The sequence below is a fragment of the Arvicola amphibius genome, chromosome 8 (assembly GCF_903992535.2).
Source record: "Arvicola amphibius chromosome 8, mArvAmp1.2, whole genome shotgun sequence".
In the NCBI taxonomy this organism is placed as follows: domain Eukaryota; kingdom Metazoa; phylum Chordata; class Mammalia; order Rodentia; family Cricetidae; genus Arvicola; species Arvicola amphibius.
This window is the reverse complement of record NC_052054.1, coordinates 27,825,985-27,898,073: the sequence shown is the minus strand read 5'-3', so window position 1 is coordinate 27,898,073 and position 72,089 is coordinate 27,825,985.

Below are 72,089 nucleotides of genomic sequence, written 5' to 3'. Positions count from 1 at the left end.
AACATAAAGTCTTATGTGGTCATGCTATTAAACAAGATCTAAAGTTTTGCATATAGAAATCCCCACATGGAAAATAAATACAATTTCATTTCTAGATTCGGAGAGCCAGAAGCCTGTCTGTCTGCTGCGAGACGGGTTCACATTTCCCAGAGCAATCTTGAACACTGGAGTTAACTACACAGACTTTGAACTGAACACAGTCTCCGTGTCTCATCATATTAGAAATATACATGCAATATAAGAAAAGGAAATATGATTGTTTCCTCTGCCAGCACTTAGTTTTCAGTGAGCAAGCCAGAGGTGTTTGTATTTTGGGGGGCCAATTCACAAATATGTCCTCATGTTCATTTTGCTCTTATGTATGTGATTAAACTGTATTAAATGTACCTTTTTCTCTTTTAGAATTCCCTTGTGACATTTTATTTGGATTTGGTATTGTTTTATAGAGAGGGCTCAGACTTGAACATGCTCTAGACACTGAGCAGAGCCAGGTTTACAGCAGTCTAATCTTAAGCTGGTCTTGTTCCTGCGTCACTCTCTATGATGACTGTTCTATTTTGGATGGTGCTTGTTCCCACTCCTTAAGAATTCCAGCAATTTAAGAAAAGAATACTCTTCGTTAAGAGAAAAAATATGACTCAGAAAACATACTATGTATTTTAGCCCAATATTTAACATTTAATAATGTTTTTTTGTGATTTGAGAATCATGAATACTTTGAAAGCTAATTATTTCTTTTACACGAACCTTTAGAGACACCACATGAATTTAAATATCTAACTCCCAAAGCTAGAACCATTGCGATCATCTCATAATTATGAATTAATGTGCCAAGCAAATTTCTATCTGTCATTATTGCCAGAACATTTCAAGAATGCCACCAGAAGGGGCCAAGACAACGAAAGAAGACTGTCCTCCTCAGTAGATTTTTCTTTTAAAAATGCAGCTGACACTTGGCGCTGGAGAGCCCTTTGTTATAGGCAGCTGCTGTGTGCATTGTAGGATGTTTGTAGCATCCTTGGCCATTACACACCAGATGCCAGTGACATGTTCTTCCCCATTGTCTCCAGACACTGCCACATGCTCTCTGAGGCAATAAATGTCTACTTCCTAACAGAACAGGTTTATTTATTTATTTATTGGCTTTCACTCTAAGCTAGGCTGGCCTGGAACCCTTGGCAATGCTCTTGCCTCAGCCTCCTGAGTGTTGGGACTTATGAGCCACTATGGCCAGCATCCAGAATAAGTATCAATATTAACATTTCAAAACAGTAGTATGTCCACCTAATTGCTTTTCTTCCAACAGCTCCAGTCAGGATTTTGATACTTTTGCATGGCTTCCAATTCCATGTGCAGTCACAAGCCATATGTCTTTATTGTTTTTTTTAAATTTCTTTGCCACCCGCACCTGGTTACTCCTGTGCTAGTCTTCTCAGTAAATAACTATGTTTGTGACCAAGTTTTCACCTTAGTAGCTATCAAAGAGTGAGCAGTGACTGGGTGAGGTGAGGTAGAAAGCATGGGGTGGAGAGACCAATGGCCAGCAGGCCAGTGTCTGACTCCTGATAACTGTGCCCGAGAGTCTGGCAGTTCACCCTTGAAAGGATGACCACACCTGCTCTACCAGTGTTACATGCAAGGGGAAAAGCATGCTACTTTTCTCCCCTTATTATAAAGGTCATGGTCACTATTTCTACCACAAAAAAAAATAGGTGAACAAAAGAAAAACACAATTTTTAAAAAATCAAAGTAATGGATGACCCAAAACAAGGACCTTCAGAAACGAAAATTAAATGGCCAAGGGAGAATTGTCCATTTTCATGTGTAGGACTGATGAAGACTGGACAGCCACGTGACAATGTGACTGGACAAGACAGTGTGATTGGAAGGTACACTGTGATCTGAGGTGGGAAGCCATCAGGACCTGTGGCTTGGGTTCTCTTTGATCTGTCTCTGCAGCATTTCTTTTTCTTAGAGAGGCAGGACAGGAGTCCTCAGGATTGAGGGACTTCGGGGACAAAGCAGAAAGGAAGGAACAGCCTTCTAGGTTTTACCGCTGGCTGTAGAAAAGAGTTCTGTTTTCTATGATCTTCCTTGGGGAAGGAAAAATTTCGCTTCCATGGCTTGGGTCTGCAAGACAAGCAACAGAAGAGGAGCAGAGAGACCACGCTTCTGATGTCTTCCAATGTCCTTCTGTTCAAAGCACTTGGGACACCTAGTTTCTACCCTTTGAAGTATTGTGTTCGGAGCCCTGACTTGAGGAGTCACAGAACTGCATCAAAAGGAAACCTACTGGTCGACCACTTTCTTCAACGGTGTGGTCAGTGCTGTTCCGAGGCTGTCTCACCTACAGACTCTTAAGAATCCAGGCCCCATTTCCACATAACTAAGTTACAGTTCTGAGAACAGAATTCTCTCTAAGAGTCTAAAGGAAGTAAGAAGAGGGAGGGGTTATATATACCTTTAAGGTACCAAATGTGCTTCTTGCAACTCCCGAACCAAGACAGGTTCTCAACTGATATATAGTCACTTGCTCTCAAGAGAGCTGTACCATCTCCAATTTCTATTCCATCAAAAGACAAACCTAACCAAGTTTTAACTATAGCCACAAGAATCCAACACTCCCATGGTTTCAGAGCTATCCTGGGAATCCGGTTTCTTCTTATATTTTTGGTAAGGATCATACCAAGGATTGGGAGACTCACTGGGCAGGAACTGGTGACATATATTTGGGAAAAGACATCCTTTTTTTGCTGTTTCTCAACTACTCTTTTCCATCTTGTTTTTTTTTTTGTATTAATATTTCATGTGGCTGTGCAAAAGTTGGACATGAACTTACAGCATAACTAGTGTTTGAAGGAAAAAGATAAAAGCATCAATAAGAATTTAAAGCAGATTGTTTTTTTTTTTTCAAACAAAAAAAGTATCAGGGAGAAGCTCTGAGCAGAGGATGAGAAGGTGCTTATGCTTTTTCTCAAAGAGAAGTGTTGATAATTTCTTATAGAGTGTAATGAATTCTTCTTTCCTTCCTTCCTTCCTTCCTTCCTTCCTTCCTTCCTCCTTCCTTCCTGCCTGCCTGCCTGCCTGCCTGCCTGCCTGCCTGCCTTTTTTCCTTCCTTCCTTTCTCTTTCTTTCTTTTTGTATTGAAGGCCAGGCACAGGGCAGAGAAAGCAATTCTGTGGCCTTTCTTTGAGCAGGATTCCTGATGAGCCTGCCCTTAATGCACGCTGTGGGTGTCACCTTCCCAATGGCACCTCCTATTGTCCGAGAGTCTTTGGTAGGTCTTGTTTCACATGGTCCAGATAAGCATGTGAAAGGAATTCTTCATCAGCAGGTAAGGACAGAGACCCATACAAGGAGGGTGGACTTACTTAAGAGAGGCCCAATTGTCCACCTACTCCCCCTCTTGATTCTCCTTTTCTCTGTGGTTTCTTCAGCTTCAATAATTAAAATTTGGTTTTAAAGTCCTATAACTCCCCAGCTGAAAGACATCTCTATATTCTTCAATGCCGTGGGTCGTATTGTTATGGTGAGAAAGTTCACACAGAAGGAAAGAGTGGATGAAAGTGAGTCTGCTTGACCTAACCTGGGTGTGAAGGGTTGTGAGCTCACAGGGTGCCTACCCCAGCTCACTCACACTCAGACACACACTCTATTGAACATCATTGGGTTCCTGGTAGTGTGCGTGTGAGCTTCAGACTACAGAAAGCACGTTTGAGTGGGAGGCTCAGAGAAGACCAGCCAGCTTCTAACTCTCACCAGCTCTGCACTGAATCACACAGAAGGCCACTGGCCCCTGGAGCAGGAAGTCAGATGCTCTCAGGGTTGTCTTATCCACAAGACCATTGTCTGTAAGTTTTCACACTGGTTTCAGTGGCTTCTATATGTGCTTTCTAGGGTCTTGATTACGAGGATAGCAACAGAAGTCCTCCCAGGTAATTTTACAGCTGCCTAGTCTATTTTATTTTGAACGTATCACCTGCAGCTTATCCACTCTTAAAAGACTGTCTCTGTGTGGCAACACTTGTGATCGATCATATATCCACTGTGAAGAACTAAAGGTCAAGGCACCAACTGCTAAACACCCCTGGAGCGCTGAGGCCACGTAAGTCAGTGATGTGTGACTGGTTTTCTAGTTTAGGTCTACCCTGTGCTGGTGCATGCTTTTAATGCATGAACGCAGCTAGAACGATGCTATTAACACGGGTAACGACGGAGACCAAAATGTTGTGTGCTGGGGAACAAGAGAAGGAAGGCGTGAAATACGACAGGGAGTTGTGTGAAGCACTGAAATGACAAACCGAGCTTCAGTGTGTGCTGTGCAATAAATAAGAAAATAAACACACATTTTATCATACTGTGGTTTAGCCAAATGAAATAGAGCTCAACTTTCCAGGAAAGAATTTTTTAAATTTTATAGAAAACCACTTCATACATGTAAAATTACACTTGTAAACTTTAAACTAATATTTCACTATAAATGTTAATGACCGTTGCTTGTATCTTTAGCTATCATTTATTTTGAATTTTCGCAGCTGTAAATGTAGACTCCCTGTCCAAGTTCAAAAAGTTCTGAAACATTTGCCTTAACTTCAGGCGAAATCGATCACTAGCAGTGCTGTTTCTGACAAGCATGGAAAAAGGTTTTCGATTAGCTTCCAACTAAAAGTCTAACTCAGTGATTCGTATTTAGAGATCCATCGGGAAACTAAGAGGATCAACTTCTACGATGCCTTCTCTCATTTCACATCTATGGTTCTGAAACCTCATGCGTCAAGTAAAAAACAATATTTCCAGTAACAACAGCTGTACTCTACCAAAGATGTGGCTGAAATTCAAGTGCAGGTGGATTTTCCCCCTGTGTTCTAATATGATCTCAAAAGTTGAGGAGTGTAGGGGAGGCTGTGGGAGTGAAAGTCTGGGGGTGTCCCAAGGTGATGGCTTGCACATACTCTGAGGTTGATTAACAGCTTGACCGGACAGCCCTGGGCACCCATGGAGAGTGGCCCTGGCCACAGTTCTTGGACAGGAGAAGTGGCTTCTCCCAAAAGCAAACAACCTTTGACCCACGGTCTTCATCTGGGCCCACAGGTCAACTGTTGTTTTACAGAACGTCAGCCATTGTCTTCTCCTTGTGTCAGGAGCCTCTTGAAACATTATATGAGGATAATTAAGTAGTGAATAAGGGTCAATGTGGACAAATAAATCAAACTGATAGTTCGAAACACAGACTGATTGAGCAAAAACAAGACTTCCTGCCATGCCTGTTACCGTGGCGCTGGCTGGCTCCTGACTTTGTTAGCATTACATCCAAAGGCAGCAAGTGGAAACGCTTTGTGTGGGATCAAAAGCTGAGCAAAGAGACACAGGATTTAATTGTTCAGCTTTAGTTTTGAAATAAAGACACGCAGCGCCTCCATTTAGTTGACTTTAATGGAGCACAGAAGCAAACTCACTCCTTAGCATGCTAATTGACTTAGAAAATGCTTCCCTTCCAGAGATGCAAGAAATGCCAGAAGCCTCATCAGGCTTCAGGGAAAGTTTAGAGTTAAGAAATAGGAAGAGGGGTAAAGTCATTGCTTCTGACTTGAGGAAGATAACAGTAAGATACACAAACACACTGCAACCTTACACGTACTTTAAGTCATTTCTTATCAAGTGACTGTGCTTACATAACAAGAAGCTGTGGAAATCAAAATTGTGAGCAGGAAGAACACATTTTGTTAGGCAGCGAGGCAGCCTAGAAATCTTAAGTGTATGTATGAGAGAGTGAGGGGGTGGAGAGAGAAAAGAGAGAGGGGGACAGAGAGAGGGGAAAGAGAGAGGGGGGACGGAGAGAGAAGGGGGAGGGAGAGAGAGGGAGGAGGAGAGCTCTTAGAAAGGCTGCTGGAATTTATTCTAAACATTGGTTCTAATAGGAAAAAGATATCAGAAAGGAAAGGCAAACAGGGAAAGGTTAGCAAGAACAAAGAGGGGTCCTATTTTAATGGCAAACATGTCTCAGGTGTTTTGTTTGTCTGTTGGAAGTGAAGACTCCGGGGATCGCAAACTCACTCACTATCCCACTTAGTATTGTGTAAATAAGCATAGGTCGCATAAGCCACGGTTTTATTGTGAACAACGGCTTCGTGCTGCCTCCCTTGCTTCAGTTCACGGTGGAGACCAGGAGTGACATATTCAGCATGATGCCACAAGGATCTTTTCTACATAAGCAGATTGTCTTTTAAACAGTGACTATTTGATAGTCACTTGTGTGAGAAAAAGAAGCTGAGTTTGAAAAGATCTGCTTTCAGAAATAGAGTCTACAGTTTGTTTAGCGTGATATCACAACTTTATTAGCGAATGAGTTTTATCTTCATTATTTTGCAACCTTTTTCAATAGAAAAATCCCATGGAGAAATAAGACATTGAGTACTTGTTCGCCTTTCTCTGTATTTTGTATTTGCACCCAACTTCTAAAGAAGTTAGCATTATGGTGAATTGTTATTGTAAATGGTAATTTATTGATTTAACGACATCAACAACATTTGCTTGGAAGATTAGTTACATATCGTTCTCATATCTGGATATTTGTCTTCATATTTTTTCAAAGGTTTCAGCATAGGCATAAATGCCATGCTGGGTTAATGAAGATAGCATTCTGTTATTAATGTCTGCATCATGTTAATATAAAAAGTATGAGGAATAAATTATATGGGGGGAGGTGGCTCCTGGTTCTTTTTTCCGCCCCCATAATAATTTAACCATAAATAACCCAAGAGACGCTCGCCTATGGGCTGTCCGGTCTGAGAAAGTGGGCTGAGGAAGGTGTAGCCCACTGTGGAGGGAGATGAAGGCGCGCTCACACCATATCCAATCAGCCTTTTTCTGAAAGGTCAGGACATTCTGTCTGGGTCCGTTTGTGTTTGTGATTGTGCCCTTTTCCTATTCACCAACACAATGTAACTGTCAGTCTCAACAAGGGTTCCTGGATCCACTGGCTCCACAGTTCTCGGGGTAACATACAATATTTCACATGCACAAAACAATTCAGCGTCTGCGTGGGCAAACCATATGATGGCTACAGGGAGCAATATGGTCACACCCTACTGAGCACTCTTAAGGGGACTCTGTAAGGAGCGACATCGGGGACGGGGGGAGCCCGCTTTGCTCTTCTGTGCCTTGGTGGATTCGCCAGATAGCATTTTAATGCTTCAGTTTTGGTCAGCAGAAGTCAAATGCAAATGTTGCCTAGTCTGCTGCGCTTCAGTGGATGAAGACAGCTTTCCCGCTGTGCCGAGCACTTGCAGGCATGGGTCTCAAAGGCTGATAGATATCGGAAATAATTTAACACATTAATGATGGTCTTGTTAGATTTCCCTGGTGTGCATTTTACTTTAGTATTTATTTCTCTTCCCAAACAAATCCGGACATGAGCTCAGATTTATAAGGGCAGGGGATGGGCCCTGACAGTCGAGGGAGATGAGAGAAGCCGTGCCCTATCATAATTTCCCACCAATGGGACCTGAACTGAACTCAGGAGGATTAATGCATATGGTGCCCTTCCTTCCACATTTGGTCTGGAATGATGCTCTCGGACCAACTGGTTGATTTAAGCCTCGGTCGTCTGTCAGTTCATTCAGAGTGAAATTAGATAATTATTTACATGAAATGACAGACCAGAGAAGAAACCGGACACACTGGGAACGGCCACTCCCTCAAAGGCACAGAACCTCACGTCCTCCTGTCCTGTTTTCCTTACTGCCGGCTTTCCAGGTGTATTCATTCTTTATGATTTTTACCGGGAACGAAAATTTTTAGTAAGCTTATTTTCTAATCTTTCCTGAGTTTTTCTAATAGCAAATGCAGCCTTAATGTATTTCCAAATAACTCACGTTCCCTAGTTATGGTTCCCAATGCCCTCCCCCCTTTCTCAATGCTTCGACACATCCTAATTATTTCAAGTTACTGCAGAAGTCTCTAGATGTCCAATTAGTTAATGATTCATCAGATTGTGCTGAGCTTGAGTCATGTTTTACAGTCTTAATTCTAGCTTGACCTCAGTGATCCATGCACTGATTTTCTGTGCGTACATAGCTGCTCATTTCAGAATACTGGCGGCGTTCTTTCCAGCAGATGGCCATCTACGGTAGAGAGGCCAGTTAGATTTACAAACCACAAGTGATCTCTCCTTGGCTTGAGGGCTCACCTCTATATTTATGCCTGGGTTGGATTCTGTGTCTAAGGTTATAGAAAATGATCATAGAAATTTTAATTTTATCACATCAAAAGAAACCAATCCTGTTAAAAACTGACTTAAGAGACTCTATTGCATAGCTTAATTCCCCTGGTCTGTCTCATGTCCTAAAATTAAACTCGATGTTACAGTGTGGTAGATACCTTTAATATGAATGAAAGTCTAATCTCAAAAATCTACAGGTTTGCATGTGTATGTGTAAATGCATGTATATATGGACATGCTCATGTGTACATGTGTGTGTGGAGGTTGATGTGTGTCTTCATCAATTTCTCACCTACTTGAGATGGGCGTCTCCCATGAGCCCAGAGCTTGCTAATATGGGTAGACGGGCTGACTAGCAAGCTCCGGGGACGGATCTTCCTGCCTCTGCCTCCCCAGCGCTGGGTTACAACTGTACATCACGGTGCCCAGCTCCTTGAATGTGAGTGCTGGGGATGGACAATATCTTCCCACTTCACCAGATGAACCATCTCCTCAGCCTGAAATCTGAATTTTTAGTGAAATTGTTTTAATCTCGGTGTTTAGTGAAGATTACACTAGTATCAGCAAAGAATATAACAAAGGTACAGAAAATGTTAGAAAAATTGTTAAGGGTAAGAAAGGCTGTGACAGTTGTTGTCTGGAGCAATAATCGGACCTCCTTACAACAGTGGTTTTTTGTCGACACAATGGAAGGGAACACTGGGTTTGTGTGGGCTTGTCGTATCCTCACGCATTCCAGGGATGAAGCCTCACCTACCTTTAGAGGCGATCTCAGAGTACAAGTAAAAGACAGGAGGCCGTAGATGACACCATGGGGAGCTGCTGCCTGCCCCAGAAGAATACAGACTGTTGCTAGGTGGAAAAGACAGCCTGAGTATTTGTGAAAATTCCCAACCCCCAGTGAAAGTTATAGGTTTTAAACAGTGCTATACTATGTCTGGGAGCTCCTTGCACCTGTGTGGTGCTGTCACGTGATGTGACGTTCATCAGAGTCTTCTTGGGTTTGAATGCTAGGGTTTTGCTAGTGGACCACTGTTGCTGGTCACTAGAACAACTCATATAGTACACTGCAGGTCAGCACTGGCCCCACTCATTCTGCACAAAATCCTGTTATTCCCAGAGCATAAGAGGGAAGTGGGACTGCTTAATATTTTCTTGAAGATTTCATTGATTGATTGGAATCAAACCCAGGCTCTCCAACACACTAACCATGTGCTCTATCGCCGAGTATCTACTAGTGCACGCCTAGCTCAGCTCCTTAAGATTTTTTGCCTGCAGCTTCCTAAGTGGTTTAAAGCTTACCCATTTAATTGTGAGCTATGCAGACATGCTACAACAGAATATGGCCTCTGCACACTGGAGACAATAGCAAAAGCAAGGAGATCATACTTCTTGGAGTCTTCAGGCCCTCATTCCCAACAGTTCTTAGACTTCAAGGAAATGGGTCAAAGGAACCAGAAAGAGCCTGAGCAAATGGGCGTCTCCCATTTGTTAGGTCTTGCCCACTCGTTCTTTAACCATATTATCCTGTGACTGCTTACTCTTCATTAAAACAGCCTTGAAAATGGCGGCCTGTTCCGTTGGGCTTTCATTATGAAGGTATCAAGCCAACTTGCAGTTTTTCTCTTGTTTAACCATCTCTTGTTATAGTAGCCTCATCCACAAGCCTCATGATGGGCCTGGAAAATAAACATCTTTGTCCCCTGCATCCTAATGACGCAAATTGATATTAAACCCTTATATTCCTATGACTTCACAGCAAGACACTCTAACTAGTGGTACCTCTTGTGTATGGATGGGAGCAGGTGCCCCTAGCAAAATGTGAAGGCTGTGATGGGTACCATTTCTGCACCTGTAGACTAAGGCCCTGGACTGTATCATCTATGCCTTGTAAGCATGCTCACTGAGCTACAATGGTGATGACTAACTCCATCATCAGGAGGAAGCAACGATATATGGAGATCTTGAGTGTCAATCTTGATCACAGCAGACAGTTCAAAAGACCTGGACCACTTACTGTTAGGAGGGAGGAAGATAAAATGTCACTTGTCTTCTCTCATATGTGAAATCTATTGTCTCTCTATCTATTGTGACATGGCATCAGACGGGGAGCTACATCAGGGGGGAACAGGAGACCAGTGAGGGAAGGAAAAGGGGAGAAGTGTTGGGCATAGAACAAGGGAGGCAGCAAAAATAAACATAATAATAAATAATAAATAATAAAAATAAAATGATATCTATGAAAAAGTCATTGTTTTGTGTAAGTAAAAATAATAAAAATAAAAAAGAATATTTTGAGAAGGAAATAAATACCTACATTTTTAAAGTTACTGTGTTTGAGGGATCTCATAGCATTCCTATATTTCTCCAAGGAACAAATTCAAATAAATCCCTTTTACTTTCATTTTATGTGTGTGTGTGAGGGTGTGTGTGTGTGTGTGTGTGTGTGTGTGTGTGCGCGCGCGCATGCTTGTGCACTGTGAGGGTATGTTTGTGTCAATATGGGTGCACACCTGCCACACGCTCATGTTGAGGTAAAAGAAGAGGTGTTAGGTTTCCCCTTACGTGGTATTGGAAACAAGGTCTTTCTTTCTTATGCTGGGCCAGCTGCCATCAACTTTGGGGGATTTTCCTGTCTCTGCCGCCCAGCTCCCCATCGTGGTGTCCTGGTATTGCGGATCTCTATGTGACTGCATGGAGCTTGTCTGTAGGTTACGGGAATCTGAACTCAGGTCACCAGGCTTGCATAACAAGCCATTTACTCACAGAGCAAGCCTCGCAGCCCCAATGCCTTTCTTTTAAACAATTACAAAGATGCAGTTAAAGCCCAGGTCGAAGTGGCTTATGACCGACCTGTACTACTCTTCCTCCCTAATCACACACAGCTGAAGGCTGATGGCAGACAGTCAGGGGTGACCGAGTCCTGCAAGTGGGAAACTTACCTTTTACAAAACACAGAGCATCAAAATTAATGGGTATCGGCCATGACTTATAATGTGTTTTCATGGAATTTTTATAATGTAGTAATTTCAGTTTGTTCTTATATTTTGGGCATAAGCTGTCTACTTATATTATTTCCCCATAGGAGTTTATCAAATGGAAAATTAATAGACTCCGTTGTTGTTAGCAAAGGCCTTTGTTCCCCTTCTGGTAAAAAGAAAATAAAGGGATTCCCTGTGATTTTTTTTTTCCGGCCAAAACACAGTGTCATCAAGTCTTTCCAGAATCAAGGGTGATGAACCAGTCGTTTTAGACACAATTTTACTTCTTCTTCCTATTGTCATTTCTTAGATGAATTTCAGATGCTGTGATCGAACATGGAAAGGTAAAATGAGCATTTCATCAATTCGAATGGCAGGACCTCAGTTCTAATCTACTGGATTAGACCAAGTGGAGGCCTTGACTGGAGCTGGGGCTGCAAGCATCTCTCGCATTAACTCCCCGGAGGATGACGTCCTATCTACCTCCTTCCCACAGACTTCTGGTACCCGATTATACCCACTGTCTAAACAGAAATATGTTCTGCTGAAGAGCTGACAAATGAGATGTGGGGAACAATGACTGTGGTTCCCCACTGCACCTGTTACCTGTGTCTGTAAGGCTGATGTCAGGCTAGGCGGAGGAAGTAGTCCAGATACTGTGTCGAACTCTAATGGTCTGGCAAGGATGGACCCTTTTCTGTTCCCAGTTCAAGCCTGTTTCCTGATGTAAAGCACTCACCCCTGCTTAGTCACTGACAGTACGAGCTGATGAAGTTCCTCTAGACTTTCAGCAAAGCCAGCACACGTTGTGCTTTTTCACAGGGTCGGAATTTGTTGGTAACCAGAGGACTCTTGTGCTTTGATGGGTTTTCAATACTGGGAACATAGGTGGGGAAACTCATTCCTCATGGATATATTTTTTTGAGGGTTTCATGTATTCCAGGCTGGCTTAATTTCTTCCATGAATACAGCGAGGTTTTGTTTTATTTTGTTTTGTTTTGTTTTAAAAGATGTGTGTGTGTGTATGTGTGTGTGTATGTGTATATGTGTGTGTGTGTGTGTGTGCCCCTGCCCATCTGACTGTTTGCCATAAGCATGGGGATGCCCACAGAGACCAGACGAGGACATCAAAACTCCTGGAGGTGGAGTTTCAAGCATTTGTGAGCTGTCCAACAAGGGCGTAGTGAAATAAACTTGGGTCATTAGGAAGAGCAGCAAACGCTCTTACTCTGAAGCCTCTTTCAGCCCCAGACACCTCTCTTCGAACTTCATGATGCTCTCCTCAACGCCACCCCTCCAGGGACCTTGGCTTTCTGTGAGTGACCAGAGCTTATTCCTTTTATTACTCATCTGATATTGAACAGTCTCAATTTTTCATGAAAATACTAGAGTATGGCTTAGCAGCTCTGGCCTACGTATCAACGAGATATCATGCCCTTGCTGTACACTGTGTCTGCTTGTTTGTAAAAACGAGGCAATAATACTCAAGAGAATAACCTTGACAACCAAAAGGAATGTTAATATCTTTACAAGAAATAAATCTGTACCTGCAAAGGCATTATTACTCTTACATGTGTCTTATCGTTTTCATTTAAGATACCCAGAACGGTGCTTAGAATGTATGTCAGCACAGCGAAGGGGTGGGGCAGTGAGGATTCTGAAAACCTGAGAGCTGGACATGGTTTTATCATATGCAACACCTCTAGCCCATCTGAATTCTTCTCATTTTGCTGAAAATGAAAGGGTTTGTCTAGAGTCTAGAGCAAGGGCTCTCAATCCCGGTTTCACATTGAAAGTACTAGAGAAATTTTAAAATACTAGAATTATAAGTATTAGTTGTATAATGTAATGCAGTTCATTGTGATGTTTCTGTATGTGCATTTGTGTTTTGTGTCCACCTACACTTCTCCTCTTACCCTGCCTGTTCCCCTTCTCTTACTTCCAGGGACCTTTATATACATATATACATACATACATACATACATACATACACACATACATACATACATACAGTCACACACATTATATATATATATATATATGTCTGAGTGCCATTTTAAATCAATTTAGATTTTAATGCAAAGCTGTTAGACTTTCTGTTTTTAATTTTGAAGCAACTCCAAAGTTATGAAATGCTTGAATGTATAGAACTCAACAATTTTCTTCCTAAACCACATAGAATAAGTTGCAACGCACTGATAGTTTGAATTTCCTACAAACAAGGGCATTCTCGTGTCTATTTATCTATAGATAAATATGTAAATCATCATCAAAACAGATGATTCCATGAATGGAAGTCAAGATCATTTTGCCCAGTGTCAGAAGCAGTGGGTGAAATCTTCTAGAGAAGATGGCAAAGTTGCGCTTTTAGGGATCTGTGGTGAGCATATGCTGAGCCGGACAGTGCAGTGCTGAACACGGCTTGAGTGATAGATAGCCAGATATGGCATTATTGTTTCCAAGTGAGAGAAAGTGGCTTGTATGGGTGGAGTTAGTCATGCAGGAGTGTTTCTACTATGGGAAGTATACATTGCTTCAATATTTATTTTACCTAGAAGACTATGTTTCTATTTACAGGTATTTTATGTCATTTTATGTCATCCACAGTATAATCAAAATCTCTAAATTTATACAGGGGTCTAGGCTAACCTACATGGGCTATTTTTCTGTTGAGAAGTAAGGACATTTTATCTTTGAGATATTGAACGGCCAGTGGAAAGTTTAGTTGTGTCTCTAATAAAATTATTTGTTTTTAGGCAGAGTCTCATTACATAGTCCAGACTGGCATCCCGAATGTGAAATGTGCCACCAGACCCTGATCAAAAGAAATCCCAAGTCTTGTCTAGAGACCATAACTAGAGAGCTCAAGTATACAACATATATGTTCATGCCTGGCTTACCTGAGAATGCGTGTACATGTTACACGTTTTGTTTTGTTTTCTCTGATGCTGGGCATGCAACCCAGGGAATTACACTTTCCACTGACCTTCATGCCCAACCCTCAAGGGATTCCCTGAAACTGTTACCATGTGTGTGGTCCTAGATCTCCACTTACTCTGCTCTCTTTTGAGTAAACAATATTTATCAATAATCCATACCTTTTTGGTTGCTTTAATTTTAAGTGCCCACTGTGTTCCATTTTACTTTACTACTTTCTCTCTTTCTTTAGACGTTTGGATCCTTACTGTATATGCTGCATGGCTATATTCAAATAGATATTATATAATGTAAACACTTATGACTTTGGCTACCATTTAGTCATATATTAACTACTAGCCAGCTTCCCAGGGTTAGTGAGGTCATGGACTTTAGAAAAAAATTCTATTACTGCCACTGCGTTAGACAGGTGTGATTTCTTACTGCATTCTAATTCCTATATTTAGACCCATGGATAAGTGTAGCTATCATCCTTCATCAAAGCAAACCTCTTTATCACAAATGGAGAGCATCATAGAAAACCACAACTGGACACAATGCAGAAACCAACCTGGGTGTGGCGCCCAGACCCAATGGATATACATCATCCTCACTGCTCCTGCATCTGTGGCTCAGGGAATGTCATGGAAGGGGAGGGGGGCAGAAAGATCGTGGAGGCAGAGTACCGGGAAGTCTGCTGGGAAGCAGTGTCCTGTAGAAATGGCTACAGAAACAAGATGTGCAATAACAAGACAGTACACAACAACAGAAATAACAAGACAGTGCGTAACAGTGACATGCACCAAGACACACAATGGCTTATCCATGCGCATGCTAGTGTGGAAGGGGGAGACTTTCAGGGGGTCCCACCCCCCCCCCCACAGGACTGCAGATAACGAAACAATGACTGATAAGAAGAGAATTCGCCTCTCGTGGGAATGAGCCTCCTCACTGGTTGTTCTAAACAGAGTGGACAGCTCTGAAATCACATACAGAAAAACAACAAAAATGAACTCAGCAGGTTGTATTTCTACATCTGTGATTGTAACTATATATAATATTATATATATAATATATATACTATATGCAACATATAGTGTTAACAATACATGCAATATAGTTTATACATTTGTGCATGTACACATATATACATAATATATGTGATAATAATAAAGGGGCTATCAACTTGAGAAGAGGGCAATGGTAGGGGCTGAAGGAGGGTCCCTAGAAAGGGGGAAAGTGATGTAACTCTATTTTAGTTAAAAATATAAGAATTTATATATTTAAAAAGAACTTTGCCTATCTAGATACTTCTATCTATGAATTTGAACTGAGGCTGCTCTAAAAAAGAAGAAAAAAGAAAAAGAAAAAAGAAAAAGAAAAAAGAAAAAGACAACATTCTCTTTGAGAACTAGAAAAAATTAGACAGTTTCTATCAGATTTTTAAATATCCTAGGGATTGTCATTTGAGGGTTTTGTTCCAACCCATTGAAAGTGGGGGCTGTGAAGAAAGTAGTTCTGCTTACAATAAAGCCTCTTGCGGTGTAAAACCAGTTAAACAGAGAACACTGCGTCATGCATGAGAGAATCTTCCCTCGGGTGCATCTATAACCGACTGCAGAGTGCCATCCACAGATTCTAACAGATGCCCTGCAGAGGAGTTCCAGGCCCTCGCCTCCCTCCAGTCTCTTGTGTTAATGAGGACTCTCGATGCAGTTTAAGGCACACTAGTGAGCAGCCCTAAATCAGAGCTTGTCCTGTGCAGAAAAGTTTACAATGGGTAGCGAGGCCAGTTGGTTAGAATTCCAGATGTGGGGCCTGCACCCTGCCTCTGACCAGCATCCATTTCTGCGTTCCACAGCTGGTCCATGTAAATGTGCCATATTGCTGCCCATCTGCTCGGAGAGTGCACAGTGGCGCATCTCCCTCTGACAGTGGACCGTTTTATTGACGGCCATAAATATTGAAATTCATAGGCATGAAGCAGCAGATTTTTAATGTTACTTAGAGAGACATTTGAGCCACAACCTTTGGCAGGAGCACACACTGTGAGGATCTCAGTACACTGTGCACCATTTGGTTCAGACTCATGAACAACTTTTCCAGGGATTTCATGGCTCTCCAATCCCAGGTAAAATGGAGCACAGACCCTGAGGGATGGTATTCAGTGTGAATGTCACCCTGCACACAATGCGCATTTGGGATATGGACTTTCCAGCCCTGAGCTGTGTTAAACCATATGTTAATGTTTTTATACTCAGAAAAGATTAGTTTGGGGACCAATAAAGTTTCAAAACTACAAATAATAAGCTAACCATTGTGAAACATGAAACATTCCTTCGGCTGATTTTTTCCAAAGACTGTAATTTTAATTTTTGAAATGACAGGGTTGTATTTTGTTACAGGAAACTAGCTTATCCATATTTTATAAGCTGATAATGCACAAATTTTGTACCAGAGAGTAAACATCTCCATTAATTTGAAATGAGTGGCATGTGGTCTCGCTAAGAAGTAAGGAGATGGATGTCTCCAGCTATTCTTTGTTGAGCAAATAATCCTAAGCAAACTTTCAGACCATAAAGGAAGCCAAACCAGTCAGGTTTGGGGATGAGAAGTCTACAAATAACCTGAACAGTTCTGAATTTCTAGTGTGATATTCTTTGCCCTTAACAAACTCTGAAACAAGGCAAAGCCGTCCAAGACAAAAATGCCCGGCATTTTTATGTAGGCAAAAACATGGCCTGATTTCAGTCCTATAAAACCACTGAAGAACAGAGCAAACGCCTTCTTAGCTGTTGTCAGGCATTTAACAGCAGAGGCGAGCAATTTAATAAGCAGAGGGAGGAATTAGGGGAGGACGTTAGGACACTCCTGATTGGCAGTTGTTTTTGTCGGAGCCGTTAACAAAATCTAATGTGGAAACTATTAAGAAAAAAGTAGAGTTTTCTCGCCTAATTGATGTACAGAATTGAAAATGTTAAGAACCCAAACAGAGTTTCAATGGCTCCTCTGGCACGTACGTCTCTCGTAACTGTACGTCTCTTCAGCGTCACGTCACTTCATTATCCTTTTTTTTTTTTCCCAGTTGCAGCTGCGGGGGGTGGGGCGGCGGCTTTGCAATCCTTTTTTTTTTTTAAATAATAACAACTTGTGGGTTTATTAATGCAGTTGGAACATTCCAACAATAAGCTGTGTCATTGCTCCAACACTTCCCCGAGTCCCCAGTCAGCACAGTTATGTAAGGTGGCAGGTTAATAAATGCAACACACTGAAATCATTTGTACCAGATTATCGTCCCTTCCAAACTCTGACAGATGCTAAGTCCAGCTGGTAAAAAAAGTTTATAGGCGAGTTGGATCTGGGGGTCTTCACACACTCCACAATGTTGGCTACCAATGCTTGTTTTAATGAGTCACGGATTGCCTGTTTATCTTATGCTCCCTGCTGTTTCGGCATTTTCTCTTCCAGAGCAATCCTAGAAACACATGCTGCTACAGACGCTGGAGAAATGTGTACAGACATTTGAGCCAAATTATTATAAAGAACTCTTTCTTCTCTGATATTAAAAAAGGGGGGCGAGAATTGCACATTGGTAGCAAATCGTTATCTCAGATGTTCACTGTGACATGCTCAATATGGCCTACCAGAAGAAGTTGGAGACATTTGAAACCTTAACAACTACCCAGAATGACACTGTAATTGGCGGGTTTTGTTGTTCATGTTCTGGCTCAGCTGAAACTGCTCTAAACACTTTGTTTAATGATGTTACATTATGACAACACATGGCTTCTATACAGCAAGTCATCATGTTTAACATGCAACTACACAGGAAAAGCCACAACGGCCAAGGAAGCGGGACCACCGACCACTCTTAGATGTTTTCTGTCTCACACCAAGAGCGATTTAAACATCGTGTCTCCTTGAAAGTGCCCCAAATATTCCTTAAAAGTTCCCGATCCTCTGGTTTATGCTGGCTTCCCTGGGAAGATTGTTGTTGTCAGTGTGTGGATAAAGGGATGCCATCATTGCCTGCAACAGAATTTTAGTATTTAACTCAGACTCTGTCTGGGAAAAAAAAAGGAAAGGGACAAAGGAGCAAAAATCATGGTGGTAGTCAGACTGTTAAAACTCCAAAACACTTTACCCATGGTTAGAAAACATATATGCCCCTCCAAAATAGGTTTGTTAGAAATATATTTCTCTGTCTTATAAATTTTTCAGCCATATTCTTAACAGCTACCTTTTTTCTATCTTATATGAATGTGCAATGAAAATGAGATACAACCTCTATCTTCGAATAATGCTTTTTATGACAAGGGGGAGACAACACTGTCTGTCTGTCTGTCTGTCTGTGTGTCTGTCATCAGACACTCTTGGTGAAAGTGTTAAGGGTCATGAGACAGCTTGGAAAAATGGTGCCATGACATTGATGAAAGAAATTTTATTGAGATAAATTTAAGAAATTAAGGCTAGAAGAAAGATTATAAATTGCATTTGCATATTTGGGATATTCACAGAGAGGGCCCGTGGAAACAAAGGCTGTCTGTACACAAAGCAAAGTACCTGGCTACCTGAGTCTTCTTGGTAAGGCTTGGAGGCCACCGCATAAAGGAGCATTACACCCAAGCTCAGGCACTGAGTGTATTCACTGGGCTTTAAAAAGTGCACACAATCTTGAGAGGGAAAACTGTTGGTGGGAGAGGGGAGGAGTGGAGGTAGGGTGGGATGGAAATAGACTTGATTGAAATACATTGCATGCATGTATAAATTCTCAAGCAATAATGCAAGATAATCTTATGGACAAAAGAAGTCAGGGAGCTGAACAGAGGCCTGTCTCACACGATACATAAGGAGCGTCTTGGAGGAGACTGCAGCAGAAATCTAGACAGTGTGGAGTTTAAATGAGTTTTGGCTAATTGAGTCTACTTCATTCACTGTTTGAGAGAAACCTATGGAGGATTTTTTCTACCATGGTTTACAGAGGAACTGGCCAATTGTATTATTTCAAAAAGTATTTCACTTTTAAAATAAGCCAGGATTTTCTTTCATTTAAAGCAACCAAGGATTTAACACTATACTTCGCGATTAGATGTTAAATAGAAGCACCCAGTTATTGTTTAAGATATAGGGGGGTTGGGAATGTGTGGGTTCAGGATACAAGATCTCATTTAGACAGTGGGGCCGGGGGATTTATTGTACAGTATTATAACAGGCAGCAGCGATGCAATGTATGCTCGAAAATGCCTAAGAGACTAGACTTTTTTAAGTTTTCCGTTTCATTTTTGCAGTTTTTAAAAAACTGCTTAGTCATCTTTTTATTTTATGTATGTGTGTTGCCTATGCACCATGTATGTCTTTGTACCACATGTGTGCCTGGTGCCTGCAGAAGCCATAAGAAGCCGTTGGATTCCTTGAAACTGGAGTTACCTACAGTTGCGAGCCGCAGTATAGGTGCCAGGAACCAAACCTGGGTCCTCTGGAAGAGTGGTAATAGCTCTTAACCTCTGAGCCATCTCTCCAGGCACAAAAGTAATAGGTTATTAGGATTCTCATCACAAACATAAATAAATAGATAGAGATGTGTTCAGCAGATATATATGTTAGTAAGTTGTGTTCAACAACTTCACAATGTATTTCAAAGCATAACATTATTCTATCATTTATCTATCTATTTACCTATCTATCTATCTATCTCTTTCTCTCTCTATCTATCTCTCTATCTATTATCTATCTATCTATCTATCTATCTATCTATCTATCTATCTATCTATATCTATTTATCTATCTCTTCCTGTGTGTGTATATGTGTGTGTTGTGTGTGCATGTGTAATATTATTGACCATAAAAAAGCTTATTTTCTTACAGTGTGATCTTCTGAACTATTCTGTCTCAATCAATACATTTATGTCATCTTCACCTTTAAGTCCCTTCAACTACCCAGGAAATGCAGGGTACTAAATGATGGGATGATTTGCACATTCCCTCTCATTATAGTAATGGAATAGAGCTTCTTCATTTCTTTAAATAAATGACCTAATTCATTACAAGGGACTGATCAGTAGGAAAAAATATAGATCGTGTTTCAATGGTTTAATAAACTGTTTCAACAATTTAAACATTTCATTTAAGTGACTTGTTTTTTGTAGATAAATATTCAATTGTCTAGAACATCCTATTGTTCTTTCCAACAAGGCCTCTCGCTGCTAAGGAAAAGGAGCTTCCATGACCTCATTTAGGGGTAAAAGCAGGTGTCTGGCTACTTTTTGCTTGTTCCCACACGCTGCAGACCCACATACCTTCCTGTCTTTTGCTATGTCCCTGAAGGCTGAGCTCTGCAGACTGCCTCTCGGGTTTCCTACTGGGTGGCATCTCTTAGTTTAGTCTCCTAGAGGAAACTGGGTAGTAGCAGGAGACTGGTCCTTAGAAGGTAAAATTGGAGATCTTTCTGATCCTGATTCCTTTTCTGTATTTATCACATAAAGGATAATCTATAATCATGGGAACAGAGCTGATTGGTAAAGGTAGAACTTGAGAATTTATTTCCTCTTTCTGTTTTAGTGTATGATGGTGATCAGACAAAATTATCTATCCTGGTCTCTATTTGAGAAAGGTATGATGAATGATACAGTCTTTAAAGTCAGACAAACTGAGCTACAGTCAGAGATCTGTGGCAGTAGAAGAATTCACAAGATCCGTGAACATTAGGTTCCTAGGCCTTTCAAGAGAGAGATCTAGCTCTGTGGTTTTGTAAAGTTTAAGAGTAATAAAAATGTGAACTGGGCATGGTAGCACACACCTTTACTCCCAGCACTTGGGAGGCAAAAGCAGGCGGATCTCTGAGTTCAAGGTCAGCCTGGTCTTACAGAGTGAGTTCTAAGAGAGCCAGGGCTACACAGAGAAAGCCTGTCTCAAAAAAAAAATTGTGTGTGAAGCATATCTGGCACATTGTCACCACTGGTAGCTCTTAAGGCATGATTCTTCTTTAAAATTTTCTTTTTAAAAAATCTATTTTTGAAGGTAAAATATAAATTATAGGTGGAATTTTATGTCCCACCAGATAGCTCCCAAATAACCACACAAAGACTTATTATTAATTATAAATGACCTGCCCATAGCTCAAACTTGTTTCTAACTAGCTTTTATAACTTAAGTTAACCCATATTTCTTATCCACATACTACCATGTGGCTCGGCACCTTTTTCAGTACAGGATGTTTATCTTGCTTCTCTCTGAATCCTGGTGAGTCTGCCTGTCTTCATCCGCACGCTTTCTGTCTTTATGTTCGCAAGTCCTGCCTAACCTCTTCCTGCTTAGCTGTTGGCCATTAGCTCTTTATTAAACTAATGACAGTAACACACCAATGTATAAAAGACTATTCTATAACAATAACTGCATGATTTTCCTTCCCTTTCCTTTCCTCCCTCCAACTCTTCCCACATCACCTCTCTCCAGCCCCCCATGATTCCTCTTTGTCCTCTCTCAAAATGATGGTCTCTTTTTCTTTTATTATTATTATTATTATTATTATTATTGCATTTATCTCTCAAATTAGTTACCCAAAGAAAAATCCCTGAAGTCATGTATACATTAAAAAAAACAAAAACAGACAGAACAGGTTATATTTATGTACTCGTGTACACACACACACACACACACACACACACACACACATGGGGCGTGGCAGGGGAGCATGATTCTTGCAAGCCATGCAGAACTCATTAATATTAATAATTCCCATGAGCTCCATTCTCATTTTGGCCTCCTCTCATTGGCTTGGAAACTGAGGCACACGCTTACGCCCACACAGCAAGAAGTGAAGGAGTAGAAAAGTGAGCCTAGGCAACTTAGGTTTTGCCGCTTTCCCCTTAATTATGAATAACTATAAGACAATCTGCTGTCAGCAACTTTCCTTTAAATCTGAGACACCTGGTAAGGGTGGGTCTTCATCACTGTTAGCCGTTGGTCCATTTCTGTGTGGTGCTTGTTGGAAGGAGGGATGAGTTTGATATATAAGAATCAAAAGAAAGCTTAAGACCTTCTCCACAAAAATATGGATGTAACTGTGGACCATCTAGTTGAAGAATAGATGGAAGGTAACAGCTCAATCATTGTTCCTTCTGTTTTTAACTACTTCTCCAGTTTCTGTTGTCCTATCAAAACCCCCAGGGTCTGGTTCCTACAAGAAGACTCCAGAACACACGGTTTTCATTGTCATTAACTCCAGAATGGCACTGATTATGAAAACACCATGCTCCTTGGCCATAAATAATGAATTATTTTTCAATTAATACAAAAAATACCCTCATAAAGATTTTCAGACTTTGAAGCACTCATTTCTGCCTTCACTGCTTGGTCTGCTATGCTGGGGTTTAAAATAATAAGCACAAAAGGAAAACATTTTCAACAATCTTGCAATTATTTGTAGAAAATTTCCTTGTTATTTTTGTTTTTTTGCTTCATCTTGGAGAAGTGTCAGAACACTAGCTTTATGTCCATCATTGGCTTTGAAGGGTAATAGGTGTCAATGTTATTTCAATAACATTTCAGAGTGGGACAAACCATTATTTTTTTTACTGTATATTTGACTAAGAGAAATGTGTTCTAGATACTGGGCAGCATTCATCTAGGAGCTGGATTTGTTTCTCAACAAGCTCTCTTATGAACAAGAAAGTGACTTTTATATTAGAAACTCCTAATGGCCGTGCTCTTCTTTAAACTTAGCTGTTTTAGCCGTATGCTAATGACAGGGAGCAAACACACATTCAGAATATTGTAAGCTTCAGGACTTGGTAGGAGAGAGTGAGCTGGGCTTCTGACCATGAAATCCTATTCTGTGACCGCCTTCTTAATGGCGTCTTCTGAGGTCAGTGGCTTTGAATTCTCCCAATTGTACGGGGTCACTCTGGCAGCATTGACCAAGTAGAAAATATTCAGCCAGAAAGCACAATAGTCGAAGTCGTCTTCGAAGTATCCTGCTTTCAATATCACGCAATTGACACCAAAGCTCCCCACTAGGATGTCACTGTTTGACCAGTTTCCTTTAAAACAGCTTAATTAGCAGAAAGGAAAGCTGTGTCTGAGCGTGGTTGTGAGAAAAACACAAAAAGCCCTCTCCTTTCAGGCAGCTCATGCTCTGACTTGTCGCGAAATTTTGGTTCTGAAACAAGACAACATTCCTTTCGTACACAGTCAAGTCCTTGACAACAAATTCTCCTGGGACTGGAAAATGATTGGTTTCTCGCCATCTCCATGCAGACATTTTGATTCATGTTTTAGATCAGAGTCCAGGTTGTGACTATACACAGTGGCCCACAGCTTCACTAGGCTAATGACAGTAGTTCCTTTACAGAAAACACCTAAGGCTGACAAGAATTCAAAAGACAGCAGATTTTTTTCAAGTCAAAACCCAGTTGAACTTTGAAGTAATATTGATCATGTCAAATAATGTAAGTTCTAAAATAAAAGAGTTCTTCTATTACTTGGCTATTGGCTTTGTGTTAAAAAAAATTAAAATCCCCTTAACGCATCTCCAATGTTAAAAATGCAATCTCTACTACAATCCCGAAAAAAGATTCTGATGCAACATGGCCCTCCTGCTCTTATATCTAAAACCATACTCTATCTATAGATTTGGAGCAGCCCCTCCAATCCCAAATATAGGGGTGTATGTTTAGTGCCAACTTAGGGATTGTTTTTGTTTCTAATGCAATAACAAATTCATTATCTAAAAGTAAATTATGCTCTTTTTTGGTGGAGGTGCGTCTCCTGTGGCTAATTTTATTTAAGAAACAGGCAACCTAGGCTTTCACTGTTCAAGGCAAAGAGACAAGGCATGGTTCTGATGTTGATGGGCATGACAGAAACACATATGGAAATCCGAACCTATATAAAGCAGTTCCACAGGCCAACCAATGAACTGACAGAAAAACAAGTCCATCCTTTGCCCCGCGGAATTTTAAAAAGCTTTGTGGGTTTGCTCCTTTTCCTGTTTACACAGAAAATCTCCCTGGTTTAAACAATGTCCACAAATACATGAGCAATGACTTAACCGTTAACTTGTTAGAAATTTAGATTCTCCCAGGAGGCAAACTCAAAGGTGCATCTGAGAAGCTGGTTCCTAAGAGGATTAATTAGGAATTGTGGGGTCACCATCTCATGGGTTAGGGTTCCAGGCTGAACAAATAGAAGAAAGCAAATATAATGGCAGCATTCACTCCTATCTGGTTCTTGACTGTGGAAGAGACCTGACCTACCTCACTATGTTCCTTTCGCTGTGCCTTCTCCGTCACGACAGACCTTACTGGTGAACCGTGAACCAAATGATACCTTGATTCCTCAGGGATTTTTGTCCTGTTTTGTTTTGTCACATTCTGAGTCACATCCGTAATAAAAGTAACTAATATGGGAAACTGGTACCAAGCGTGGGCTCATTTCTGTGCTGACCTTTGTGAGTTTGGAGGCTTCTGAGGCCAACTTACGGTAAGTATTTGTATCTCTGGGTGGGACAACCCTCAGAATGCTGTAAGCAGAACTTAGTGGGCCATTTAGGTGAGAATGTGGAAGACTGTGATGCCCACAGAAAGAAAACCAATGTTGTGTTCAAATGGTGTAAGAGGGAACAAGGACTCTTTGGGGGAACTAGGTTTGTGGCTGTTCACATTGCATCATTGCAAGAAAGTCTAGCTGCTTTCTTCTTCTGTTCTGAAGACTTGGGTGGGGAGACTCAAAGATTGCAGACTAATAATTTTGGTGGGAGGAATTTCAGAGCAGCTTGTAACATCCAAGCTGTGGCACAGTTATTGCTTCTTGCTCTTAGTCACCTATACAGTAAGAGAGAGCAGAATGATAACGTGAAATCTAGTAAGATAAGCTTAAAGTTGCACACAGAGCAGGAGAAAGCAGCTACCACTGTTAAACAGATCAGAACAATTAAAGAGAAATGGTTCACTCTTCACAGGGGCTATAGGAAATGTGCCACCATGGCACAAACCCACATCAAAAAGCTTCAACTCATGAAAAGGTTATTTATTTGGAAGGAGAGAGCTTGACCTGAGAATGCCGCTGTAAGGGTCTATATTTTAAAACAACGGAGTGCAAAGTGCCCTCCCAGGTTTAGTTTGTCAAGGCACACAGAGGTCCCTGCAGCCATGGCAGAAGGGGATGAGGCCTTCTCCTAAGATGGGAAGTGGAACTTAACAACATCATCTATATGGTACTGCTTTTGCAGACCTGAAAAATTTAAGAGTTACGGACTCATAGAGGCTTGCCCCCAAAGTTTCAGAAAGCTGCTGGGGCTGAACAATGTGTGGCAGGATGGGATTTCTTACAAGAAGATCCTAAAATGCCGTGCATGGAGCTATGAAAGTAAAGCCCAAGTTGCAATGGAGACTGTAAGGCGTTGGAAATGTTAGGACTGTGGGATTTAGTCCTGCAGGTAAGCTGCAGGCATGGAGTGGAACCTCCCGAGAGAGACTATGTGCATTAGGCAGAAGGACTGGAGGGGAAGAGACTTTCAAGTTAATCTGTTATGAGCCCCGGATGCTGAACGCGGAATTGTGAGGTGTTGTGTTGGCTGTGCTGGGTTTCCATCTTGCTTCAGCCCAATGTCTCCCTGTTATGCTTCCATTCCTCCTTTTTCGAACGATAATGCTTATCCTTTGCTGTTGTGTGTTGGAGGTATGACAATATAAATATGAAAAAGACCCATAAGGTGTTTGTTTTCATTTTTCTTTTTTTTCTTTAGCTCTAACAAAATAATACGGTATAAAGAACTTTAATAAGTGGCACTGAGTTTGTTTTGTGTCGGGCATCTACTGCTGGGCATGGGGTCTGCCCTTGAGTGATTTCTCAAGTTTCTACTGTAAGATATTTTGTCACAGCAAGAAGAAATCACTCCCAACAAGAAATCACTGTAGTATGGCTTGGGTCATCCTTTAATTTCTCCCATAGTCTCTCGTCTCAATAACAAGTATGCAGTGACGGCACCGATGCCTAGTCAGCTCTAGCGTATTTTTCAACCTTTAAGTCACAGTGAGCATCAAACTCCAATCAAAGTACAATTTTAGAATTGTTCTGAACTCCATAATTGGCATATTGCTGTAAAGAGCAGCTTGTGCATATATATTCATCTGATTACCTCAACAGAATCTAAACTGTGGTCTGCAACCCCCTAAAAATGATGACATCCTTTCTAAAGTAACATTGGCTTTTTAAACTCTGACTGCATCTCCATTCTTTTTTTAATGAAGAGAGGGACAACTAAATTAGGGGAGAAGTCTATAATTAGCCATATAAATCTTCCCCTGATTTCAGGAGGTCACCAGATGAACCGATGCAGACTTCAGACACATCTGCTCTGTTGGCAACCACTGCTTTGTCCAACGTTGCTCATTGGCTCTGCATAATCATATGCAAGGCCTTCTGGAAGCGATTTGTTCCTCCCCAGGCTGAAGTCGGGCAAAGCCAGAATGACACGTTTTCGCGCAACTCCAACCAAGGACACCAGGCGCCGTACTGCTTGCCACCTTTAGCAGGGCAATGTGCTGGGCGGGTCGATAGAACCTGCAGTCTGCCTGCTGAGTGGGCAGTTAGCCAAAGCCTTGACCGATCCAGAGGAGTTTTTTGGGGCCCCAGGAAGGCTGGTAAGCAGCTGACCGGTAGAAGTTGATATTTTTGGTGGTGAGGTTACTGTCCTCAAAGTGGCATCATTGGTTCCAATTTTAGAAGTGATGCCCACTTAGTAGACTCAGGTAGAGTAAGAAAGCTCATCCTCCTGAAGTAGCTGCATCCTTAAATCCTGGCACATCTTCTGATTCATGTAAACAACGCTAAGAAAAATGGGCAACTCATTCAACTCTAACTCATGCGCTATTGTGTTATCAGGCAAGAAGCCAAAAGCTATATGCTATGGATCAAGCTGACTATGGTCTTACTGTCTTATAAAAGACTGCAATTGTAAACTGCAGGCTTTCCTCATGGATAGTGATGTGACGCTTTTCCAGGGTTTCTAAGCTGAGTTTAGACCCTTTGTCTGCCAGTTCTGTACTAGGAATTGGAATAATAGAAAATGCTGCTGCAAAATACTGTCTACATATCTAATACCCAGAGGATGAAGGCCTGTGAGTCTCTGCACCAGTACAGGGTAGGGGTGGGGAGAGACCATAATTCACATGGAGTGTTCTCCAAGTTTTTGCTTTTTATATTCTGATATATTTCCTTTTCATTAGCTAATGAGAATTTTATTTGTGATTTTTTTTTTGGTCAGATAAATTGGGCATCTCACTGAATTCTAGACATAGAGGATATGAGTATATTCATCCAGGAATAATTCCTCACCTTTTTGATATATCATTATGTGAGCAAAGCCATTGATCCCAAGTGCATTTTGTGTGTATAGGTTTTGTGTCACCTTGCTTTTAAAGACCCGTGTGTCTGTTTTATGGAGTGGCTCAGTTCGAAACTGGGCGCTTAGCACTTTTGTCCAGCTCTGAGGGCAAAGCGGGCTGGGGTCACACTTGAGAGCACACTCTACTGGGAAACAAGGTGGGGGTGCTGTGGGGTTGGAAAAGTGTGGAGCCCTCCCAGGACTGGAGGCCTCAGAGCAGCCTGGTCCCTGGCTGAGCATCCATTGAGGAAAGCCTGCCGAGCCTTTGTGAGTTGACATCATTCAAGAAGCAAAGAAAAGAAAGAGAATAAAAAAGATCTACTATTTTTGAAAGCTCCCCACATATTTTATTATTTTATTTAGCTCCTTGTTCATCTGTTTTGCTTCAGTCTACGTGCTAGCCAAATGAATTAGATAAGAAAATGCATGCTTCCAATGTCCACATAGTCATATATCCTTTAAGGTCAAGAAAAAAATATTTTACTAAGACAATGTTCCTTTATGCTGATATTTTAGTCTTCTGCAGACCAGAGAAACTGTATTTTGAATTGAATGTTTGTTTTTATGTTATGTTCAGGCAAGCACATTGAACATTCTTGTTTCTAAAGCTAATATCATATTTGTTTATATTAACCACTTCTCATTTCATAGCCTGATTTCTGGCTATGATCTTTTATTTTCTTATATTTTATTTATTTTATTATTTTATTTATATTATTTTATTATATTATGTTATTTTATTTTCTTTCATTGATAGATTCTGTGCACTGCTTGAGACTGCTTTGCTGTCTTGACTAGTTTTTGAGGACCATCACACAGGAACATTAAAGATGTTAAGAGAATCCCGGTGAAGCTGGGAGGAGGAGGAGCTGTGTTTCTTTCATGGGTGTTATTTCCATATTGTCTTTGCTGACGGGACTTCACATGTGGAGAGCTGCCATCTCCACACAAATCCCCAATAGAGCAATCTCTAAACTGTTATTAGTACATGTTATCTGTACCAGGGAAGTGATTCCATGGTGACATTTCACACACAAATAAATGATTCTGTCTACTCTGTCGTCATCTTTTCTTCTTCCTTTTTCTCCTTCCTCTGCACCCCTTTCCATGTTCTCAGGAGCTCTCTGTTTATATTTATGTTATTTTTTTCCTTCCTCTAAATTGTGTTTACAAGAGAAAACAAGTGGTGTCTTTTTTAAAAATTTGGCTTGTCTTGCTAAACATGACAACCTCTGGTTCTGTCTACTTTCATGCAGACAGCAGACATTATTTTCTTTTTTGTTATATCTGAACAAAACTTTGTTGTGTATAAGGCCTACATTTTCCTTCCCATTTTGTTCATTGACAGATACTTAGGATGACTCTCCAACCTGGCTCTGGTGACTAGAGCAGCAATAAACATGGATTTGCAGGTATTTATAATAAGCCGATTTTAATTCTTTTGAGAGGGTACCAAGAAGTGATACTGTCATATCTGATGATTCATTGTTGATTCAAGAACGTAACTACGTGAAGAAACGGCAAGATAATCGAGTGTTTACTGCTATTTTAAAAGACAGTTTAAGCCAGCTGTTAATTTTGCTAAGTTAATATGATTGTTAAATGAATTCGTGCTTATGTTTTTAAACAGGCACAGTAATAATAATGTGGAACAATCTATTAATGCATGTGTATAATATTTTAGCTGTGATTTTCCTTATTACCAATAAAAGATGTCTTTTGCATATGTATTTATTTAGTCTGAGTTTCAATAAAGGGGTCAGATTTCCATTAGGGGAGTTGTGTTAAGACAGGGGCTGCCTATGTGAGCAGGGCCAGCCTTGAACTTGTCCTCTCCTGCTCCAGCCTTGGGCTGAAACTGAGGTGCGCACAATCATGGCTGTGTAGATTTTTATCTTGTCCATGTTTCTAGCTTTATTACAAACTTATTTCTTGAGACCCCTCAAACTTCTGGCCAAGACTAACTTTGTAAGGTAGGCATTAAAGCCTTTCTACTGTGGGAACTGATCAGAGACTAGACTGCCAATTACAGGGGTGAGTGAGGCTAGTTAAACAGGTAGGTGGGGCTTGGAAAAACCTGAACTGTGAGAGTGATGTTCATCGGTAGGACCTGGGAGATGGAGTAGCATCCTCCCTAGGGGCATCTGAGTGTCCTAGACAGAATGGAGATGACCTGGGGTCTTAGGTAAATCGTTTTGCTTTTCATAATTGATCCATCTGTCCTGATGGAGGATTCTCATTGGCTAATAAAGAAACTGCCTTGGCCAGCCCTTAGGTGGGTGGAGTAGACAGAATAGGAAGAAGGAAGTGAGGAAGATGGCTCAGTCAGATGCCATGACTCTCCTAAGTGAGACAGATGTCGTGCCTCTCCTCAGGGAGCCAGACGCGATGAAGCTCCAGCCCAAGATGGACGTACGCTAGAATCTTCCTGGTAAGGCACCACTTCGTGGTGCTACACAGATTATAGATATGGGTTAATCAAGATTTGAGTAAGAGGCTGGAACTAATGGGCCAGGCAGTGTTTAAATGAATGCAGTGTGTGTGTTGTTATTTCTGGGGCTAAGCTAGCCGGTGGCCGGGAGCAGGGCAGCAGGAACGCAGCCCACAGCTCCATTACTACACTGTCCTATGCTCTACTTTTTCCCCTTGAAATACCTCAGAAGCAGGTTATGTCCTTGACCCTCATTGGGAATGCCAACTCCATAAATCCTTCCTGGAGTTTCTACAAGAAAAAGAGAGCCATAAGTAAGTCCCCATGCTGTGTTTGTGGTGTTAAACACGTCAATAGACAAACAATTGTTCACCTGGAAACATAACAGGTAACCAAGTAGATCCAAAGGACATTCTCCATTCTTAGGGCATGTGTCCTTTCTCTTCTGAATCGCCAAAGAAGGCTGGAAACACACACACACACACACACACACACACACACACACCACATGTACACACATGCAACATTTGTATCTGAGTTAGAAGAAGCCAGATAACATAACCTGGCAGAGTAGAAAAGAAATCAACCAAAGTGGATCCCAAGACTTAATTTCTTTTCTTTAGATACGTCACCTTCTTGTTCATGGAGGCTAATGCATCATGCCAAACACAGACAGAGAAGGTTCTTCTCTTGTAACGCGGCAAAGGAACACTAACTATGCCAAAATGGCCTCGACAACTTTGCGTTTTACAGGGGGGAAAATGGGTGTGAAATGAATTACATGGGACGCCCCTTTTGTCTACATCAGAAAAAAATTTAGGTTTTGATCCTGATCTTTAGAGAGGTGAGGAAATCAATCCGATGGGTAAAAACCTGGAGCACACAAACCGAGTGCCCCGTAATTTCCCAAGCAACCCTCTCGCAGATCTTTTTATGAAAATATTCCTTTCACCCCAGTGCAATCTCTCACAATAAGGCAGGTTTCTAGTCAAAACGCCAGTCCGCTGTGATGTTGACAGCCGCCCAGTGGGACGGGGTCACATAACAGCACTGCAGGCATCCGAGGGACATCAGTTCCCGACCCCTGTGTCAACTTCCAGAGTTCCCAGGGTCGGGTCAGCATCCTAGGGATGCCTATGGTCTCAGTCTCGGTCACCTCTGGGATATCCCACCGAAGAGGGTCATTCTTTGCCAAATCGTTCCCAGCCTCGGTCTGTGGCCTACTTTGTGGGGGCGGGGGAGGACACAGAGGAGCAAGAAAACAGAAGTGACTGGAGAGTGGCTGTTGGGGCAGAGGTCATCAAAACATCAGCAGGCTTGGCAAAGGCAGACTCCACTTTAGTTTCAGTGATGTGAATCATGGATTCCTATGAGAAGTTAGAGGTAAAGAGCAAACGTCTCTATGTATCCCGTCAGGCTCCCAGGCTGTTTAGCTATCCTTGAGGAATAGGGGAGAAAACAGCTCCCTGTGCAAATGGGGATGCTACTTTATGTGCAATTTACATGTGCTGAGCAGAATAACCCCCGTATACAGATAATGAACAGAGGCTTTCCACTCTCAAGTCGTCATCCCTGGACACATGTACATACAAGCAATACTAATGGACCAAATAGGTTGTGTATACACGTATGCGGGTGGGTCGGTGGGTGTGTGTACCAATAATAACTAAAGAAGAAGAGGTCATAAATTAAGGGGTCAGAGGGTACCAGGGAGGTGTCAGAGTGGGAGGGGGGAAGATTGGTATAGATGCAGCATTTATGTATGAAATTATCAAACGTTAAATTAGAAGTAAATCTTAAAAAATAGCATCCTTGTTTTGCTGTATATTGTTGGAAAGTTTAGCAACTTATTATGTGAAGTGTTTTGTTTTTCCTTTCATGGTGAGTTAATACATATAGTTACTGACAATGATAGGGATGAAGTTAAATGGCATCTTCATGAGTCTCCCTTTTAAAGACAAAAAGAGACTCTGCCCCTTTCTGTGGGAGTGAGTGCTCGTTAGCTGATGGTGACAATAACCTTAACTGTCTATTCACTGAGGGGCCTGGGGAGTCCATGCATCAATCTCAAAACAGAAGTTTGCCTAGATAAAAGTTGCCTGTAGTAAGACTCACGGCAATATCTTATTCTTAAAGCTTAAAAAGACAAAGGCCTTATAAAGCACACTCATTTTGATGAATTAATTTTATTAATGTACACTATTTAAAAACAGAAATAAGGGCCAGGGCCTATAAAATGGCTCAGCAGATTAAAAACACGTAGCCCTGATGATCTGACTTCCATACCCAGATCCCACAGTGGAAGGGACAGCTCCTCAAAGCTGTGCTCTCGTCTCTATCCGTGTTCCATGGCATCTGTATGGCCACACTCATACGCATACATCATACAGATGCTCATTTACACAGATAGACATGCACACACAATAATAATAGATGAAATCAAAAAAATAAATCAGTGAAGAAATGAATGCTGATACATATCATTACTCTACACAAACCCACCCTGTAGTTAAATTAACAGTGGCTGTTATACACAGAAAGAAATTCAGATTACAAAAATCTCAGAAGTTGGTGTTTTTCATATAGCTGAGAGATTGTGTGTATATATTTATTTAAATTTATTTTTAGAGAATTTTATATATGTATAGTATGTATTATGATTATATCTATCTCCTCTAGATTCCCTCAACTCTTTCTTAACATACTCCTGTCCCTATTCTATGTCCTCTTTTTACAATACATGTCTTTCTCTAAGTGGTACTGTCCATGTGTAGTAGCCAAAGTAGTAGCTTGGCTGTGGGGTGAGGGGTGGGGATGTCAGTCAGTTATAGGTTATGTTCTTAGCATGTCCAAGGCCCTGAGTTTAATCTCCAGGATATATGTATGTGTATATGAATATGTATATATACACACAGATATGCAAACATTTATACAGCTAAAGTAATCTGGCTCATTAGTGACGACAACGTGACGGTCACCCAAATGGTCTCCTTCCTACTTCAAGTCTTCATTTTACTCTGGTACAAAACGATTTTTTTCCCAAGTCAGGATTTCTCTGTGTAGCCCTGGCTGTCCTGGGACTTGCTTTGTGACCAGAGTGGCCTGCTTCTACTTTCTGGGTGCTGGGATTAAAGGCATGTGTTTTTGCATCAGGTTACAGAAAGCTTTTTAAATGCCAATGTCTTAATGTACGTTGGTGTAATTCTAGACCTCTTTGGGGAATTAAGCTGCATTCTTTAAACAATACTGTTTGCAGCTGGGACCACTAGCTCTTGATTTGGCCAAGTGCTTCTGCAGCTCAGATAAATGCAGCCACTTTCCCCTTCCCCCTCTCCTCCTTGATTATTTGAGTATGTGGACCAGTGTGTCTCAGAGAATGGGCATGCCTATGATGTGTGCTAGAGACTGCAGCTAGACATGGCCACAATTAAAAGCCCTTTAACCACACACAGCCAGGTCTCTTCAATATGACACACAATAGACAAAGTATCCGGGTTCCAGTAGCAGAGGGGAGCTCGCTATCAGGTCGTTTTCTTAAGACGGGGAGGAGAGTCGACGCACTCGGGAGAGAAAACGGACCAAGGAGTAGAATGTGAGAAACTGAGCTCAGCTGATTTGTTGTGAACACCTGCAGAAACTGCTCCTGGGTGCTGGGTCTGATGAAATCTGTCAACCACGCACACGCCTGCTGCCCACGGAACTGTGTTCTTTCCCATTCTTGCGCCTGTTGCTAGGAGGAACAGACTTACATTCTATCGCGTGCAAGGTCAAAAGCACGTAGAGGGAGAAATTAGCTCCAGGCTAATTCAGTCAGAGACAAACCTATCGCCAGTAGGAGAGACCACTCTCGGGGCTTAAGGCACCGAAGTGAATAGGGTAAATAGGCACACTGAGATCCCCCTACCTGTCCATTCACAGTGCTGGAGTTGCCAGGGGTCTGATCAAGTCACTCTATCCTAATACTGGAGAAACAGATAATGTGAGCCGGTTTTCAAGGCAAACGTTTAATTTGTTTAGGCTTCCATCGGTCTCCATTCGTACAGAACAGCACAGGCAGCAATCAAGTGATCGTTGGGGATCAAAACAGACTTTTAGCAGCCACTTCCTCAGCCGTTCTAGACTTGCTCAAGCCTTGTTTTGTGGTTTCGATGGAATCAGTCTCCTTGATGATCAACATGGAGACTCCTTAGTTTTGTGGGTGCTGCTGTTTTGCTAAATCTATTGGGTCACCAGAGGGTACAGATTGTATAGAGGAAGGGACAAAACACACGAGTAATGCAGGCTCCGGCACCAGCAACAAGCTCGTTTATTCTGCTCTGTAAGCCCTTGTTTCCTCGTCTCACTGAAGCCGCACCAGTGCACATCTCATAGTCGAGGCGAGGTTTAGATGATCATCCCTTGATGAGTGCTCGGCATTGCTCTGGCATGGCGGGCATGCTCACTTATGGCGGATATCCTTACCAGTTCTTTCTGATAAGACTGGTCCCACTGTGGGTGGTAGGGCTGTAGGCACCAGTTTTTTTGTGAAACAACTGTCTCCAGCAGTTGTTAGTTGCGGCTCAGTGTTGAGATTTGCTTTACAGAAATGCAGATTGAAAATTAAACCTGAGATGGAATATACTTACTTCAGTAAGTATATATATATATATATATATATATATATATATATACACATATGTATATATGTATGTGTGTATATGTATATGTATATATCCATGATATTGTTTGGTTCAGTTTTATGTTCCAATAGTAACTCTATCCGATCAACCACACACCCTCACCAGTGGTATTTGTTCACAGGTTGATGGGATCTAATGGATTTAGTAACACCAAGGAAAGTTCAAGCTTTTGCTGTGTCTATAATGCTTTTACAATGCTATAAAAGACACACAGCCACTGCTACTTATGGTTCTAGGGAATAACATTATTATAACAAGGAAATTTTTCAAATTTATTATCTATTATCCATGGTCTAATAAGAATATTCTAGAAAACTGTTCTTTAGGGAGAGGCCGTGTATGAGGAATAGACAGTAAATTACAAGAAGGTATCTAGTATGACGGCTCATGTGTCTCAAAGCTACATAGCATGTCTCCCCCTTTTCTCTAGTCCATATATGACATTTATAGAGGGACATAACCTTTGTGAGTGTGGTCACAATGTGAAGTTCCTATAGTCTTAGCAAAGTGGTCCCCAACCTTTCCCATGCTGAGACTGTTTGATACAGTGCCTCATGTTTTGGTGAGCCCACCACCACAAAATTATTTTGTTGCTCCTTCATAACTGCAGTTTTGTTACTGATGTGAATCATAATGTAAATAACCCCAAAGGGTTTGTGACCCACAGGTTGAGAACCTCCGAGGGCAGACAATGTGGCTTCTAAGATGCGCTGTCCATATATAATCTTGCAAAGAATCTGTAGGAACACCTCAAAGGGGGTGAAGTCTCATGCAGAAGACATGAGATTGCTATCATCATCATAGGACTTAACACGGGACCTCTTAGTAGACACCTTTAATCTTTTCCTTTTGCTTTTTTTCAGATTATGATATAATCACATTATTTCTCCCTCTCCTTCCTCCAAACCTTCCCATGTATCCCTTCTTGCTCTCTTTAAAATGTGTGACCTCTTTTTTCATTACGTGCTATTGTATAAATATATGTATATACCACTTACGTATATATGTATATGTGTCTGTGTGTTTACAACCCTAAATATAACCTGTATAATGTTGCTCAAATGTATACTTGAAAGGCTGACCGTTGAATAGTCAGTTGGTGTGCTCTTCCCTGGGAAAGGATAGTTCTCTGTCTTGGGGCATTCTTTAATTGCCTACAGTTCTTTGTGTAGTAGGATTGAGTCCTCATAGTTTTCCTTCTGTGTAATCTGGCATATCTAGGCAGACATATTATTGAGACTTTATGGATGTAGCTTCTGATATTGTCTGTGCAGCTTGTGACATAGCCTCACAGCAAAGTCCCTGATCCTCTGGCTCATACAATCTTCCCACTCCCTCTTCTGCGATTTGTACTAAACCTTCAGGGCAAAGTTGTTTTTGTAGATGTGCCCATTGGGACCTGGCTCCCCAGTTCTGCGTTTTGATTGATTGTGGTTTTCTATGTAATGAGCAGACACCTTCTTGTTCTCATTGGCTTACATATTTCTTTCAGCTACATTGAGATCAGAGTGGTGGTTGAAACACTATTATTTAAATCCATGTCCATTCTCCACATGTTTGAACGGTGTCAGAGCATATTCGAATTTGTGCTCTCAACGTGTATTTTTATTTGATCAGACTTGTAAATACTGTTTTGCAATGCTTTGAATCACCATCTTGGTATAGTTGTGATGCTTTGTAGATAGAATAGCAAAGGAAACTGGTACCTAAGGCACACTAGCATTCACATCTGAACATCATGCTGCAGATTCTCTTCTCAGATTGTCCCCCACGGAGCAAACTCGGTGTGAACAGAGGGACTCTGCACCTCGCCCTTGAGTCTAACTAGTGAGAGCGCTGTGGTGTTGGTAGCAAAACCTTTAGCCTTGGACCTTCCCATAAGAGAAGTTTCATCTTCATCTCAACTCTAGTGACATGACAGGAGTGGTATTTGTCACAGAGGAAGCCATCAGCCAAACCCTGAAGTCAAAGGCTGCTGTTGCTGCTGTGGAAAGAGGGTGCTTTTCAGGGGTTCCTGTGCGCTCTGTGAAAACTGCTCACAGCAAATCCTCAAGACGCCGTCAAGAGATAAAACGCGTATTTAAAGACAAATGATTTGATCCTGGTTCTTAGAAATTTTTTTTACAATGAAACGAACTTAAACTATATTCAAATGTATCTCTCAAGAGTTCAAGGCTAACATTTTCCCATTTACCCCTCTAATAAAAATGCCATTTATTCTGGTTCAGGGTCCACAGAACCTACAAAGCACCCAAATTGGCCTATTTTATATCCCTTCACTGATTCTGCCATGAGAATCACCAATGGGATTTACGTTCCCCATTGATAACTGTTTGGCAGTTATGCATGCTGGCTCTTTGTAATCCTGGGGAATCTGTTTCTCTACTAAGAAAACTCAGCAATGTGGTTGTTTCCTGACCCACTCTTCACCAAGCCTTTGAAAGGTGCCTGTTTCGTGATCTTAAGGGAAATCCTTGCTTAACTGTGTGTCTGACATGGCCCAAAGTCTGTTTCTAAACAAAGTGGCTGCTGAACCTTCCCTATAACCACAGTACATTTCAAAAGAACTTTGCTCAGGGGCTGGCTAATTTTCTTTTCTTTTTATCTTCTTCTCCCCCCGCTACCCCTGACTATTGTTAGCGTGTCAAATGGGCATTTCTCTCATCTCTCAGATTGATGGCATCGTCTAGGACTTCCCACGTAGACAAGATAAACGAAAGGCTTCCATGGCCAGGTATGTAACTGTGGAGACAGCAGCCCTGCAGAAGAGGCCTCCTGATCAGAGAGAATGTCTGTCCCACAGTCAGCTCGCTGGCTCCACGGTCACCTTTGACATGACTTTTCTGAATAGCAGTTTGTTTTCCAATTTCCATGGTTCAGCCATAGGCCGTGCAAAGTAAATAATGGTAAGTGAGCGGCAGTGGGTTCAAAGGGATGCAAGGCCAGAGCCCCTCCCCCTTTTGAAAACATTTTGGGTAGCATTCACATGTGAATCAATCTGTTAGGGGTCTTTGAAGTGACTTTGATTAAGAGACATAGCCCAACGACAATGAAATAGACAGGGCTATCAAAAGAATTGGCAGTTCCAATATGGAAGCTCAACCTGGGTACTACATGGAAAGAAGTCCAGGTAACAGCCCTGCATATAGGATTCTCTGAGCCTCTGAGAAACTAGTCAGAACTTATTATCCATAGCTACATGGAAGGAACGCGAATGTCCCCTAAACTTCATATTTCTGCAGACTGGCTCTGAATTATAATTACAGCAATTGGTGTCTTTTTCAGTATTCTTTGTATAAGCAAATACATCATTTCTTTTTTAAAAGTAAGCATAACAGTTACCATGCTTGTAAATAGATTCAAATAGTAATTAGTGCCCCCATGTAATTATATATTTTCCATTAAAATTTATTTGATTATATTAAAAATGCTAAATGAATGAATGTCTAAGTTTGGCCAACAGTCTAGATGACAACAATCTTTTCAAGTAAAAAGGAAGATAACAATTTACTGAAAGATGAAATCTCTACCCTGTCTTGGTGTTGAAGACCACACACTGCTTTTGCTAAGGATTGGACTTTGGTTCCCAGCCACCATGTTGGGTGGCTCACAGTCTCCTACAACTCAGAGTCCCGGAGCTCTGGTGCCCCCTTCTGGCCATCAAGGGTATCCATACTCATAAGCACATACACACATGCACACACAAGCATGCATAACTAAAAAAGAAAATAATTTTTTTAAAAATCTACCTTCTATACCTAAATAAAAGAATCTAATAATTCAAGAATCTGTTACTTGACTTTTTGGGTTTTGGTCCAAGTCACTGTAAAATCTACATGTCTTGTTCAGATTGGTAATTTAGCTTAATGTTTCCCTTCCTTTATTTTACTTTTCATAGAAATAGGGAATGGAGTATGGACTTAGCCACATAGGGACACATCCCAATGACTCGTTCTAGTCTTACACATAAATATGTCAGAATTTTGTCTACGTGTGTTCATCTCCTCTATTAGCTCAGAAAATACTTTCACTAGTTTCTTTGAGAAATCATGGTTATTATTTATAACAATTGGCTCTTCACACTAATGGGGGCTTAATATTTTTTGCTAAAGCAAACGTAACCAATTTTTAAGTGGTTATTTTTAGATAGCTATGGCTCCTTGAAACAACATTTAATTAGAACCAGTGGAATGTGAGCTGTGCTGTTGGCTGATTATATTGATTTGGTCATTGGTTTAGCAAAGACTCCCCTCTGACTCTCTAACAGGTCGTAATAATCTATACTAATTTGCATATCCCATTTTAAAAGTTTATAAAGTTGTTTCATGTTCACTTTTTTTTATAAAGAGACATAAGATATATCCCGATTTTATAAATAAGGACTCAAAGTTGGTCATTTGGATCCAAAGTTAACACTCATTTTTTTCAACTAGTACATAAGTTAAACACACTGGATGTGAACTATACCTTCCAGAAGTCTTCAGAAGGAGGCCATGGAGACTGTCACCAATACCAAGTATGAAGAATTACACACTTTCCAAATGACTTAGTAAAATTAATTTCCAACATGAGTTCAGAATCTGGGAATGACCACCACTTCAAAGCTTGAATAGTGAGACACCACTGATTGACAGAACCCAGTTCAGAGCTCAGGAAGAATCAGGAAGACAAGCTAAGTCACAATCCAAATTAGTGCAGCTGCTCCTGCAGCAAGCAGAACACAATGTGCCCTTTGACTGACTCTTCAATTCCCTGCGAAGCTGGAGTTCCAAGAGTAGAGCCAAGTTGACAGCTGGGAGCATCGACTATCACCAGACACTGACATGTGCATCACACTATGACTGGGGGGCCTGGGTCCAGAAGAGTCATATTGAGATCTGCACCACTGTGTGCTTCATCTAGGTGTCTTGCTCTACCTTTGAGAGAAATGATACTATTCATATAGAGAAAAATATGTTTGGGGTTTATTTCCAAGACTGGCTATACATTACATTCTTAATACTTTTAGCTAAAACTTAACCATGTAATTTGTTGTCATTTACTGCTTTATTCTTTTATATCCATAGGGCAGAAAACAAAGACCACATCTAGTCAATGCAGAAAATATCTTTGGTAATCAAGAATCAAAGCTTGGTTCGTTCATACCTGTAATTCCTATACTCAAGAGTCTGATGAAAGAGAATGAGAGCAGCCCGAGATACATAGTGAGTTTCAAATCAGCTTGGGCTAGATAGTTAAACCATCTTGTCTTCAGAAAAGAGAAGGAGGAAGAAGACAAAGATTATAATGTTCTTCGTTAGTCCGCAATAGAATGTTTGGTAGCTTAGTCTACTAATAAATATATTTACAAACAAGGAATCTGCTAGGAATGATTTCCTATTGCCACTGCCAACCTTTCTGATGTTCTGAGTATCAGCTTTTATCCTGTCTTTACCTTTTCAGTACTTATTCGCATGTCAGAACATTGCTGACATCTTTTTTTTAATTTTGTTTTTAGTTGTTTTATTGGGCTATATATTTTCTTCACTCTCCTCCCTTCCTCCCCTCTCTCTTTCTACCCTCTCCCAAGGTCCCCCATGCTCCCAATTTACTCAGGAGATCTTGTCTTTTTCTACTTCCCAAATAGATTAGATCAATGTACGTCTCTCTTAGGGTCCTCATTGTGGTCTGGGTTCTCTGGAATTGTGAATTATAGACTGGTTTTTCTTTACTTTATGTTTAAAAACCACTTATGAGTGAGTACATATGATAATTTCAAGTGGGTCGTAGCTATGGGATACTAGTGGCTGTCATACTAGAGACAGGATGCTGAACTGTCCCAGGAAATTCTACAGGACAGCGCTGATATCCATGCATGGATCTTAGGTGGGTGATCTTTCGTCTCTACAGGAATAGTAGGCAACATTAGGAGACTTTTTTTTTTTCTTTCTGAAATCAAGGGAGGAATTGCACCAACTATCCTGAAATGTACTGGATGACCCTCCTTCAACAACCAAAACTTATCAGATCCCAAACGTCAGTGTTGGCATGCTCTGGAGAATTAGATGAGCGATGGGAAATCCTATCCATGTAGAAACCTACATTATAAGTTCAGCTTCAAGTGTTGCTGACTTCTTGTGTTAGTACTCCGGCCACAGAGGCACAGCACACAGCACACAGCGCTAACCACTGCCAGTGGTTGCAGTGTTATACTGCACAAAAAGCAGAAATAGGACGGAGGAATGCTCCACCATGCTTGCTCTTACCCACTGCAGGATTAACATAGCATTTTGCATGTAGAACGTTGCAGAAGCAAAAGAAGGAAAACAAAGACATGAAGGCAAAGGAGACAAAGCAGCAACAACAAGACATTTTAAAGAAGATGCACCATGTTGACAAAATGGGAAGGGAATTAAAGGGCCAACCAAGTGAAATGGAACATCACTAGTGGAAAAAACAGAAGGGTGGTCAGTGGTATTTGCCTGGCAAACCATACTTGAATGCCCTGCCCTCTCGGTTTTTCAATTCTCCAAACGTGCTGACCCGACCCAAACGACTTTCTCCATGGCTGTCACCAGCTATGCCATTTTTCCTTTTCGAGTAAAAAGAGCGTGTTTTCTGGAAGGATGTGGGGTTGGTTGCCCTGCACTGGGAATGGAAGGCAGGCTGATTGGAGATAGAGCAGGGTCAATGTGTGGACAGTCATCTGTCGTGAAGGAGAACCTGTCATAGAGAGCTCCAGAGAGGCAGACAAAAATATTCCACGGTTATTTCACAGACAGAGCCTTTAAAATGCCTTCATGGCCCTTGACTGCTGTGTGAGATCACCTACAGGGGAAATGTGTAACAGGTTAAGCTGCCCCAACTCAAATAAAAAACCCGTGAGTTTGTCACACAAGGGCCAGGGTTGCAAGCAGGCAAGGAGAGAGATTTATGGCTGTAGAATATATTCCCTTTAGAGAATGAAATGGATGTTAGTGGGGAGGAGGCTTAGCTGAAAGGACTTATTCCCAGGCATGACCACTTCAACATTCATTACCCAGGGCAAAATCAACGTCCATCCAGCCAAGTTCTCTAAGCAAGCACAGGGAGGCTTAGAGCAGCCAGTCACCAGGCAGAGAGAGTCTGCCTCAGGACCCCAAAGTCTCATCTATCCAACGTGACCCCCCCAACCCCCAAAAGGGAGCATCATCACTTCAGGAAAGGAAAATGGCAGCATAAAACCAATTCAAGTCGCATTCTAACATATACTGTCCCCTGAAGGAGAATTTGAAGCACCTCAAACTCAAAGGCTAGGCTGTATCTTCTGTGGTCATTTTTATTCTTTCTGTCTAGAAGAAATGGTTGAGAAACTTGGGAGTATCAGTAGCTCTTGCAGTCATGACAAAAGAGCAACTATTTTACAAAATCAAACCAAGGTAGCTAAGCTGATAGGAACCTTGCCTCTGTTTTTTGACAACCGAGGGAGGCCATCGCAAAGGGCGGGTGTCTTCTCAGGAGTGGCGAGGTAAGAAGAGCAACTGTGGGCAGAAAGTCTTCCAAATCCCACCACGCACACGTCCGGAGCTGTACCACGGAAACCCATGCACAATGCAAACCCATACAAGGGGTATTTGTACAGCTTTTAGCGTAGGTCAAGAAAACATGTAATTTGTTAAGTAAGAGGGCACTAACACGTGCCACGTCACGCTGGATTTCCTTGAAAAAAAAAAAAAATAGCCAAAGTTAAACTTTCAGTCAACCTGAAAATATCGGCTTTTTCTGGGGGCAGGGCGGAACGAATGGGACTGGCAGCACGGTGGCATCCCCCCCCCCACCCCTAGTTTTCTGTCTCAGTGAAAGAATGAGAATGCTAGGGGAAGGAGGCAGGCAGGGAAATGGGGAAAGCATTCTTAAGACACAGCGACTGCCGACTGCAGGAGAAGGTAGACTTTGACTAAGGGGGACATCTATGTGATAAGTGTTGTTTTTCTGCAGCCGGGGCCAGAGATCTATTCACTGAAGGGGGTGATGCAACTGACTGCATAGCACACATATGTTGTACTGTGGACACTGCCAACAAAGGGGGTCTCCCTCTTCCTAATTCTGCAGTGGCAAACGCTTCCCAAGCAGAAAATATCAGGCAAGGTTTAGGGAAAAGTTGTCATTTTTGGAAAATAATCTTTAAATTACGGTACACCATTTCGTTAGTGGGGAGGGGAAGAAAAGTTTGTATACAGACATCTACAGACCAAAGATTAGGATCCAATGGGCCAGGATGCCCCCCTCTTTAAAAAAAATTAACCAACTTTATCAAAAGGCAGGATACATAAGATACAATACCATATTTTTTCCCCTTTCATTTCTGCTGTTTGAAACAGGCTCTGTAGCCCAGGCTGGACTCAAACATCATGTGGATCAAGGTGACCTCGAACTTATGGTAATCCTTTTGCCTCAGTCTCCCAAGAGTTAAGATCACTAGGGCCTGGAGAAATGGCTCAGTGGTTAAAAGCACTGGCTGATCTCCCAGAGGACCTGGGTTCAATTCCCAGCACCTACACGGTAGCTCATAAATGAATCTGACTCCCTCACAATAACATGCAGGTCAAACACCAACATATATAAAATATAAGAAAAAGATTGCAAGCATGAGCAACCATGTCTGACTTGTTTTCTTCTTTGGAGAGTGGACCCAGGGCACTGAGAATGCTAAGTGTGGGTGGGAAGGCTAAGCACATGGGCTGTCTCTGAGCTAAGGCTCCAGCATCCATAAGAACTCTAAGGAAGCCCACAGCTAAATCTGGCTGTGTAGCACTTATTACATGCTTTTTAATGGAATATCTTGGGCAATATAAACTATATCATCAAACTTTAATGTTCTCTGTGTTTTAAATTTTTCTTTCTTTCATTTTTTTTAAAATCTCTTTCATCATTTTACCCCTTCTCTGTTTATCTATACTCTGATCATTAGTCATCAATCATGTGTCTTCTAAAATTAATATTTAAGTAGTGATGGTGGTTAATGATGAGGAAAAAGAAAACTGATATTTGGTGTCTTCTTTCTGGGGTCAGTAAACAAACTCCACTCTGTTAGGTCTAAAACAAACTTCAATTCTCTATGATATGTTTCAAAAAAATTGGAATTTAAAATACTGTCTTGTGTCAGACCAGAAAACCTGGTCTTCAAAACTGTCAGCTGCATTGATGCCCTCAGTTTTATGTTGTGGTGTAAACAGTAGGGAAATGGCTGACCATTAATCATCTTGCATTTTTGTCCAGAGGGAGATGGAGACCTCAGCCTGCACACGGGAACGCTCCTCCTGTCTCACACAGAATAAGCAGGAATGTGGAACAAGCGCTGACCCCCAGAGTCTAACACAAAGAACGAGCGACAATGCGCAAGGTCGGCCTTTCTCTCCAGACCTGCCTTTGCACTCCACGTGGGGTATGATCCTTGCCGGCCGCGAGCTCAGTGGATGCCAGGGAGATAGATGTGATCTGCTCCCCTCATCCGAGGCAGCAGCTGAGCAACTTTCACACAGGCAGGCAGGTACAGCCGAGCCTGTAACGGATGAGAGTCCCTGGGGAGCCCTTCACTATGGAGAATGAAAAATCAAAAGAGACCATATTGGACACAGATACAAAGAGAGTCCCCGCTCCTTTTCTCTCCTCTCTTGTCCCCTTTCCCCCCTTCCTTAGGAAACAGCCATGAATGCGGAAAGCTGTCTTCCCGCTGGAAGCCTCTGAGGGCGCGGGGGACTCCAGATGCTCTTCTCTGTAGGTGCCTTCCACCCTTGCTGGAGATGCCCTGTTTACCCATCTGTAAATCCCATGCGTCTTCACAAGGAAGAAAAGGCAAACTAAGGGACGGATAAAAGAAAAGAAAAGAAAAAAAAACCCAAACCATACAAACAGAAAACTATCTCCTCCCCAACCCCCCCACTTCCCGCCAGCTGAAGTACTCGGTACTGAACCACATTTGTGGCAGCGGTGCAGCTATTTAGAGCCAGGTACCAGGGTGTGGAGTCGGGTGGGAAATATTTGAGAGCAAGTCTGGGAGAGAGGTGGTAAAATATTAACGAAGGGCTCCAAACCTCCGAAGGTATTTTCCTCAAACTGAGAAAAAGTGGACAGAGACATTTGAAGAGAGTATAATATTAATGAAATCTTTTGTTACCTTCTCCACCCCCTCCTCCCGTTTACTTTGGGTATAAAAGTTGTGGAAAAATAAATGTAAGCAATTTCAGTAATCACTGGACTACCCTCCCAGTATTATTCTGTGGTTTCTGTTTTTATTGTTTTTATGTGTCTTCATATTTTTGCTTGTATTTCTAAAATTTCCATGCCCCTACCCTGGTAAAAAGTGATTTTGTCGAGGCTGGTCCTCGACAATTATCAAGAAATTATATGTATAATGTTTTTAAAAGTATAAAAGGGTTGAGATTAAACCCAACTAAAATAAATTTAAGTCATAAACAGTGTCTGATGTGTATGTTTTAGGAAAATTAAGCTGAGAAGAGAAAACCCATGCTGAGTATGTCCAGAATCATTCCGTGGGCTGGACTCTGACTGCATAAAAGGAGAAAACAATTGGAATACTGGTTTTTTCTTTTCTATACTTCTCAGCAGACAATATCACAGGCCAAGCCACTCCTGAACTATGCTTTCCCCACCTCTGAACCCAGTCGAAATAATCCTTTATTTCATCAAGATGTTTTCTTTCAACCAGGTGTTTGGTAACAACAACAAGAAAAGTAATATAGATATGGCAGATAGATGATAGACGATAGATAGATAGATAGATAGATAGATAGATAGATAGATAGATAGATAGATAGATAGATGGGTGGGTGGATAAATGGATGGATAAATGGATGGATAGATGATAGATGGATAGATAGATGGATGGATGAATGGATAGATATGAAAACAAAGACACACTTTAAAGTGGGCCCCCTAAATACCTTAGTTTTTTTAATCCAATCAAACTAAGAACTCAAAACTAACTATCCTGAATCCAACGCTTGCCAATTTGACATAAAAACACATCACTTTAAGGCACAACATTCTACCTCTGACTCCCACAGGGGTATGGTTGTCACATAGCAAAATGAACTCATTATAACTTCAGAGATTCCTGTAGTCTTAACAGTTACTTTTCACAAGGCTAAGGACTCAAGGCAATTTCTTGACTGTGAAATAAAATTAATTAAGAAGTCACATACTTTCAGTATATCACAGTACAGAATTAAAGTCCCCACCCCAAAGAAGGAGGCAGAGACTAGATAAGAAGAAGTAACTACAATTGCATTGTGACTTGTAAAGGCAAAGGCAGACATATTGGGGGGAGGGACTAGTGATGATTATTCTCCTGGTTCTGGAAGCAAAGAAGAAGTGGTTGCTTTTCATTTTTAAATTAAATCAGTATTCTTCTCCGCATGCTTAAATTTTACTTGTAGCACCAGATTTGTGAAATGTGTGCCAGAGAGCTGTGTTGGTTGAAGTACCCGGGGACTTGGAGGGATCTCTACCAGTAATTCCTGGCCGCTTTTCCCATATAGAATATTTTTATTAACTTATCTCTTATTAATATGTTAATAGTGCATTCTGATGGAACTTGGTACAATATTCACCTCTACACATGGAGAGTTCCAGAAACATGGACATATTGGCTGGAGGCAGAGAGGGGAGTAGAACAGGATAGTGCTATGGTAAAAGTAAAAATGCTTCAGATTCCCAAATGGCTGCAGCAGGCAGAGGGCTGTGAGACCACGCTGCAGGTTGGCACAGTTCCCCAAGTGGCTGCAGTGGGCCACGAGGGGTAGCAAGTCCCAGACGTGGAGCCGCATGGTGGGTGAGGGACCTTGAAGGAGTAGCCAGCCCAATGAGGAGAAACAGATGGGCACGCCGCTAGACCCTTGGGGGTCCTTTTATATAGTGATAGGGATTGCCCCATTTGCAGGGCCTTAGAGAACAAGTTCTACAGGGGCAATATGCTATCCCCTATCAGCTTTCCAATAGAAAGAACATAATCAGCCTGCTACTAACAGTAAATGCAAGGCAGAGGCCAACTGTGCATGATCTCATGGATCTTGCATGACTTCAGAAAGGGACAAAGGCTTTAAGAAGTCATTGAGATGAGATGCCAGCTGTCCAGACCCTGAAATTATGGCAGCCATGGAAGATATTGGGTTTGATTCCAAGACAAAAAAAAACTTAATACATAAAAAGTTTAATGAAATCACCTACTTAGGGGCCAGGCATCAAAACATCGGCTGTTAAGAGCCAAGCAAAGCCTAGGAATCCAGGGGTGGCATTTTTTTGTTGAAGACCCTGCCAATTTTCCTCTGTGCCCCCCCCCCCCGAGGAGAAGGGCCAGTGAACCTTCCTTAAGACATTTGTCACATCCAATGAAAACTATCATCCAGACCAAAGGAGGAGAGATGAATACCCCTCTCCTGCAGGAGACGACACCTGCTCTTGGCAGAGCCCACAAGTGCTTCATGACCCGCCCCCCCCCCATTCTTTTACTTATCAAGAAACATTAGGATGGATGCAGAAGATTCCAGCTTCTCCTCCAACTCCCCATAAAAGGAGAAGGTCTTTTTTAAGTGCCTCTCAACACAGTGAGACTTAACATCTAGTCCAGGCCAGCCTCAGTGAATGGAGAAGGAAGGGGGGTATGCCTCTTAAAACTGCTCAGCTGCATCTTACCCCAAAAACGTTGTCCAGGTCAGAAAAGTGTGTGTCCCAAGAAGTGAGGGGACACAGAGGACAAGAAATAGAAGGTATGGTCCTAGAACATTTTGACATTTGATTTTTTTATGTTTTACTTGTGTCCTTGTGTATTGATGTACCATAATTAAATGTATTCTTGATTGGCAGGCTAGATCTAGACACTGTGAGATGGTAAAATGATGCCCATTAACACATTTAACCATCTAGTACCGAGAAGACAAATCCCACTGCATGTTAGTCACGTACACTACACTGACAAATTGCTTTGTGTGGTTTAAATCCCTGAGATGCTGGCTCTGGAGTTGGACTTTGACACCAGAGCCAGGCATGTTTTTCTTAGAGTGTCCTCCAAGACCCTTTGATCGGGACTGGACTGCTCCCTTTAACTCTGTGACAAGCCGGGAAGAAAGAGCAAAACGAAACGGAGAACTAGAGCAGCTGTTCTCAGCCTAGGGTCTCTGGTCCTTTGGTGTCACCTGACAATTATCTTGCACGTCAGATATTTACATCATGATGAATGCCAGTAGCAAAATTACAGTTATGAAGTAGCAACAAAAGAATTTTTACGGTTGCAGACATCACAACTTGAACTGTACTAAAGGGTGCAGCATTAGGAAGGTTGAGGACCACTGCATTAGAATATCACCCCTTTCCTACAGTTGTTACAGCTGTTTTCCCATGGTATCAAAATGCCTGTGGTGTTCTACCAGAGCAGCTCATTCATGAAGAGAAAGCTGAATCAGAACCCAAACTGACTGCTTCAAAGAGGCCTCTCCAACTAATTTCATCTGTATGCGTGTATGTTCCCTAATTGGATCATGTTATCTTTTGCTCATTTTTCTCAATTGGGCTACCCTAGTTATCTCTGGATATTTGTAAGCCCCGATTTGAGGATTTTTCTTTCTTCTGCATTGGTCTGCCAATTATTATTATTATTATTTTGTTATTGTTATTGCCCACTGCATACTAAATAAACTCTCATTCAAAACCAGAAGCAAGCCCACAAGCTCTCAACACTACAGAAAGAATCACAGGCCCTGATGTAATGATGAGAGCCAGGGAAATAGTCTTACCCAGGGAAGAGCACACCAACTGGTTACCAATTCCAGATGGCCAGCCTAAAAACATACATATATACAACACTGTACATTATACAGACTAAGTATAAATAGTTTCTATTTCTGTATTTAAGAATACACACACAGCAACAACAACAACAACAATTAATGTAAAAAAAGAGGCCATAAATTTGAAAGAGCGAGCAGGGTTATATAGGAGGGTTTGGACAGAGGATAGGGAAGGGGGAATAATGTAATTATATTATTATCTTCTCCAAAAAAGAAGCAGGGTTATCATCCCTGTTTATGAAGAACCTAAAATCGTTGAACTAGAAGTAGGCAATAGGAAGTTATTGACCAGTGGATGAGGGTGGAATAAGAGAGGGAGGATGGAGAAGGAGCTAGAGGGCTGAAGTAGGAAGAGATGGAGAGAGGAGGTGACAAGGAGCAGAGCTTCAAACAGGAGCAACCTGCTTTGAGAGCCATACAGAGCAGGCGACCACAGTTGCTAAGAGTCCCTCTCTTCTGCCTCCCTGCATTGAAAGTGACCAGACACAGGACTCTGAGTTTTATGTAGGAGGACGGGGGTGGGAAATCCTGCCTGCTATGAGCCTAGAATTATTTCTGGCCCAGAATCCTTCTTCATTCAGGAGAAAAAGCAGCAAATTGGTGGAAGGGTCTCCATGGGTGTTCCAGAGATTCGAGAGTCCTGTCACAGGGGATTCTAGTAGTCCAGGATAGGAGCAGCCCCAGTTGGAAGCCAAATCAGCAGCTGGAGATAACTAAGGAACAAAAATAAAAAACTGGCAGCTGGAATCCAGGTGACTATCCCCCAAGGGTTTTTGTGTGGCAGTGTCTCCAACCTTCTTTTTCTGGCTTCCTTTGTAGCACAAAGGGAAGGGGGAGATGGGGCAGAACATTGACCATTACTGAAAGGTCCCTTGGTTTGGGCAGGTTTTGGCTTTCTTTCCTCTGGGTCTGCCTGGTTTTTCCTAATCAGTCTCTATTTCTCACCGCAGTGCATGCACACATCCCATCAATGTGGGGGTTGTGAAGTTACCCTCCTGGGATTGTATAAATCTCAGTTTCAACACTCTGGCTCCCAGTTGACTCCCCCACTCTGAAAGACTGAAGACTTCATAGTCACATTTATAGGACCACTAATGTGATATGGGATTCCCCTCTGTGTACTGTGAATACCATTGGTTAAGAAAGAAACTGGCTTGGCCTATAGCCATGTAGAACTTAGTTAGTCAGGGAAAACTAAACTGAATGCTGGGAGAAAGGAGATGGAGTCAGAGAGATGTCATGGAGCCGCTGCCTGAGACAGATGTGCTTTAACTTTACTGGTAGGTCACAACCTCGTGGTGATGCACAGATTAATGGAGATGGGTTAAATTAAGATGTAAAAGTTAGCCAATAAGAAACTAGAGCTAATGGACCAAGCAGTGATTTAAATAATATGGTTTCTGTGTGATTATTTTGGGAGTCTGGGCTGTCGGGAAACCAACAAGCAGCCTTCTGGGAGAAAATGGAGAAGGGAGACAGCAGCATCCATCCTGTGCTGGTTTGAATAAGAATGGTCCCCATAGGCTCTTATATTACTTTATGTTTGGTCATATGGAGTGGCACTACTTGAGAGAGACTAGGAGGTGCAGTCCTGTTGGAGGAAGTGTGTCATAGAGGACGGGCATTGGGGTTTCAAAAGCTCAAACCAGCTTTCTATCTTTCTGCTGCCCTCTCTCTTCCTGCTGCTGGCAGATCTAGATGTAGAACTCTCGCTTCCTTCTCGAGCACCATGTTTGCCTGTATACCACCATGCTTATCATAGACTAAACTTCTGAGACTGTAAGCAAATCCCAATTTAATGCTTTCCTTATAAGGGTTACCATGGTCATGGTGTCTCTTCACAGCAATGTAACACTGATGAAGATACTTCTAAACATGTAGCATAAACAGTCTAAGATTTGATGCTCCAGCTAGAGACAGAACTGTGTTCCTGCCTCATCCTCCAAGACTTAACCTGCAGCTCTTGCTTCCAGCTCTGCTTCTGGCTACTAGGCTCCTTTCCTGATTGCATAGAGGGCTGTTGTCTGGGACGGTGATCTAATGTTTTCAGGAAAGTGAACATCTCAAGGAAAGTCTTAAGTGTTGTTTATTGCATCTCTTTGGAGTCATTGTAGCTGGTGGGCAGAGGAATGTTTTGCAAGCAATTTCTCCAGCCACCATGGAAGTTCTCATGTGAGTTTTGTCTGATTGTGATTCATGGGAGGAAGGAGATCCTGAGGAAGTGGGTAGGAAGAGAGAACTGACTCTGAAATGCCTGACACAAGTGGTACATATTCTTCTTACTAGCAGTTCTGACCAGTGTCAGGTGGAAAACAGTACCATACAGGAGAACTATTTTAAATTGCTCAATCCAGATCACTCAGCTTTACCTCAACAGAGGAAGTCCATGTGGTGGGAAAGCCAGTTCATAGCTCTGCTGATTAAGATGCTCAATACCATCACAGCCGTGTTAGACTGCACAGACAGGCCTGTTCTTCAGGCCATTTTCCTTAACAGTAATTGCTTTGAACATCTCATACAACTTCTACAGAACTGCAAGCTATTTTTAAATGCTCACAGTATGGTGGCAGACAAGAACGAGAAAGACCTTGCCAACCAATTACTGACAGAGATAAGTGAGAATCAGGTATTTCAGGGGCGGTTAGATTGTTTGGCTGTATCAACAATTCAAGCTTTGAAGGCAGTGATGAAGAATTCTTCAGCTGCTAAGGAAGTATTTAAAGAAAGAATTAGTTATATGCACATGTTTGAGGTATTAAAATCTTTGGGTCAGCCATTACTAGAACTGCTTAAAGAACTTACAAATATGGCTGTAGAAGGTGATCATACTTCAGTTGGTATTTTCGGCATTAGTAATGTCCATCTTCTCTTGGTTCTTATCCAATGGCTTCTGGAGCTAGAATCACATGACTTACAAATATTCATCTCTGATAGGCTGAAAAAAAATGTTGTATTAATAAACAGAGCCGAACTATGTGTGTGAATGCAAACATGGGAATAAGAATCATTGAAACCCTTGAATCCCATTCTTCCCTACATCGAACTTGTGCTGAGAACTTGATAACAATTCATGGTTCATTGGGGAGTTTGTCTGTGAGCTCAGAAGAAATCCGTCGACTACTACGATTGCTGAGAGTAGATGAATCTGAGTTTATTCACCCATATACCATCCCTGTGACTCGTGCGATTCTGACAATGGCACAGAAACTCAATCTGGAGAGTGTACTGCAGTATTTTAATTTGTCACATAGCATGGCAGGAATTTCTGTGCCTGCCATTCAGAAATGGCCTGGGTCTGCATTTTCCTTCTCTGCTTGGTTTTGCTTAGATCAGGATCAATTACCCCTTGACACTGCTAACAAAGGAGAAAAAAAGAAAACAATTATATAGGTAATGGTACAAATTGTGGAATATAAATGAAGATTGTCACATTCTCAAGTAGGATAAAGTATCTACAACAGTTTATATGAAAATTTTTATCTTGTGCCTGTATATAGTTTAGAAGTGCTTTATTGCTTTCAAAATAATTCTATATTTTGTATATTTTCCTGGCTAAATGTTGAGTAACTTTAGGAAACAAAAATGAAAGTAGTATAAAAGTGGAGAAGAAATAGTAAACTGTTGCACTGAAGGAGTTGTGTTCTCATGTAAAACAATCAGGCCTCAGGTAGCTAATAATTTTTAATATGCCTTATTATTAAAACTTTTATGTGTGCTTTCTGGATTAAAAAAAGACTTAACCTGCAGCCACAGGCTAAGAGAGTGACTCACTCCTCCTTGAGGTCTGGCCTACTGTTGCCCTTTGAGACCTGATGCTTCTGAGACCTTGTCTCTATAGAAGACTGTTCTTGGTTAGCTTCCTGAGGCCAGCTTGGAGCTTTGACACTCCCAGTATCTCTTGGGTGGCTTCCCGATTGTCACCAAAGGTCTCAGAGTTCCTACTACTTTTAGATTTATATTGTTGCTTTCACATTGCAAATAAAACCCCATTTGTTTATTGCTGTTTACCCTACCCATTCTTGAAGGGAGGGCAAGGCATGAGACTGAGGTAAACAGAGTTGACTCTTGCAGTTACCAGGGATTCCAGGTAGTACAATCCCAATTAGCAGGGAAGAGATCCCAGAGGGAACAACTGTCAGCATGGGTTCTAGTCAGCGGGACTCTCGTCAGCAGGGCTGGACAGAGATAGTGGACACGGGACAGCAGGGACTCTAGTAAATGAAAGTTCTAGTCAGCTGTCTCCAGTCATGAATCCCAGTCATCAGGGACTCCAATCAGATGAACTCCGGTAACAAGCGATTCCAGTCAGCTGTGACTCCAATCGGTCAGTACTGTAGTTCACAGAGTCTCCACAGAATAGGAATTGGAGTCAGGAAGTGGCTATCAGCAGACTCCAGTCAGAGTGGACTCCTTGCTGGGATTCCAGTAAGAAACTGGCCTTTCAAAGCACCCTGTTTGAGATTGGGACTGAAAGCCTACCTGAAGCTTCTGGGGACAGACACCTTTCAGCCCACACGGGGTTATGTAGAACTGCTCTTTCTGGGATCCCTCCCCCCTCCGTCTCTGCATTTACAGTGGTAGAAGACATAGCATAGCACACTGGGAGCTCCTTAAACGTGTCTCTCACAGACATTTGAATGAAATCTGTGTTCATAAGATGGCCCTGGGGATACTCTTCTCTCTGCTCCTTGAACAGAATCAGTAACCTGTTCAGGTCTTGTGTCTCTAAGGGAGGTGACTTGGAGCTGCTTTCAGGAGAGAAATGGAGAGCCAGTATATGACCTGCAGACTCTGTTGGGCCCAGGTAGAACTTTGAAGCGTGGTCGATGGGAACATGGGATCATGTTAGTTAGTTCAATTCTGCAGAGACATGCATGGGAGATTGGTGAAGGTGTGTGGATGACATTCTTGAGAGTCTTGGAAATGGCATGGATATAACCAGGATATCAGTAGTCTAACAACTGGGATATGGAATTTTCTAATGGCTGCCCCAACAACACACATTGGTGGAGTTTACCATGAATAAACAGTATGCCTGGCATAGAAGAAGTCACCCGGAAGCATGCTGAGCAAAACACACAGGCTGGTCACAGATGACTAGCCAATTTGATACAATCTAGCATCACATGGGAAGAAAATCTCAAAGAGGGATTGTCTAGATTAGGTTGACCTGTGGGCATGTGCAAGGGGGGGTTATCTTGTTTAATGAGAAGACCCACCCACTGTGGGTGGCACTTTGGGCAGGGATCCTGGATCCGATGAGGGTAGAGAGAGTGATCTGAGCACCAGCACTCTTTGGTGGAGACAGGAATACTTCTGATTGTTTTGGGCGTAATCTTAGTTCTCACGAAATAGAGAGCTGAATAACTAATGAAGCCTCCTGAAACTCATAGTAAGACACCACCTCAAGGGAGGAAAGGTTAAACTAGTGAGGATATGGCCTCACTGATCCAGGAATCTGAGAGCTATTTCTGATAGCCTAGGTGGTTCCTGCAGATCACCAGTTGCCCGGAATCTTCCTGCTACCGCATCTCCTGGTTGCAGAGTTGGTAGAGCTGTACCCGATGACCCGAAATGCCCATGGCCCACTCATGCCTTCTTGACCTGCCAGATGCGAAGCCTTGTCCAGCATGATTTGTGCTGACCTGATTCTTAAGAAGGACTTCACTTCCTACATGACAACGCCAGATGGATTAACCCCCATGATTTATGTTGGACTATTGCCCCCTACGTGGCTCTGTCAACACTCTGAGAAATACTGTTAAGTGGAAATGCCTTGAATTCCACCCCCTTACAATCACTGTGGCACAAAAGTCAGAGGAGATACAGGTATTAATGGTGGCCAAGTCTTATATCTCCCCATGTCACTCAGCTATCCAGGTCCAGATGAAAACTTCAGTCACAGGATACAGAGGGGGAGATGTGAGATAATGGGATGCCAGGAACCTCCGGGGCTTTGTCATCTCCCTTCATCTGTTGATCTTGTTTCAAGCAGGTGTTTTAGTATTTTCTTCTTATAGCTGCCAGTTCCCATACATTCCTGGTCCCTACTTAGAAAGCCTTTGTCCAGCACCCCACTTCCGTCAACTAAAATGTCTTTTTTATTTAAAAGAATATTTCACGTATAATACACGTTGATTATATGCTTTCCTCTCCCCAACTCCTCCGAGATTCTCCCCATTTTCTTACCCACCCAACTTTATATTCTCTCTCTCTCTCTCTCTCTCTCTCTCTCTCTCTCTCTCTCTCTCTCTCTCCCTAAGAAAAAAGCAAAAAAAAAAATACACAAAGGTCAAAATAAAACTTTCTCCACTATTGGGCTGGAAAGATGGCCCAGTGATTAAGATCCCTTACTGCTCCTCAAGAGGACTCAAGTTTGATTCCTAGCACCAAAGTTTACTCTCCAGAGCTCATACATTGGGTGCTTCACAACTCTATCTGTAACTTCAGCTCCAGGAATTCAATGCCGTCTTATAACACACTTAGGCACTTGCACACAGGTTGCACATACTCCCAAACACACACGCACACGCACACACACACACACACACACTTTAAACTTCTTCACATTCCCGTCACCTTTCCAGTTCTTCTATTCCATTAAAACAGTAAGAGCAAAAAGCAAAGCAGCTTTGTGTCTTTTTTCTTTTAAAGGGTTGTCTGTCTCTTTCGGAGAGATCAAAGTTAAAGACCACTTTACACATAAATTAAGATGTAGAAGATGTAGAACTTCCTGGTACTTGGCCTCTCCATCATTGCTGCTGTCACTTCTTAATTTTAGGGTTTTGTGATAGGTGTTACCCCAAGTCCTTGCTGATGGTCTCCTTGGTTTTCTGATTCAGAAGAGGAACTGGGCACATGACGAGATGGGGAGGATATAACAGACAAGGAAAGATGGATAGAAAGCTAGAGAACCGAACAGAAAGGAAAGGCAGAAGACAGGAGAGAGCACATGAGGATAACAAGGGAGCCAAAGAGGCAGAATCTGACCTAAATCTCCCGTTTTAGCTTTCATTCACTAGCTAGACTATGAACTGTAATATGAGATGTTTTTGATGGGTGTGGCCAAGCACCGTTTTCAGTCAGGATGGGTAAGTCCTTACAACACTTAGCAGCAAGCTAAGCAAATTGTCTCCACTGCCTTCAGTGCTCTGAGCAAACTTTCCATTTTTATTCACAGGCTTCCAAGCAATAGCTCCTGTTGCAAGGAGGGGCCCCTTGTTCGTCCCAGCCACCCAGCTAGCTTAGTCCCAAAATAACCACACAAAAACCATATTAATTAAAACACTGCTTGGCCCATTAGCTCTAACTTCTTATTGGCTAACTCTTACATCTCAGTTTAACCCATTTCTATTAATCTGTGTATCGACACATGGCAGTGACTTACCGGGAAAGATCCGGCATGTCTGTCTCTAGCGTTTCCATGGTGTCTCTCCCCTACTCTGCCTTTCTTTCTCCCAGCATTCAGTTCTGTCTTCCTTGCCTACCTAAGTTCTGCCCTATCAACTATGCAAAGGCAGTTTCTTTATTCATTAACTAATACAAGTAACACACAGAGGGGTCTCCCACGTCAAGTTCCTAATGGACTAATGAGATCAAATCAATTGTGTTTCTGGTCACTAGCGAGCAATGGCAAAGGTGGGGTCTGTAGTAATTCTCCAGCTAGAACATGGGCTTCTGTGCTGACTGGCAATGATTTTGTCTTCATCCCTGTTTCAATGCAAAGGTTGTGCATAGAAAATGAAGAGGGTGACTGGACCACAGTCAGAATGTGGAAAGAGGGATGCAGGTCACCTTCCAGTCAGAGAACTACAGCCAAAAAGGAACCTTTGAGGACTTCTTATTCTCCTGAAGCAACTAGAGTCTGTTTCAGCTTCACAGGGCAGATGTGTGGAGGCCTCCAAGTAGCATGCATTCCTACATGTGAAGAACAAACACTTGCCCAGAGCCACCAGGAAAGATGTGCCACCATGTCAGGACCCAAAGCACCTTTCTGTGCAGTGGATCTACCCCTTTCTAGATCATTGCAAACCAAAGGGCCCTGTGCCTCTGCCCGTCCCTTCCCTACGGTGATGACCCCAACCAAGTACAGACCAACAGTCAGGGTTAGCAGAGAAATGGGAACTCTATTCTGAAGACTGCCAGTTTTCCCTTGCCCCCTTCCTGTTCCCCGCAAAGGTTTGTTCTCCTGTTAGATGTCAAGTTGATGGCTCCAAATCCCAGATGTGTCATGCTTAGTTTGTGAAGGACAGTCTGTCAAATAGAGCAATCAGTCTTCTTGCTTGGTGGCTGCTGCAAGGAGCTGCCATGGCCTCGTTCTCACACATCCACTAATTCTGTGTGATGAGTGTGGCTAGAGGCCGTCCCTTGCTCTCTGGGGACTGGGTTCAAGGTGTAAATACACTGAGATGGGATGATTACCAAATCCGTCCTGCTTCCAAAGCGCCTCGGCTCATGCCTGGCTATCCAAAGGCAATCTGCCATGTAATCTCTGTTAATTGTGTTGGCTTCAGGCCGTTTTGGACTCTCTCTCACTTTCCGACACCTAACAACTTTTTCAGAGCATAGTGTGGTCCTGGCAAACAATTTGTGAGGCTGTTTTCCATCTCTTTCATGTTTCTGTGCCCAGTGGTGAGTATGGGGTTCTCCTCTGGTCCTTTCCCTGGGGGCTCATCATGAACAGCACTGGGGATGCCACTTCTGTCTTGGGGTGGATCTCTCAGCAGGTGGTCCAGAGACAGACAGACAGACAGACAGACACACACACACACACACACACACACACACACACACACACACACACACAGAGGGGGGAAGGAGGGAGCTATTCTGGCTTGCAGAAGCATTGGCATGGGAAGAGAATGAATGCATGGACTCAGCCAAAGCCTCATGGCTTTTTTTCTGCAGTCACAGAGTTGAAATAGTCTCCACTGAAGGGACACAGAAGCCACATTTGTCTGAAGTGGAATGCCACAGAAGGCAGTGGTGACATGGTGAGGATCCTCCTCCCTGAGGACTGAGCTGGGGAAAACTGAATCCTTGCCTGAATGTTCCTGAGAGTGTGGTGTGTTCCACTGAGTGGCTAAGAGCAGAGTCCAGACAAGAGGCTGGCCTTGCTGGCCTGCCTTCACTGCACATTGTTTCCCTCGGGGAACTTGCATTCTTACAAGAAAAATTCCTACAGCAGCCTTCCTTGGCCTTATCTCACAGCCCAATCGGTGCTTAGTACATAAGGGCAAATCATGTACTAAATGACACAATGCATTCCAATTACTTCACACTGTACTGGGTGCTCAGGAAATGTTCAGCATGTGCTAGGAACTGAAAGTACATTGACATAAATGACGATAAGATTTCAGGTTAATGTGAATCATTTCCCATTTAGACTAGCACGTAGCTTCCATGGTCTTTGATGCTCACTTGCCACTTCTCTGTATGTGTGTGTATGCATGGGGCACCTTGGGAAATCAGCTTTTCTGTTGGGATTAGGAAATGTGCAGTTGGGACTTGACAGGGCTCGTTTGAGCAGTAGAAATGACTCACTCTGTAGTTAGGGTTTCTAGTGTTGTGAAGAGACGTCATGACGGCAGCAACTCTTACACAGGGAAACACGCCATTGGAGCTGGTTTACAGACTCAGAGGTTTAGTGCATTGTCATCACGGTGGGAAGCATGGTGTTGGCCCGCAGACATGGGCTAGGGAAGGAGATGAGGGTTCTGTATCTGCATCAGCAGGCAGCAGGAAGAGAGGCACAATGGGCCTGGCTTGAACACTTGAAACCTCAGAGCCACCCCTAGTAACACTCTTCCTTTAACAAGGGCACACCTTCTAATAGTTCCATGCCCAATGAACCTGTGGGGGCCATTTTCATTCAAACCAGTATTCTCACGTTTGGTGTATCTAAGACTCGTGTGATCAGAGGTAAGTGAAGAAGTCCCTTACACTCTCATAAAATGCCTGTCAGTTTGATTTCTCCTCCTCTTAGAAGAGAAGCATGCATGAAGGGTGTCGAGATGAATGAAACAAACTGTCCAGCAATGTGTCTGATGATTGATCATGTCTGTAATCTTCTCCATAAGGATAGATTGACATGTTGGTATATGCTTGGGTGAGAGAGCCATGGCTACTAAGAGAGTAACCAAATATTTTGCTTTATTTAAGGCCAACTTGGCCAGATGGAAGCCATATCTGGCATTGTTACAGGCATTAAGAAACAATGGCTGGGTATATCATAGGCCATAGAGGAGAACCTATTACAGTCATTCTACCAAGTGCCCATAGTATACACCCACTCCCAAAGACTTAACACCGTCTCGCTAGATTCCTGCATCTCTCAACCCCCTGCAAAGAAAATCCTTGTGGCAGATAGCCATTAACACAGACCCACAGCTGGTAAACATGCAGGGGTAAGAGACTGCTGAATGCCCAGCCCCAAACAGAACATAGCACCACCCTTCCAGGCAAGGCTCAGAAATGAGTGTGGAAGAGAAAGCAGAGCGACTACAGGAGCCAGAGGTACTGACGCCTACAACAACACAGTGTTTCCTGGACGCGACAAGACAGCTGCTCATATGAACACGTAGTGATTACGACAGCAGATGACATGCACAAGACCTGTACAGACTCAGTCCAGACGCAAGTTTACCATAGAGCAGGGACATGGCTATAAAGTCCCGCCCCTAGCTGAGGAGCTATTGGTAACTGATAGCTGCCAAGAGATGGAGAGTCAGCTTTCTTTAAGGGTGTGATCCCTCGTAGATCAACAACTCTCCAGGCGTTGGCTCCACATGTAAGAGTGTTTGGGCAACGAAAACTGGAGGCAATGGTCCAAGCTTTTGAAAACGACAAGGAGAGGGTGAGTAAGGAAGTTGGTGAATTTGGCAGGAGCTGGGGGAAGGATATGATGGCATGATCAAATACAGAGTATGAAAGTCTCAAAGAATGAATTAACTTTGGTTTATATATAAACCATATATATATATATATATAAAACAATTATACCTAATTGAGGTGACAGTGTGTTAAATACAGTATATTAAATACAGTGTATTAAAAAGCCCAGAGTCCCATTATATCCATTACTCATAGTGTGAGTACCGGTCTTTTCTTAGTTACTATAGCACGGCACCTCTGTTTCTGCTCTTTTCACACGTGTGGCCTCACTGTCAAGTAAGTGGAAAGACCACTGTCATTTCTACTACTAAAATCTGTCATACCAGCTTGTCTTAGGGTTACTGCTGTTGCGACGAAGCACCATGACCAAAATGAAAGCAGGGGAGGAAAGGGTTTACTTGGCTTACGCTTCCACATTATGGTTCATCATCGAAGGAAGTCAGAACAGGAACTCAAACAGGAGAAAACTGGGACCAGGACCAGCTGCAGAGGCCATCGAGGGGTGCTGCTTACTGGCTTGGTGCCCGTGGCTTGCTCAGCCTGCCCTCTTTTAGAATCTAGGACCACCAGATTAGCTTGATTGCTGATTAAGGAATGCCTTACAGCTGGATCTTATGGAGTTTTTTTTCTCAGTTGAGGTTCCCTTTCAGATAACTCTAGTTTGTGTCAAGTTGACATAAAATTAGCCAGGACAGAGCTCCTTCCATGCAAGGGAAACTGGGAGCATGTTTCTTGTACATCCTCTGGGTCAATGACACTGGAGGTATCTCTGACTCCCAGAGCCAAGGTATTCTCAGGAACCTCTCTGGAACCTTTAGGAGAAGGTAGACATCTTTCTCTCCCAGTTGATGCCTAGATCAGAGAAATCGCTTAACTGGGAATGAGCTAAGGAATATGAGCACATTAATATTAATTAATAATTAATATTAATAGAAATATCTCTGGATTCTAACAAACTAAGATCGCAGACAAAAGACCTTTGGCCTTTCTGGGGAAACAAGTGTTTTGCATTTTGCAGAATAAATTCCAAGAAAATTCAACTGAACTGGACACACTTAAGAGGGGGCCAAGCTCAGTGTCCCAAGAAGTATTCATTTTATAAACAAAGTCTTGGTACTAAGAGGGCATGGGTTGATATTGTCTTCTATTTTGTCCTTCCAATAAACCATCCTAAAGTGAGAATTATAATTGATAGAAGGCAAAATACACTGGTTTACAGCGAGTTTGGAGGCAATCTGTTAGTATAAATAATGGCTAAAATGTGGTGGGAGTACCATCTGTCACTTTAAGGCAACACAGAGTTACTTTTAAGAAAAGATGCTCAGAAGTAATAAACGTATCCCAAGGCTCTGAAGGTTAGATGCATTTGAGGGAAAGGTGGCTTAGTTTTTCTTACCTAGATATAAATATATCTAATATATACATACTGTATGTACTATTTATAATATAAAGTATAAATAATGTCATGATTTTAAATTGTTTGCTCTTCTCCTTCTCCTCCTCCTCCTTCTCCTCTGCCTCCTCCTTCTAAATTCATAGAATTACTCAGATTAGGGCTTATACTCATGTGACTCTTCTAGTCCCACTAGGATATTTGCCAAGTATCATTTTAGTGAGGTGGCATATGGCCAGTTGCTCTTCTTTGCTATTATGTAGCCATAATATGCATGTTTGTTGTATGAAACATACACACCACATGCACGCATACACACACATACCTCTTTTCAGTTTTAAAGCCTAATGCCCTCTGTAAATTGGCTGAGCTTAGAAGGCTGGAAATGCAGCTAAAGGCTGGAGCTTGCAGCAATGGCTTAGAGCTGGATATGACACAAAACTGAATTATAATGTCATTCACTAACTGACAGATCATTTAGTGTCTTGGAAGAGCCTGTTTTCACACCGCTGAAGCCTTCACAGGGGAATTCCGTGTGGACTCCTTATTGTCAGAGCTATTTTTCACCCAATTTGTTTCCAAATGATGTCTAACCTGAGGTCTCCCCGCTGAGAGAGGTTTAAGCCATGATTAATGAGGAGCGTTTGGCCGGGCCCACCTGGGATATGGCCCATCTGCAAACTCAGGTAAGAAGCAGGCCCTACAAGGCCTCAGCTTGTGAGCACAGGCAGCTTCCTGAGGCTCATGTTCCTCCCTGCAGAGGCAGCAAGGTGTTTCCTGTTAGTCACGTGGCATTTCCAAGGGGCTGTAGGCAAATCTCACTTGGCCATGGTTTCCTTAGAGATTCCTGAGGGTGAATGAAAAATGCCCTCTTCTTCTGGTTTAATTGATGCTCTTCAAAGCACCAACACGTATGTATGGCAAGACGAATAAACAGGTACAACTGAAGAAATCGCAAAACCCTAGTTTCCAAGAATGAGCACATTGATCAAGAGGGGGTTATGTGTATTTCACAGTGTCCTAACATGATGTAGTATGTGAATCTACATGACCACAGCGTGTTTCATGTGTATCTACTTTTGTATATTAAAATGTGTCTGAAATTTTGATGCATAAAATAATTTTTCAATGAGTCCTTCTTATTCTATCAAATATAGATGATTTGTATTACTCCTCTAATAATGTGAATAACTAAGAATATTTGGAAGGAAATGTGTTTTTATATAAGGAATGGAGTAACAGAACTATGCAATATTGAAGCCAAATTCTAGGGTAAGATAATATAAGTAAAAATTAGGTAAGGTATTTTATGTTCTTTTCAGATTCTTAGCTGGCCTTTGTGGGCATGGTGGCTCACTCCTGAAATCCTAGCACTTGAGTGACTGAGGCAGAAGGATTGCCATGAATACGAGGCCAGTCTGGGATATATAATAAATTCCAGGCCAGTTTAGGTCACACTGTAAAAACCCATTTCAAAGCCAAAAGCAAACAAAATCTATTGTGTGTGTGTGTGTGTGTGTGTGTGTGTGTGTGTGTGTGTGTGTGTGTATGTGAGAGAGAGAGAGAGAGAGAGAGAGAGAGAGAGAGAGTAGTGAAGTAGTAGTAGTATAGTATAAGGTGCTCACCCTGCTCAAAGTCTGCTCTTTCCCTTACTCACAGTGCTCCTCCCCTCTCTCTAGGACTACTCCCCTCACTCACAGTGCTCCTCCCCTCACTCATAGTGCTCCTTCCCTACTCATAGTGCTCCTCCCCCACTCATAGTGCTCCTCCCCCACTCACAGTGCTCCTCCCCTTACAGTACACTTCCTAAGCACTGTTTCCCTAAACTGTCCCCAATGATGACATCCTACCATTCCACTGTCAAGACTGAAACTTAACTGATCCAAACGTCTCCAAATAAAACAGATTGTTTACTGGGAACATTTATGACCCATAAAGAGTGAGAGTTTGTTCTGGCAAAATGTTCCTTTCCGTAAATAAACAACATTTCCCAAGTCTTGCCAGCTGACTTTGAATCTATGCATCTCTCTCTTGGCAAGAGGCTCCATCCAAAGCTTCTTCGGTGGCATTTTGTACCCAACTGTTGTGCAAAGGCTGCTCTCCACTGAGTTGGTTCGATATCCAGATTCCGAAACAATCCCTCACTTTCTTTAACTACTTCTCTTGCCAGCAACATGTTTACCATGATTTAGATGTCTATTATACGCATGAATGACTTGTCTACTTAATTTCATCAAAAAAATGAACCCTCATAAGTGGCACAGATGCTGATATGATGGTAATCAAATTAGTTTTTGGACAGGTTTATGGCCACTTGCTGTCAGTTAAGCTCTCCTTGGCTATCTTCACTCCTAATATGGTTTTGATGGTGATTAATGGCTCCATTAATGCCCAGTTTGTGTTATGATAGACCTAACATTACAGTCTTTTGGCTGACCATGGATGACAGTCTCCTTGCTAAAATTCAGCTGTACAAAGTGTTAGCTGTGAGTCCAGGTTTCCTTTCTTCGGTCTAAGCGATTTGTGTTAGATCCAATGCAGATGAGCATGCTCACTGTGCCAAAATGTTTCTACATGAAAGTCAATTTCCATGATCCTTCTCCTTCCCTGCCTCTGTTATGGAGATGCTGCCACCTTAAAATTATGCTCATTAGCTCCAGTGGTCTCATAGTAGGCCAGCTCATAGTGGGTCAGCTCATAGTGGACCAGCGCATAGTGGGCCACCTTATGGTGTACCAGCTCTGAGCAGGCAAGCTACTACATTTATTTACTTCTAAGATCTTTAAATATTAGCATTTAAGCTTCAGTTTTCTGTTTTCCTTTTTCTTCTTTTCATTTTCTGACAGCATAATTTTCAAGAGAAAATCTGTTTCTTTGGTTCTGTTGTCTTAAATGTTTGTCTTTTCCTTCTCCATTCTCTGACACCATCCTATTTATGTGTTGTTCTAACCCATTTTTTACATGTTCTCTGAGAGGAGATTTTTCAACTGAGATCTCTCGTGAGCAGCCAGACCTTATTTACATTCATTCAGCTGAACTGCTAAAAGGATGGGAACAAAATGGACGCCTTGTAGGCTAAACCCCGGTAAACACATTTGGATTGTTTACACAGCTTTTTTTATGTTTAAGCAAACATGGTTTTTTTATAATGAAATTGAGTTTCCTCCTGCCCATATTTGATTTTTATGTTCATCTGTGCACTTTCCTAAACCCCACCCACTTGCTGCTATGCAAATAGATTATGCAAATTTTTGTTTTGAATTGGGTGAGCTGAGCAGATGCCCATTTCAGCATAAATAGTGTTGAGAAAACAGCCTGAATAGGCAAGTATCATGATAAAAATAACGAAGTGGATGTAAAGATTAATGTTTCTTTTTACACAAACAAACGTATTAAGGGTGTTTCTTTTCCTTTCCTGTGGAAAATCCAAGGCTTGTTTATAACAAATTTTTAAATTCAGTTTCCCATTTAATACCAAGTTTCCAGACTATACTATATCTACTGCAGCGAACCGCTAAGCCTTTTAATGTAAAATCCCCCCCCCCCCATGTAGCCCTCCCTTCACTTCTAAGCACATATGATCCCAGCTGTCCAGTGAGTTGTCATAACCCTGGTATTTCTTCTGGCTAGTTGTTTTGTAGATTTATTCTTATTCTTTATTTTTTCTTTTTCTTCATTTTTAAAAAATTACTAATATAAATAATTTCATGCATATCTGTCTAATACAGCTTCTTTAAAAGGTTTTGTTTCAGACAAATTGATGACCCTGGAAGTTATGTGTTCATTTGTATTTATCTGATTGGAAATGACAGAATGTTTTGGTTTTTTCTTTTTTTTTCTTTTTTTCCTTTTTCTTGTCTTTAAGAAAAAACATCGGCAAATGGGAATGATTGGGAAAGGGAGGTGTCTCTCAAACCATGAGAGATCTGGGTGCGTAGAATGGAAATCTACCTACAAGGAAACAATTTGAAAAGCCAGTTTCACAAGGCGTTACCATCAGGCCTCTGGGTTTGGTGAAGGCATCTGAAAGGGCTGAGTTTCTTCTGATCGCAGATGGCTATGAGGAGCATCCCTGGTTCCAGATGTTGGCACCACAGTCTCAAGTGGAGGTCAGAGTGATGGAGACTGACAACACCCGAGTGCATCGGGGAAAAAACTCAGCATCCTTCATCTCTACAATTTTACTAATATATTTTATTTTAGGGACATTTTTGTGGATTAGGGATCATGGCCTATCCTTTCCATCGACTAAAGTAATGGAGAACAGGGGTTCTAGAAAACTCCCAGATCCAGGTCCTCCTGACTGACTCTAGGATGATGCATCTGCATCTCTTGTGTTCGTGCATAGCCATGGGCTACAGCAGGTACTCAATGAATGTCTAGAAAGCCATTGGAATAGCAGAAACCACACCTGACACACAAAGTAGAGCCTCTAGAGGTGGAGGGTACAGAAACCCTGATAGCAGTGAATGAGAGCAATTAAAGCTGCTTTTAGCTATTTAGGTATTGTAGGATGGGTATGACATCAACTTTCCTCACTGACACTTAGTGAGTCAGTTTCCCTTTGGTTTGGGGACATTTCTTAGTGACACTCAGTAGGTTAAGGGTAACCCATTTGATTTAGGGACATTTTCTAGTACTCTTTTAGATTGGAACCAAACGTTTTCAGGGTTGGGGCCTGGTGTTGCTTTAAGAACTTACTCATTTGCCAAGTGAATCCTTCTCTAGTTCCTTTAACGTCCCTGTAAACACAACCTAAGTCACAACACATTTCACTAATTGTCAAGCAGCAGGCCCTGTGTTATAGACTGGAATATTTTAAGATGGAGACACTCCTTGCCTTCCCAGGATTCAGTGTTAGAGAAAAGCCAACCAATAAACAAGTGTTTCTAATAGGCTCATTTCATATCAAGTTGTGTGCCAGGCACTAGATTTAGGCAAGAAGGGATAAATCCAACCATCTTTGGGGAGTCAGAGTAAGAAAGACAGTGAAGCAGTCACGTGCTCCTTAAGTATTAACACTCTTGAAGATACCAATTCACTCAGATGACCATTTAGAGATTCAGGGATTGGAGGACTTGATCTGATACCATTAGCACATATTTCTACCTACGTGTAATGGTGAAAACTGTTGTAAGATACTATTTTAAGGTATATTGTGCTTGTTTATGCTCTGGAACATTTGTTTAGTGATGTAAAGATGTGTGACTTTTGTTTATGCGACATTTGTTTAACACTGTGAAGCTATGATACTTTGCTTGTCTAAAACACTTGATGGTCTAATAAAGAGCTGAACGGCCAATAGCAAGGTAGGGGCAAGGATAGGCAGGGTTGGCAGGCAGAGAGTATAAATAAAAGGAGAAATCTGGAAGAGAAGAAGGAAGAAGAGAGAACAAGAGGAGGATGCCAGGGTCCAGCCACCCAGTCACCCAGCCACCTAGCCAGCCATGGAGTAAGAGTGATAGTGAGATACACAGAAGTAAGGAAAGGTAAAAGCCCAGAGGCAAAGGGTAGATGGGTTAATTTAAGAAAAGTTGACTAGAAACAAGCCAAGCTAAGGTCAGGTGTTTATAACTAAGAATAAGCCTCTGGATGTATTCATTCCGGAGCTGGGTGGTGGGCTCCCCAAAGAGCAGAAAGAGCAAAGGAATCAAAGAATAAAAACAACCAACAACATTTTGACATTCCAACGTGGGGCTAGAATAAAAGAAACTCCAACAACATAAAGCCAATCTTTTACAGTCTTCCCTAACTCGGACTTAACCTCTCTGCCCTGTGCAGAGAGATGATGCTTAATAGGCTGTAGGCAAGGCTAAAAGCTAGACCAACAATGCGCTCCTGTTAGTGGCTCCCTGTCATACCCTGCACATGGTGACAGAGCAATGGTGGGGATTAGAGCTTACATGCCTGATTTGCTTGACAAATCTCTTTCCACTGCCCTAATAAGGGCTTGTTGATTTGACCTAGAGTTTCTAGCGTTCCATGGCTAGAGTAAGCCTATAAGAGGAATTGAATGCCAGTCCACTAAATGATATCTTTGTGGACCTCTGTTGGACTGGGCCCAATTGACAAACCTCCATGGAAGCAGACCCAAGCCAGGGGCATCTGTGTGAACAGGCCCCAGCCAGAGACCTCAGCCAGAGGAGGCACAAGGCAATGACCTCCACAGGAGCAGGTTGAAGGGAGCCACCACTGAGGAAGCAGGCCCCAGCCAGTGACCTCTGCTGGAGCAGGTCTGAGCCAGCAACCTGTACCAGAGCAGACCCAAGGGACAGACAACCTCCGTGGGAGCAGCCCCAAGCAAGCAACCTCCATGGGAGCAGGGCAGAATAACCCCTGGGAATGCAGAACGACCCCGTGGAGCACTGAGTGACCTCCGGGAACACCAAGTGACCTCTGGAGTGCCTGGAATGATTGTTCTAACTGCACTACAAGGAGTAACCATATGAGCCTTGGATCCACTGGCACCTGGATGATTGATCACCAGAGACACAGTCCCAACTACACCAATCAGAGGAAAAGATGGGTAGACAAGGCAAGAACACATCCAACACCACAAAGAGCAACACTACACAAACAAAAACTAGTGGCCCTAAAACAGCAAGAATTTAACAACCAAATATAGATGAAGCAGAAGAAAATGACCTAAAAAATAACTTCAGGAGAATGTTTGAGTTCCTTAAAGAAGAAATGAAAAATTGTCTCAAAGAAATGGAGGAAAAGACAAACAAAAAATAGAAGAAATCAACAAATCCCTCAAAGAAAACCAAGAAAAAGCAGATGAAAGAAATGATTCAAGACTTGAAAACCTAAATAGAATAAAGAAAACACAAACCAAGGGAAATATAGAAATGGAAATTGTGAGAAAATGACGAGGAACCACAAATGCAAGCATAAACAGCAGAATACAAGAGATGAAAGAGAGAATCTCAAGCACTGAAGATACAACCGAGAAAATTAACTCATCGGTCAAAGAAAACATTAAATCTAACAAAAGTTTAACACAGAATATTCAGGAAATATGGGACAGCATGAAAAGACCAAACCTAAGAATAATAAAGATAGAAGAAGGAGAAGTTCAATTCAAAAGCACAGAAAATAAACTCAACAAAATCATGGAAGAAAACTTTCCCAATGCATATGAAGATAAAAGAAGCTTACAGGATACCAAATAGACTGGATCAAAGAAAAAAAAACACTCTCCTCACCCATAATCATCAAAACACTAAACATACAGAATAAAGAGTGAAAAAGGAAAAAAGGTCGAGTAACATTTAAAGGCAGATCTATCAGGATTACACATGACTCCTCAATTGAGACAGTGAAAGCCAGAAGGTCCTGGTCAAGCATTATGCAGACATTGAGAGACCACGGGTGCCAGGCCAGACTATTATACCCAGCAAAACTTTCAAACACCTTAGACAGACAAAACAAGATATTCCATGACAGAACCAGATTTAACTAATACCTAGCCACAAACCCTATCATATACAAATTACTAGAAGTGAAAATTCCAACCCAAGGAAGTTAGCTACATCCACAAAACAATAGATGATCTCACAGCAGAAAATCCCAAAGAAGGGGAAAACACACACAATAGCATCACCGACGACGAAAACCAAAATAATGGGAAATAACAATCACTTAATATAAATGGTCTCAGCTCACCTATAAAAAGACACAGGCTAGGCTGGGCTATGGTGGCACACATCTTTAATCCAAGCACTCGAGAAGCAGAGGCAGGCAGATCTCTGTGAGTTCAAGGCCAGCCTGGTCTACAAGAGCTACTTTCAGAACAGGCTCCAATGCAACACAGAGAAACCAAGACAAACAAAAACAAAACAAAAAGGCACAGGCTAACAGATTGGACATGGAAACAAAATCCATCCTTCTACAGTATACAAGCAACACACCTCAACCTCAAAGACAGATATTGCCTCAGAGTAAAGGGTAAAATTTTCCAATCATATGAACCTAAGAAACAAGCTGGTGTAGCTATCCTACTGTCTAACAAAATAGACTTCAAACTAAAATCAATCAGAAGAGACAAAGAAGGACATTTCATATTAGTCACAGGAAAAATCCATCAAGAGGAAATCTCAATACTTAACATCTATGCCCCAAATACAAGGACACCCTCATATGTAAAAGAAACACTACTGGAGCTTAAATTACACATTAAACCCCACACACTAATAGTGGGAGACTTCAACATCCCACACTCATCACTGGATAGGTCTATCAGACAGAAAATTAGCAGAGAAATAAGGGACATTCCTCCATTGCTGGTGGAAGTGCAAACCGGTATAGCTCCTTTAGATTTCAGTATGGCAATATCTCAGAAAATTAGGAAACAACCCTACTTTAAGACCCAGAAATATCACTTTTGGGTATGTATCCAAAGAATGCTCAATCATACCACAAAGACATGTGCTCAACTATGTTCATAGCAGCATTATTAGTAATAGCCAGAACCTAAAAACAACCTAAATGACCCTTGACTGAAGAAGGGATAAGGAAAATATGGTACATTTACACAATGGAGCACTACACAACAGAAAAAAATGACATCTTGAAAATTGCGGGCAAATGGATGAATGTATAAAACATCATACTGAGTGAGGTAACCCAGACCCAGAAAGACAATTATCATATGTACTCACTCATAAGTGGCTACTAGACATAAAGCAAAAAAAAAAAAGCAACGTACAATTCACAACCCCAGAGAACAAAGAGGACCCTAAGAGAGACATACATGGATCTAATCTACATGGAAAGTAGAAAAAGACAAGATCTTCTGAGTAGATTGGGAGCATGGGAATCATGGGAGAGGGGAAGAGGGGAGGGGAGAAAAAGGGAGAGGAGCATAGAAAAACATATAGCTCAATAAAAACATTAAAAATGTAAAAAAATAAAATAAAATAAATATTCCACAAAAATTATGCCTTCATTTTTGTCCCACCACAAGCAAGCCAGGAATGTAGTGATACAGCTGCCTTCTTAGGCTCCTTTCACCTCTACAAATGAATTCTTGGTGGTGCTCATTGGTTTTTCCTGCATCTTAGTAATGAAAGAATGCTGTGCTATGCTATTAAATATTTGCCATTTGATTGAATAACAGCTAAATCTCGACCAACACATTCTCTCATGTTGTTTCTGTCTTTGATTGGCCTTTGAGTGACTGATATGGAGAGTAGTTAGGGCTTTAGACATATTGAATTCTTCTAGTTAAAATGTAGTGCAATGAGAGAGTCCATTATGATATAATAGAGTGAACAGTAGCCCAAATATTCTTAGAGAAGTTGGGCAAAGTAACCAAACAAGAAGGAGAACACCTTATCACCATATGACATATTCATTAAAAACTCTATTATAACCACCACACTGTGAAGAGTAGAGGAACTGCCACTGCAGAGAAGCCATCTGACATTTGCCATAAGCAAAGGAGATATGAATATGCACCAAATCAGTAGAGGCATAAGCACAATGTTCTTGAGTTTTGGATAGCTACTTTAGGGGGCTGGGAAAACATGGATGAAGTTGATTAGATAGTAACCCGCAGAATAAACCAGCTCAGAAGACTGCTGCATTCATAGAGATAAAAGTGACAGAGGATGCTGCAAATAGAAGATGCTGCCAAAAAGCAAATAGCATCTTGTCCCTCGCGCACATGTGGGAGGTTCTATGATGACAACATATGAATGGCACTGTCATGACCTAAGATCAGAGGACAAAGAAGAGGGAATTTCCTTCATCAAGATGGAAAGGGTTTGGGCCAGAGATGGCTCAGAGATTAAAAGCATATACTACTCTTGCAGAGGTCCTGGGTTTGCTTCCCAGAACCCAGGTGTGGTGACTCACAACTACCTGTCAGGGGATGTGACACTCTGTTCTCACCTCCAAGAGTGCATCTACACACACACACACACACACACACACACACACACGTACACACACACAAATCCACACAAATGAAAATACAATAAATATTTTTTATTTTTATTTATTTTTAATTTTATTTATTTATTTTTGGTTTTTCGAGACAGGGTTTCCCTGTAGTTTCTAGAGTCTGTCCTGGAACTAGCTCTTGTAGACCAGGCTGGCCTCGAACTCAGAGATCCGCCTGCCTCTGCCTCCCGAGTGCTGGGATTAAAGGCGTGCGCCACCACCACCCGGCTCAATAAATATTTTTTAAAAGAAAGAAGATGGTAAAAACAAGAAGAAAGGGGAGGAGGAGGAAATGGAGGAGGAGGAAGAGAAGGGGCGAGGAAGGCCTCCTTTTGTCCTGAGGCCCATCTACCTGCCAGCATAGAATACCAAACACCCGGGATTAGACATATTGAGATTCTGGGTCCTTTATTGGATGAATTTTTAAAAAATGAAGAACTCTTATTTTTAAATTAAATATTCCAGAAAATAAAAATATGGAAGCAGGAAGTATGTACTTCCGTATTTTAGAACATATTCATACACTTTTATGATGGAGGCTTCCCATTAGCTAATAAAGAAACTGCCTGGCCCATTTGATAGACCGCCCCTTAGGTGGGTGGAGTAGATAGAACAGGAAGAGGAAGTAAGGTAGAAGGATCAGTAAGATGCCACGCCTCTCCTAAGTTAGGCAGACTGCCGTGCCTCTCCTCAGAGAGATGCCAGACGCGATGAAGCTCCAGCCCAAAATGGACGTATGCTAGAATCTACCTGGTAAGGCACCACTTTGTGGTGCTACACAGATTATTAGATATGGGTTAGTCAAGATGTGAGTAAGAGGCTGAAAATAATGGGCCAGGCAGTATTTAAAAGAATACAATTTGTGTGTTGTTATTTCGGAGCATAAGCTAGCTGGTGGCCGGGAGCCGGGCGGCGGGAAGCCGGCCTACAGCACCTCACTACAGAATGGTGCCCACGTGGATAACCGAATCCGCAGAAAGCTTGAGAAAGCTTGGGAAAGAATAGAGTAAAGCTCTATTTTTCGGGTCTGGCAAGCAAGCACTCTCATCTAAGAGAGGCTTCCTTACTCAGCTTCAGCTGCAAAACATTGCAGCTCTTTTAAGAGGTTCGGCTACAAAACACTTAAATGCTGTTGATGAAAATTAAGTGCATGCTTTTTGGTAGCCATAGCAGGAAAAAAGCTGTGTCATTTTAAAATGCCAGCTTTCTGGGCCGTTCTGCCAGGGCAAACTCTGACTCTTTCAAGCAGGCGGTCCTGCCTATGGAGCTTTTGAGTATTGTTTAACACTGTTGCAGCTTGCTTGCTGGCAGAGACCTTGAACTGCCAAAGAGTTGTGGTACCTCTGCCATGAGGCTGGAAAGCTAGGGAATGGGCTGGATCTAGCCGCCATAGTCACGGCTTTCGTCCTACTGATATTGT